The following is a 70119-nucleotide window of genomic DNA, read 5'->3' as shown; positions in this document are numbered from 1 at the left end:
GGAGCTGGAGTTACAGGTGGTTATGAGCCACCTGACATGGGTGCTGGGAACTGAGCTCAGGTCTTTTGCAAAGCTCTCTTTTTTTTTTTTTTGGTTTTTCGAGACAGGGTTTCTCTGTATAGCGTTGCACCTTTCCTGGATCTCGCGCTGTAGACCAGGCTGGCCTCGAACTCACAGAGATCCGCCTGCCTCTGCCTCCCGAGTGCTGGGATTAAAGGCGTGCGCCACCACCGCCCAGCTTGCAAAGCTCTCTTAACCATGGAGCCATCTGTCTCTCTAGCACACAGTTTTATCTCGTTTATAATAGCATCAAACTTAACTTCAAATGGGTCTGGTAAGATGGCTTGTTGGATAAAGGTGCTTGCTGCCAAGCCTGATGGCCTGTGTTTGATTCCCAAGTCCTACACAGTGGACCGAAAGCACTGACTCAAATTGTCTTTTAACTTCCACACATGCATGCACCGACACACACACACACACACACACACACACACACACACACACACACACACACACACGCAAATAAATAAGTGTAACTAAATTATTCCCATTTGGAAATAAATGTAACCAAGGAACTGCAGGACTTACACACTGAATCATGAAGTGCCCCTGAAGTTCAGAAGACCTCAATGAAAAGATTTCGTTGGAAGACAATCATATTATCAAGATGGCAAAGTGTGTGTCAATGAAATTCCTACCCAAAGCTCAACAGTCATTTTTCTGCTGAAATAGAAAGGCCGACTGAAATTCACATAAAATTTTAAGGGACATAAAATAATTAAACCATTTTGAAAAGAAGAACTAGGTTGGAGGAGTCACACGTCTCAATTTCAAGACTTATTACAAACCTGTTGGAATCGAAGCAGTATGGCACTAGCCTGAGAGTAGACTCAGATCAATAGAACAAAGCCAGGCACTGGGACACAGGAGTGGTGAGACCATTCAGTTGGAGAAAAGAGTATTTCTTTCAACAAATCTACAAAGCAACCTGGGTGTCAGTGTCCAAAGAACAAATGTGGACCCTCCTTCACACCATAGGTAAAAATTAACCAAAGATGAAGAAAATCAAAGGCAAAAGATTAAAACTCTTAGAATAAAGTTCAGGGGGGCTGGAGAGATGGCTCAGGGGTTAAGAGGACTGGCCACTCTTCCAGAGGTCCTGAGTTCAATCCCCAGCAACCACATGGCGGCTCACAACCATCTGTAAGAGAATCTGATACCCTCTTCTGGCATACAGGGATACATGCAGAGCGCTCATACATAAAATACAAATAAATAAAATAAATGAATAAAGTTCAGGGGTGACATTTATCACCCAACTAAGAAATGTGGTTTTTTAGCAGTGTCACTCAAAACACAGGCAATCTAGAAAAAATTGGATAAACTGGACTTTGTCAAAACTGAACATTTTGGGGCAGCAGAGGATAATGTCAAGAGAATGAAAAGGTGATGTGGGGAATGGAAGAAAACACTTGCCAGTCACATGCTGAACAAGGCTGTGCACAGAATGGACACACACACACACACACACACACACACACACACACACACGTATATGAATGAAAGCTGTAATCTACAACTCATTAACAAAAGGACAAACAATTTAGATTTAAAACGCACACAAAAAATTAAGTAGACATTTCTCTAGAGAATATATACAAATGGCCAACACTTCTCATGGAAAGATACTCAGTCATATAAGTCACTAAGGAAGTGTAGACCAAAACCACAATGAGATGATGTGTCACATTTACTACATTGGTCATCGTTTAAAAAAAAAGTTCAGAAAGCAGCAGTGTGCGGTGGCGCACGCCTTTAATCCAGCACTGGGGAGGCAGAGGCAGACAGGTCTCTATGAGATCCAGGCCAGCCAGGGCTACATGGTAAGACCTTGTTTCAAAAACCAAAACAACCCCCCCCCCCTCCCGCCCTGAGAAATGAACAAGTATTGATGCAGATACAGACAAACCAGAACTCCCACACACTGCTCGTGGAAACGCAATATGGTGTGGCTTCTATGGAAATTAATTTGCTAGTTCCTCAAAAAGTTAGCATCAGAAGCTGGGCATGGTGGTGCACGCCTTTAATCCCAGCAGTCGGGAGGCAGGAGCAGGTGGATCTCAGTGAGTTTGAGGCCAGCCTGGGCTACAGAGTGAGTTCTAGGACAGCCAGGCTACACAGAAAAACCCTGTCTCAAGCCCTACCCCTCAAAAAAGGTAGTAACAGATTCTCATATGATGGAGTATTACGGTTGGTTTTAATGTCAATTTGCCACAAATAAGAATCACCCAAGTAGAGAAGCTCACCAGAAGAGCTGCCCTAATTGCCTTAATTGATGTGTCCTGACTATGGGTGGCACCTGCTGGTAGCAGTTCAGACAAAAGAGCATGACAGAAGGAAGGCCACTCGCTTGTTGCTCCCTCGTCCTTCTCCCTCGCTGCCAAGCTGATTGTTCTGCGGTTGCTGCTGCCGAGTTCTTTGGCGTTGTCTGAACCCGCGTGTCCAGGCTTTCATTATGGACTAAGGGCCAGCAGCTCTCCAGGAACCTTCTAGGCACCAGACTGAGACTGCTAAGGAACCAGCCTTGTGGACTGAGCGACTGCCAGGTTGTCCACCTCCATAGTGAGAGACAGTTACTGTGGGACCATGTTACTGCTCAGGCTCCCAGCCTCAGGGACTGAGTGACTAGGACTCTCAGCTCTCAGGTGTGATTCAATTGTTGTTACTATTTCAGCATAAGCTTATTTAATAAACCATATTAGTAAATCACACACACACACACACACACACACACACACACACACACACACACAAATGTGTACACAGACACAAAGATAGCCACATGGTGGTCATGCCTTTCATCCCAACACTCAGGAAGCAGAGGCAGGCAGATCTCTGAGTTCAAGGCCAGCCTGGTCTACAGAGCAAGATCCAGGACAGCCAGGGCTACACAAAGAAACTCTGTCTTGAAAAAAAAACAAAACAAAAACAAAAGGAAGAAAGGGAGGGAGGGAGGGAGGGAGGGAGGGAAGGAGGGAGAAAGAAAGAAGAGAAAGAAAAGAAAAAAGAAAAACTAAGACACAAGAATGGAAAAGCCAGGAAGAAACCAACAAAGTTGGAAGACTCATACTGTCAGTAGCAGGGGAAATCAACTTGATGTGCCATGGTGCAGACTGAGAACTTCCCATCAGCTCCCAGGGGTCACCACACAGATGCAGACAGGATTCTTCATTTACATTGAAGCAGAAAAGAATTTTGGGACAAGGCAAAATGAACCCAAACCATGGGGTTTATTGATTAGGAAAAAGACAGAGACGCTTGAAGCGTGAAGTGTGAGCATCAGAGCACAGCTAAGTGCTTCAACTGCAGCTGTATGACTTATTTGGGTCAAGAGAGAAGAGAAAATGTGTCTGTCTACTCTGGTCACCTTGACAACCTTGTTTGTGGTGGTTTTAGGAAGTGCATGCTTCTGGGTTCTGTCTAGGGCAGTTTGCAGTCAGTCAGTATGTAGAAACTCCTGACTTGGGCAGTGAGAAGTAAACCAGGTCTTTATGGGGGATAGGAGGGCCTCTTTTTGTTCCCCATGCCCTCCTCACCTTTCTCTGTCTGTCTGTCCTGCCTCCCAGAAAGCTGCCCTGTCGAAGGAACAGACAGACACCTGTGGGGACTCAGCATAATGAAATCCAGAATCTGACACACAAACACAAAACAACAATCAACAACACATCTTAGCAATCTTTCCATGTCATTATGTGGAAAGCGTGGAGGAAATGTACTGTCTTTTCTATCAAAGGGTTAAACCAAGACAAAGCCTCGTTCAAAAACCATTGTAAAAAAAGATGTGAGGCAAAAATTCAAATTCCCCCAAGGTCAATGTCTTAGGCTTCTATGGCTGTGACAAAACACCATGACCAGAGGCAACTTGAGGAGAAAAGGGTTCTTATTTTGCTTACACTGCCAGTCAGTGAAGGAACTCGAGGCAGGAACCTGGAGATGCAAAGGCCATGGAGGGGTGCTGCTTACTGGCTTGCTCCTCATGACTTGCTCAGCCTACTTTCTTATAGCACCCAAGACCACCACCCCACAGTGAGCTGGACCCTCCCGCACGGATTATTAACCAAGAAAACGCGCCAAAGGCCAGTCTGGCAGGGATATTTTCTCCATTGAGAGTCCCTCTCTGAAAAGGACTCTAGCTTGTGTCAAGTCTAGCGAGGGTCAACTAGCCAGCGGTCAGCAGTTCTTGGAACCAAAGTATGTGTTCAAGGTTACACTCAGTGCTCAGAATCGTATTCTGCTTATCAACAGCCACATTTTAAACCAGTGAATCAAGTAATAATTCGAGGCCGAGCTCTGATGGTTCACCGTGCACAGGGTGCCTTTGTGTTAGGAACAAAAAATAAAACTTTTTGCATTGCCAAAATACTCTGGATGTTGTGGTCATTTTCTTGAGACACATTTCTTAAAGGTACAAAGATTTACCTTGTTGTTCTTACTGCTTTGGTTTGGGTTTTATTCCTTGAGACAGGATCTTGCTACATAGCCAGGCTGGTTAAACCCATGATCATCCCGCCTCAGCCTCTGGCATGCTGGAATTATGGGAACACACCACCACACAGCCAGGATACTCTAGTTACTTTACGTTGCTGCATGTGAGGTCTCTCCAGTTTTCTAACCAACGGGCACCTCCATTTCTTCTGGTTTTTTTTTTTTTTTTTTTTTTTTTTTCTGTTGTAAACAATACCGCAGTGAACATGTGAACCTTTGGGCACAAATGCAATCATTTGAGCTGGATCCATTTCTAGAAAAGTGATGTCTGGTCAGTGTAGATACTGGAAATGTGGAAATACTGTTCTCTGAAAGAGGCAGTATGCTTGTCCACTTCCACAGCCGTGTGGGAAAACCAGCATCACTGTGTTCCTGCTGACATTGAATATTACTGGTCTTTACATTTTTTCCCAGGGCTGGGGGTGCTGATCAGTGTTAGAGAATTTGCCTAGTATGTGTGAGATCCTAGGTTCCACCCCCAGCACTAACACACACACACACACACACACACACACACACACACACACGCACGCACGCACGCACGCACGTGTGCGCACACACAAGCACATCTCCTAGAAACAAGCTTTGATTTGCTAGTGTTCTAATATTCTCTTCCTGAATTTTCGATAAAATGAACACTTGTTTTCATGTTTTTATCATTCCTCCTTCTATAGATGTCTTTTGTCCACTTTCCTATTTTTTTCTTTTTGTCTTTTATTGACTTGTTGGGACAGTTTGCAAGCTACTGCCACAAATGTTGAAAACCGCGTCTTTTTTCGTGTTCTTTTGACGGTATTACGTGCACAGAACTTTCTAGTCTGTCTGTGGTCAGGCCTCCCCTCTTTTCATCTGTGCTGAGGCTGCATCGCTTGCAAGACACTTTCATTTCCATTTTGTTATTCAGGCTGGGGTCACAGGGAATCGATGTCCTGTTATTATCTCCACTGTATAGATAAGGGAAGGAGAGACCGGAGGGCAAGTGGCGTATCTGGGGTCCCACAGCTGCTTTGGGAAGACTTGGGGCCAGAATTGAGTCTCAGGCCCAAGTAAGAGGTTGTCTTGGCTATCTACGTGAGCTAGTTGGTACATCTCTCCTACATGACTTCTGCTACTGGAAAGCTGTTGGCAGTTATGACAATAAGCTGGTACCACTAAGCATTTAGAAACAGACAAGCGAGACTATGAGTCCCTGCCATGGAGTCTGGAAGTTCCAAGAACCAAATGGGGAGAAGAAGGCTGAGCTCTCTACATGTGTAGACACATGGAGGGACGGAGGCATCTTAACTACATGAAGATCTTGGAGACCGAAAGGGTGGCACCAACATTGCACTGATACAGGGAGAGGGAGGCTTCTGAGACCACACCACGGGCACTCCTGGTGCCAGTCTCTAGACTGAGCTCATTTGGTCTCTGCCTTCTGGAACTCACAGCCTATTGTGGAGCCGGAATGGAGGCATGGATGTGTTGCTGGAGGTCCCGAGAGCACCAGAAAGTGAGTGGAGGAAGGGCTAATCAAAACGGAGCAGAAGTTGGGAGTGGGGAGGGGCATGAATGTTCTAGCAAAGAGAAAAAGTGTGACCCAGGCTTGGTAGTAAGTGTGCAGAGGACATCAGAGGTCAAAGGCCTCTAAAAACAAAACAAAACAACAAGAACCAAACCAAACCACCACCAACAATGACAAAACCAGCCCTCAAGAGGTCCACAGGGAGCACAAAAATTTTCCTGTCATGGCCACGAGACGGGAAAGTTTGTGGCGGTGGTGGCTTGTACTGCCTTAGGACTGAAGCAAGATGACCCTTTTCCCCAGAGGGCTAGGAATGCCTGGTGGTGGGTGATGTGCGGAGGTCAGCAAGTGTGTGTCTCAGCTGGGGAGGGCAGACTTTGAAGGGCGGAGGTGGGACACACAACACCAGGGGTGGGGTTCATGGCCAGGGTGGGCCTTGGAATACCACCTGCCAACTGTGTTGGGCCGTGAGGAGCCACCGAGGGTGTCTGAGGCAGGACAGCAGGTACTATCACTATGTCACAGGTAGATAAGGCGGAAGCAGAGCAACGCAGCCCCAGGGACTCCCTCTGGCCTCTGTGGAGGGGACGGGACTCTGACAAGCCGAGGATTTTCCACAAGCTTTGTTACTCCCCTCTGTGTGTGACTTTTCTGATGTCTGGCAGTGACTGCCCATGAAAACCCAACCCCCAGAGTCTGTGGAGCTGAAAGGACAGGGCCAGAGAAGCTAACAAGGGCCAGCCAGGAAGATGACAGGCCCTCAAGGGGACACAGAGCTGGGGATGCAGACCTGCATGTTATCAGACACAAGACAGGGAATTGATACGGGAAGACTGCATGGCATCCAACTGCCATGCCACTACATCCCTGCTCAGATCAGGGACTCCTTACCAGGCTCTGAAGCACCCAGAAAACTATACCCTCAGTTGTTAACACACACCCCCATAGTCCGGAGTGGGCTGAGAACCTCATCTCACAGAGGAGCCCCACCCCCCAGCTTCCTCCCAGCAGACAGCCAGCACCCTAACCCTAGGCTCCACCCACTGTCTTTGAGGAGTCCAGGATTTGGCCTGAGCCAGGAAGGCATTGACAAGGACACTGGACAACCCACTCAGGCTCTAAAGGTTCACCTGAACCAATCTTTCCTTGACTTCCCTCCTCAGCTCGTCGTGGTGAGGACTGAGTAGTCCCCGGAACTTTAAAGTGTGACGTGGGGTGCCCCTGGAACCTGGCAGGGAGGCCCAACCCGAGGAGCATCAGATGTAGCATGGGGCCATCTGCCTGGTCAGCAGCCCTGGGGCTTGTGAGATCTTGATCTCTTTTCCCTGCTTGTTTATGGCGCTTACAGGAAACCTGACAGCTCCCAGGCTTTCCCAGTAAGGCTAGGGAAGTTTGCCAGATCCAGTGGTGTTCTCCTCATTTTCACGTTGGAGTTTTGTTTTTGTTTTTTTGAGACAGGGTTTCTCTGGGTAACGGCCCTGGCTGTCCCGGAACTCTCTTTCTAGACCAGACTGCCTCAAACTCACAGAGATCCGCCTGCCTCTGCCTCCCAAGTGCTGGGATTAAAGGCGTGCACCACCATGCCCAGTGGCTTTTCTTCTCTTAAGCTTCCTAGAGGCATTATAACTTTGTGTATTCTAATTCTTTTTTTTTCAAGGTTTATTTATTTATTTATTTGTTTGTTTGTTTTGGTTTTTTGAGACCTGGAACTCACTTGGTAGCCCAGGCTGGCCTCGAACTCACAGAGATCCTCCTGGCTCTGCCTCCCGAGTGCTGGGATTAAAGGCGTGAGACACCACCGCTCGGCAGGTTTATTTATTTTTCATTTTACATGTACGGGTGTTTGCCTGCATGTATGTCTGCGCGTCGTGGGCGTTGCAGGGCTCTGTGGAGGCCGAAAGAGGGCATTGGATCCTCCGGCACTGGAGTTGTGCGTGGTTGTGAGCCACCACGTGAGTGCTGGGAACCAAACCTGGGTTCCCTGTAAGAGCAACAAGGACTCTTAACTATAGAGCCCTTCTTCCTTTAGCTCTAACCTTGTGTATTTTAAAGGGAACTTCCAGTGGAGTGTGGAGCTTCCTGTGGCAGAAGGATCAGAGGTTCAAGGCCATTCTCAGCTACATTGAAAGTTGTAGGCCAGCCTGAGCTACAGGAGACCCTTTCTCAAAAGCCTAGGTGCTGGGAGAGTGGATTTTGGGTTCCAGTAACTTTTCGATGTTGTCTACTAGAAGACATGGTCTCTCTAGGAAGCTCAGATTAGTCTAGAACTTGCTATCCTCCTGCTTCTACTTCCTGAGTGCTGGGATTACAGGTATATGCTACCATACCCAATGCCAGTAACCAGAGAGACAGAGAGACAGAGAGAGACAGGCACACACACACACACACACACACACACACACACAGAGAGAGAGAGAGAGAAAGAGAGAGGGAGAGAGAGAGAGAGAGAGAGAGAGAGAGAGAGAGAGAGAGAGAGAGAGAGAGAGAGAGAGACATGGTCTTGCTATGATGGTCCTCCTGCCTCCACTTCCTGAGTTCTGGGATTATTGGTGTGTGCCTCCTCTCCCATATTTTTCAATAGTTATCCTCTTTATTCAATAATTCTTGGCTGGAGATATATCCTATGGAAACACACAAATGTGTGAACACAAGCATGTTTCAAGTCATGGTTGTCACAGCATAACTTATAACTGGGAAACTGGAAACAACTTCAGTGTTTATCAGTACCTACTTGAGGGCCCAGAGATACTTTAAATCACGTGCAGCTCTCAGGATGGATGGATTTATGTCTGTATGTTCCCCTGTATTAAAATACTGTAAAGAAAAACCAAAAAGGTGCAAAATGCAGGTGCAGCTTTAAAAAATGCTCATAGCTTAATTATACACAAAGCAAAAATGTTAACGTAGATACAAAGAAGGAAAAATCCTAGATCAATGTAACTGAACTCTGCAGTGAGAAAAAAGAATTGCCATAAGATAACTTCCTGTCCACGGAGAAGCCAAGCAGAGAGAATGTTTAAAATGTTGGCAGAATTTAAACCATGAAAACACATACGAGGGTTCAAGTGTGGTGGTATAAATTCTATAATAATTATAAACTTAAGATGCTGTCACAAAATGAGTTAATTGATGCCGACCTACACAATGCACTCAGATAAACAAGGCCTTATGCAGACAGGGCCCTAATCCAGAGAGGGCTGTTGATAGTGGTTGGGGACACTCCACGGGGCACTCAGGGCCCCCCAGCAACAGCGTTCTTCAGGATTGCCCTCTTTTTCCAGGAAAAGGGACCCCTGGCTGAGAGTGCCGTGGTGGAAGAATTGAATAGTCCAAGTGGCTCATTTGTCTGGGAGGAAAATTCTAGCTCACTTATTTTCCCTGTGTGGAGAGGCTGAGAAGCAGGAGCCCAAACAGGCCTCGGAGAGTCAAGTCGGTCTCCAAATATTTTTCATTATTTTTACCCAACCCCAATGAGACTGGATAGAAACGTGGAAAAAGGCAAAGCGTACACAAGGAAGAGTCGCCCCCGCCTCCCCCCCTCCACTTGACCTCTTGCGACCTGAGTCAGGAGTTTCTACACACAGACTAGAAACTTCCCTACACAGAAACCATATGCAGAACTATACTCCCTTCCGAAGAATACCACAAACAAGGTTATAAACACAGTTGACAAAACACAAAAGACAAAAACACATGTCTTCCTCTCTTGGTGGGAACCTGTGTCAAGCAAAACTACTTTAGTTTTTAAAGTTTGATCTACAAGGAGGCTGGAGCCAGTGGTTAAGAGCACTAGCTGCTCTTGCAGAAGACCTGAGTTCAATTCCCAGCACCCACAGGGCAACTCACAACCATGGGACCTAACGCCCTCTCCTGGCCTCTGCAGGTACTGCATGCCCATGCAAGTGCAACACCCATACACATAACCTGAAAAAGTAAATTGTGGGGAGCAGAGGAAGCCCTGGGTATATGAAGGCCGGAGTGAATGTGTGTGGCTGACATGGACATAGCCACGTCAGAGACCCAATAGCTTCAGACCTGGTAAAGCCTTCCTCTAGTTCCTGTGTGGATGTTGACCATGTGTGCAGAGAATGTCCGCCATTCTTCCACACATGTTTACCGCCTGAAGATAGCTTCCTACAGAGGCTGCTCCTACCGAAATTAGCTTAGACCACCTGATCCCAGCTCTTTCTATGTGTCTGTCTGTCTTCACTCCCTTGCTGCCCCAGTCAGGTCAATCCTGGGAGCCTTGCAAGGACAGGGCAGTAAGCATATCTGAGAGAGAGAAAGAGAAGAGGGAGATGGGAGAGAGAGAGAGAGAGAGAGAGAGAGAGAGTATCTGCTTTTTCCCAGCACCCACAGAAAAGCTCAAGATGGTCCATTACTCCAGTTATGGGGAGGGGGAAATCTGACACCCACTTCTGGCCTCTGTGGGTATTGCACGCAAATGATAGACATGCATACACTGTACACATAAAATTTTTTTTTTAAGCCAGGCGTTGTGGTGCATGCCTTTCATCCCAGCAGAGGCAGAAGCAGGCGGATCTCTATGAATTCAAGGTCAGCTTGGTCTACAACTCGAGTTCCAGCACAGCCAGGGCTGTTACACAGAGAAACCCTGTCTGGGAGGGGGATACATTATTTAAGTTTTTGTCTTAGCTGAAGATCTTCCTTGAGTGTATGCCCAAGGAAGTAACCTCATGAATCACCCTGTGATTCCATTCATTAATATAAAAATGTTTACAGTAAAAATGTGAATAGTCCAACACGTCCAACACGTTCAACACGTTTTTCTTTTCCCTCAGCCTCAGTTATGGATTACCTACCTTAAAAAAGCGTAGCTCCAAGAGCCCAGATCACGTACATAGCTGCTGCCAAAGCCTTTAGGTGTGCTCTTCTGGTGCTCACGTGACTCTCTTCAAGCGTGTCTGTCCTTTGACCTAGTCACTGAACTCTCTGATTTTGTTGCACTTCGACGTGTCCTAAAACTCTGTTGTATGGAAGTCAAGAATCCCTTCTGTGTAGAGGCCCCTGGGACTCTGATGGGCACTCCTCAGGCTGTGTTCAGCTGTATACCACCCACCCCGGACGCTGGTGACACTATGGGTTACTTAGCTCCTTCCTTCTACCCAGCACTTTTAACTCTGTGGGTCTTTTAGGGGACCCACAGACCCAGAAAGGCCTGGAATCAGGAGATAAGAATTGGGTCCCCAGCTCTCAGATATCTGTTTCTTTACCACCCCAAGCTGATGTTCCACAGTTCCTTGTCAGTCTGGCACAGTGACCACACTGGGAAAGTCGCTCGGAATTCTCGTGTCACCTGGACTAAGTCTAGCGTCCACGGGACTGAGATGGGGATGAGAAGATAACGTGCATGCTACGGTCAGTCAGCCTTGGCAGACTCACGGTTGGGTAAAAGGCAGCCAAGGCTCTAGCATGCTGTACTCTCGGTGGCCTTGACAGCTCCATTCACCATGGAGGAACTGAGGTCTGAGGGGTGTCATACACCCGTAGTCCTTATGAAGCAGGCTGAGATGGGAAGTTAAGGCTCCTGACCTCCAAGACCAGGGTAAGGGCAATCTCAGACACAGAATGTGAGCTTTGCTCTTTGCAGGGCAGATTGGGATATTGCCTCATTCCATGCCTGCCACAGCCGGGACAGAAGGGTGTCACCGGCTTGGGGTGTCCTCTAAAGCCAGGACTCCAGAGAGGTACAGTGTATAGCTAGGTGTAGCTAGTCAGGTGGTTTTCTCTGCTCTGTCTCAGCTGCCTCTGAGTCAGCAGCTCGCCTGTGAGTCAGGGCCATCCCATAACTCCACTCTTACTCCCACTGGGAGCCACAGCCTGAAGCTCCAAAATGAGATGTCCTTCCCACACCTCCAGAGATGCCCTCCCCTCAGCTCACACAGGGCAAGGAAAGGCCCAAAGACACACAGCAAGGGGTGACAGACCTCAGGCTGAAACCTGCTTCCACCTCAAGTGACCCTGACAAACAGCTGAGGTGGGAAGGTCTGGAACCCCCCAGCCTGAGATGGAACCCTTTCCCCATGACCTGTCCCAGAAGCTCTAATGCTCCTAGTTCTGAGTTGCTCTCAGTATCCCACAGGCCAGTGTGCTATAGGCTGGAATCAGCAAAGGAGCCTACAGCCAGGACCCAGCAGGAACCAGGATGCTATCTCATGCAGGCCCCACAGTCTCTGGGATGCTGAAGCTACCTGGGTCTACACCCCTCTGTCCTCAGCCACAGCATGGTTCCTCCCTCCTGGTTCTCCATCCATCACACTGTCCCCTGTCCCTCCTCTCCCCTCTGCCCTTTCTCCTTCCTAAATTTCTCTTGTTCTCTGTCCTTCTTGGGTATTTGGTCTGCCCTGCTCCTACCTGGGTCCCAGTGACGACTCTCAAGGACCTAGGATTCGGACTCTGGTAGGCACCTCTGCACAAGCTACCCCAGCGCAAGTCTGGTTGTGGGCAAGAAGTGGGTCAGGGAGGGTGACTCAGCTTAGCTGCCAAAGCCCGAGCACATGGTGAGGTTGGGTGGGGGTGGGTGGGGGGAGGCTGGACCATCTCTGTAAGCCCATGCTCTCCTTCCAGATACCATAGCCAGAAAAGCCTCACCTCACATCTGGAAACCCAAGCACAAGGCCTAGGTGGTCACCCAACCACTTCCCAGGATGGGAGGAAATGAAACTCGCTTAAAAAAAAAAAAAAAAAAAAAAAAAAGATGAGAGTCGGAGCTGAAGGGACCTGTCTGAGACAAACTGTCTCCTCATTCCTGGACACATAGACTCAAACCTAAGAGATCAGTCTTTCAGTGAGAAGCACCAAGTTTAATATTACATTTTTCCCTTAAAAAAAAAAAAGTAGAGATAGGAAAACTTAACAGCATACAAAATAGCACTTCCGGTGTCTAATGCGGGTTATCGTGAGTCCTACAAGTACTTGTAAACCTAGGTGATTACATCTTTGGTACCGTTGTGAGCAGTGCTCCCCAGCCTCCAGCAACCTCTGCTGCTCCAGGCAGGGAGCTGCCAGCCAGCAAGCCGGCAGGGAGGGCCCCCAGAAGGGCTGACTTCTCCTCCCCTGACCCAGCCCACTCCTCATTCCCCGGGCTCCTCCAATGTCCCCTGGTTCAGGGTTAGTGAGGAGCCACTGCCGGACTCAGGCAGTGACAAAAACACTCCCGTGTGGTACTGCCCGCAGACTGGGAGAGCTGCCAGTTAAAATGGCACCCCCCACAGCATCTACTTCTCATGCCCATCTCAAGCCTCGAGTCCTGCACGGGACACATCTGTCCTCACTCTCCATCATGTCTGTCCACACTCCTGGCGACAGTGGCCTGAGGTGACCTGGCTTGTCTTCTCTGCCACTCTTGCTGGCTCCAGAGTTTATCATGGGATGAAAAGGGTCTCGTGGTCCTTCTGTGTCCTCAGGACAGCTGTAGGGGGGTTTCCTAGGACACTGGTTGTTACTCCAAGTCAAGGTCTGGGCAGTTGCACTTGGGGACCTGAAAAAGAGGCTCAGTTCCTGAATCCCCAGATGTGGTGTGTGTCTGGAATCTTCTCAGAGTTCAACTGATTCCCAGAAAGGTGGCTTAGGGGCTTGACCCCACTTTGCCTGGCTGAGTGCAAACTCCTGGAACACTCTAGAATTGTCGTTTTGACAGGGTACGCAGAGTCAATGAGTTCAACTTGCTCATTTTTCAGAGGGCAAAGAAAACTGGTACCCAGAGAGAACAAGGGTCTCACAGCAGTCCAGCGCAGTTGGGGCTCGTAGTGGCTCACGCTTCAGGGGGGCACTTAGCCTATCACAGGCGTGGACTCTGGGCCCGCAGACTCTGGTGGGCAGGTCAACGGAGAGTGATGAGGAAAACGCTCTAGGGCCAATGAGGATGAAAGGCATGGGTACTTCTTGTGGCCAGGTGTGCCCTGAGTGCCCTGGGCAGGCAGGGTTGCAGGCCAGAGCATCCAGTACTCAGTTCAGCCTTTACCCCTAACAGTGCTCATTAAGCATGGCTGGCCCTAGACCAGCTCGGGCCCGGGAAAGCTAAGACTGGCACCAGGGGAGGTGAGTTCTGAACGAAACGACCTTGTCCACGGCTGGCCTTTGTTTGGCCAGGAACCAGACACCAGGTTCTTGCCCAGTTCTTGGGAAGATCCAAGTGGAGGGAGCCAGCTGAGGGGCAGCTGGCTCCCCAGGAGGAAGCGAACACACTACCGTACACCCGTGACTCTCTCCAGGAATCCAGGCTCCCTCCATACCTGTCCGGTAGCCAAGCCCAACTCTTCCTCTCACATCTGGGGAAACCGAGTCCCCTGGAGGAGCCCTGGCTCAGAGTCTCATGGCCTTCCAGAGGCAGAGGCTCCGTCCCCGCAGTTCTCTTGCCTCCTAAGCTAAATTGGTCCTTGGGTGCCGCACACCAGGGGCCTTCTTCAAGGGGGCAGCTGGTGGCGGTGCAACAGTTGGGAGGCCAGGCCAGGCCAGGCCAGGCCAGGAGGGTTGGGTGCTGGGAGGCAAATGGGAGTTTTGGGCAGGGTGGGGTGGGCCTGGTCCCTACAGGAAGCTGTCCTCTGCTTCAGCCTGAGGTCCCTGGCAGCTTGAGCCCTGCGGCTGCTCCAACTCTGCCTCAGGCTCTGCCTGTGGCTCTTCTTGGAGATCCAGGGGGCTGTCGCAGGAGATGGTCGAGGAAGTGGTGACTTCGTTCAAGGTGGAGCTGGAGGAAGGAAACAGGTCAGGAAGGAGCTGGGGAGACCCAGGAAGATACTGACAGCCTTGTCTAAGGGCTTTCTGTGTACTGACTTTCCATACTGCGAGGCCGGCACCCCAGAGAAGCACAGCCTGGGGAGTTTGTCTCATTGCTCCACAACACCCAGCAAGTGAATCTGGAAGCTAGAACTCAGAGCAGGACCATCAAGCCCTCCAGTTTCTTTCTCCTCCCCACTTGCCTTCAGGACCTGTGAAGGCCTGCATGTACTGCTAGTTCCCATGGAGAAACTGAGGCTCACAGAGGCAGGGGCCTGTCCGAGTTTCATAATGACAGGCTAGAAATGGAAACCAGCGTGTCCCCTACCACTCTCCATGGGTTGAATCATGATTTGGGGAGTCCCCACCCCAGTTTGTCATCAGTCTAGGAAGCAATAAGGCTCCCCTAGAGCTCACCCCACAATGGACTCGCCACAACCCAAGGCAGACTGTGTGTCTCTTCCCCTGGCGGAGTTCTAAACTGAATTTGCAATACCTCCAATCTCCTACAACCAGGTTCCTTGGAGCCCTCTGTGAACGGTGTCAAGGGCAGCCATGACCCACAGTACCAGCTGGGAAATGTTAAATGTTTCCTCTTTGTCCTCGGGATGAACACAGTACCCGAAAAGGGTCCTGTGGGTACATCCTTAAAAGGAAGAGCTACCTTGCAGATGGGTTCCTGAACATCTGGTTTCATTCCAATCTGCCCTTCCTGCCGGCAGCTTCAAGGGCTGAATAAGCGTCAGCCTCTGCTGGCCACTGGTGAGAGTTAGTCCTTACTCGAGCTAGCTGTCAGTCCTTCTGTGTCAAGTCTGGTGTACACACACACACACACACACACACACACACACACACACACACACACGCACTGTACTCGTGAGTGCCTGGGACCAAAGGGTTAGGGTGTCTACCTGGCAAGGCTGGGGGAACCCTCTACGACGCCCTCGTCAGCAGCGTCAGGCTTGGGGTCAGGCAAAGGGATGATGTAGTCGTTGTCACCCTCGTTGGGCTGCACAGCCGTGTAGAGGACAGAGCTGGTGTCCAGAGGAGATCGGAGGCTGTGGAATCCTGGCAAGCGGGCTTGAGACCTCAGGATGGCTGGGTGGTCACTTCTGAGAAACTCCTCATCTACCTGCTGGTACTTCTGCTCCATAGGACAGGGAGGGAAGGGGGAAAAATGGGTGTGAGATGGACGTCTTAGAGACCCTACCCCAGCAAGTACACAGAGGAAGGGGTTCTGATCAAAGCTACATCAATGAGATGATGCCCTCTTTTCTGGTATCCCAAGGCAAGGTACATGCTCAGAGTCCCCTAGGAAAGGGCAGGTAGCCAGGCAGCACCATGGCCCTCTCCTACCCCACTTTGGAGTAAATAGACAAGGGCTCTTATTCTGTTGTAGTCCCCCATGGTCTCCTGTTGGGGCTGGGGGGGGGTCAGTGTCCCTTGCTATGAAACACTTGTGACTCCATTCTGCCTTGATCTCCCCAGGACCACCCTAGATGGGAAGAAGCAAGAAGCCGAGCTCAGGACAGACTCGCTCCACTGGCCTCGTGTAAATCTGGGACAGGGTTTACGTAGTTGCTGGCAGGGTTCAGGAGAGCCTGGGGTCGCTCACACTTCTGAAGGAGCCCCAGTGTTGTTGTGGTGCACAAGTTTGACAGATAGGGTTATTGACCGCACCTCCCTGGGTCAAATTCATCAGCTTCCACATCTTGGTTCTACCAAAATAAATTCATAGCTCTGGCCCAACTCTCTCTAGCACCATCAAGGAAATGGAGGCCCAGCGCGTGTGAAGAGTATTTCCTCCCGAATACCAGCGCACCATACCAAGCCAATGCACAGGGTTCGGATCAGAACTCTGTCTCCCACCCCCGCCTTGTCTCCACATACCTTCTTGTATCCCTCACCCAGCAGCCTCTCCAGGAGCAGCACCAGCTGGGAGAAGGGGGGTCGAGTCTCAAACTTCTCTTCCCAGCACTTCTGCATGATCTCATAGCTGAGGGAGGCAGAGGGAAGGTCAGAGTCCGTGCCTTAGAGGCAGGGCCGAGCAGTAAGGCTCAGAGCAAGATGAAGAGAAAAGATGCCGGGGAGGAGCAGCCTGGGGCCTTGTTAACACCATCACTGCTTCTCATCGATCCCTTGGGAAGTCTTCACCACCACCACCCCCTGCAGCTTCCCTCACCCACGTGATTCTGCATAGTCCAAGACACCATGGTGAGCACGTAATCTGAATTTGGCCAATAGGGCCGGGCGGTGGTGGTGCACTCCTTTAATCCCAGCACTCGGGAGGCAGAGGCAGGCAGATATTTGTGAGTTCGAGGCCAGCCTGGTCTACAGAAAGAGATCCAGAAAAGGCGCAAAGCTACACAGAGAAACTCTGTCTCGAAAAACAAAAAAAAAATAAAAAATAAAAAAAAAAAATAATTTGGCCAATAGAGATTTTCAACCTCCCCGCTCAGGCCTGGTTCTGATGGCATGTGACCCAACTGAGCCCTTCAAGTTCAGCTCTGGGTGGGCCTGGAGAGAGGAGGCTCCAAGGTTAAGAGCACTTGTTGCTCTTGCAGAGTAGTGGGGTTTGATTCCTAGCACCCACAGGCTGGCTCACAGCAGCCTGTCATCCCAGTCCCAGAGGGTCTGACACCCTCTTCTGATCTCTGAGAGCATCGGGCATGGATGGGATGCACATACAGGGTATGCAGGCAAAACACCCATACACTTAAAATTAAAAAAAAAAAAAGAGCGGTGGTGGTGCATGCCTTTAATCCCAGCACTCAGGAGGCAGAGGCAGGAGGATCTCTGGGAGTTCAAGGCCAGCCTGGTCTACAGAGTGAGATCCAGGAAAGGCGCAAAGCTACACAGAGAAACCCTGTCTCGAAAAACAAAACAAAACAAAACAAAAAGTCCGCTGGGGATCTTCTGCTGGAGCAATGCAAGCCATGAGATGTTAGGGTGGTGCTAACGCCAGGCACATGAGCAGGGCAGGCTTGAATTTGAAGTCAGCATTGTGAAAGTGGAGGCCTGGGCTGGGACAGAACTTCCTGATGCCACCGTTTTGAACACCTTGATCCAGTTCTAGCGGGACTTGTCTAGCCTCTGAGCTAGAGTTGCCTGCCCTCCGGACCCTCAGATTCCTCCAAGCTCGCAAGGTTCCACTCACATCTCGTCGGAGGCATGAGGAGGCTGGGCCATGCGGTAGCCCCTCTTGATGGCATTGTAGAACTGGTCATTCATGGGCAGCTCTGGATAAGGGGTGCCACCTGTCATGGAACAGAGATGGGGACATTATTGTCTCAGGGTGTGGGAAGCGGCAGGGTGCCCTCTCAGGCACACTGTCCTGGCGTATGTGAGAATGCAATGCCCTTGGCATTGGAAACAGAGATGGGAAGAGAGAAGCAATAGATACCCAAGCAGGGTTTGTGTCTGGGTTTGTTTTGTTTGTCAGAGATGGAGTCTCTGTGTAGCCCAGGCTGGCCTCAAATTTTCCATCTTCCTGACTTCCAGGTACTGGGATTACAGATGTGTACTGTTATAGCTGGCCTTAAGCATGCTTTTAGATATATCTAACCCCTTTGACACTTGGATGGGAAGGTAGAGACCCAGAGTTGGTAAAGGACTTGCCAAAGCCATACAGAGGAAAGAGTGATAGAGCCTGGACTTGCTCCTGAGTCCCTGCTCATGTTCCAGCGTCTGTCCCACGGTCCCCTGCTTCCAGCCCAAGGAGCAATCAGGAGGTAGGAGCAGGAGGGTAGATGTTCTGGTATATAGCTTGGGACTGGGGGAAGAGGTGGCTCACCCAGTGTGAAGATCTCCCAGAGGAGGATCCCGAAAGACCACACGTCACTCAAGGTGGTGTAGAGGCTGTTGAAGATGCTCTCTGGGGCCATCCACTTCAGGGGCAGGAAGGTCTGCAGAGGCAAGACAGGTACTGAGTCCCTGGAGGGTCCTAGTGGCCAGTCTCTCAGCCCCACCACACCTGGGAAGGAGGAGGCTCAGCAGCTCCCACACCAATTCCATCTCATTCCACTCCAAGGTTCTGAGCACATTCCTGGCCAGAGTGCTGGGAAGCTGTTTCCTAACTCACTAGCTAGAAACATGGCAGCCTGTGTCCATGGGGGAAGCCCTTAGGGTGTGCTGTACATAGAAATCAGCAGCCATGGACATGCCTAGGAGCTCTCTTTGGGTTCTGGGGTCTGCAGTCCTTCTATCCCTGGGCTTCAAGACTTACCTATCTTACAACATCTTCTGGGCTCCTTCCTCTGTCCACCTTACATCTCCTAAAACAGGGCTGTCGATACCCCTTTCCATTTACCCCAAACCCACTGGAGCTGGTTCCTCAGCCCCTGCTGTGGCAGTGGTCCTGACCCTCTCCCTGCCTCTCACCACTGTGCACAAAGCTAGGCTCCTTGTCCTGTCCCTGCTCACAGCTGGGCAGCATTGACTTCTCTGCTGGAAGGATAAGCCATCAGTGGCCCCATACTGAGCTGTGGCCACATGAATCAGGGGAAACCTGTACCCGGCGTCAGAGGCACCCGGCACAACCCCATGGATGGTGAAGGCACTCACGCTGCCCTTGGAGATGTAGTTGGAGTCCCGCATGATGTCTCGAGCCAGGCCAAAGTCACAGATCTTGACCAGCTTGCCCTCACAGATGAGCACATTCCTTGCCGCTAGGTCTCGGTGAACACACTGGTCCAGGGAAGAGAGAAGCTGAGGCTAAGAGGCAACTATGGGAGAAGACCCTCTGGGCCAGGGCTTTAGGAAAAAATGTGTGCCGGCCCGGGTGGGGGGTTTCTCAATGTCCTGCCCACCAGAGGGTTGGGAGCTGTCTCACGGGGCCATACATGTAATGTGGGAGAGTCTGGTTGGCTAAGAAGACCCCTCTCCCCACAATTCGGCCTTTCCCCATCAGGACCACACTTACGTTCTTAGAGGCCAAGAACTCCATGCCATTGGCCACCTGGTAGCTGAAGCCCACGAGGTCTGTGTAGCTAAGCACCGGTGAATCATTGATCAAGGTAGCCCGGTAGGTCCTTTCAGGGGCTAGAGAGCACAGAGGGTTCTGGTTACTTTGTGTATACCATAGGCCTAGAAGACCCGTCTTTAGCCTTATAGGTGGCTGAATATTCAATACAAGTGGCTACTGATTTTCTAAGCATTCCCTTATGAGAATGAGCTCTTAAATGTCTAACCTAAACCTCTTCTGGCTTCACTGCACTCACTGGCAAGAAAAGCCTTAGCCCCGAAACCACTAGCAAAGGCTTGCCTGCCTGTCTCTCGGGACATTCGATGATCGTGGGGCCAACTCAGAGCACATCTATCTTCCTCCAGGCCTTCAGAGGCCACCTTTGCCCGGCTCTCCCCTTCTTGCCGGCACTGTGCATCCTTCTGGACCCATCGACAGGATTCGGGTCAGGGCTCCACTGCACAGCAGCATTGGGCAGGCAGCTAGCCTCAGCGTCCACGTGGATGAAATGGGCTATCTCCCCCCCCCCCCCCGGCCCCAGGGTTGCAGCAAGACTGAGTCTGTTAAGGACTCTGAAAGGAAGGCGTCACTGTGCATACGGGACGAGCCTGCACATGTGTGAGAACACCGTCTTTACGCACCAGATGGGACATAGTTGTCGTAAGGGGCCATGTAGTTGGAGGACTCAATGTCTGCATACTTGATGTCTCCTTTCATGTCCAGCATAGGCACGTAGTCCACAGACTCGTCCTTGCTCATGTCCATGTAGCCACCGTCGCTCTCCCCAGTCAGGGACAAGGGGCTGTAGGTGAGAAGATGGAGTGAGGGAAAGTCATAGATTGCTCTTCCCCTCTGCTCCTCAGCCTCAGCCCACGGGGCCTTGTCATCTTTGGATTTTTCCTCAGCCACTGTGCCCACTGTGCTAGGGTCTGCCACAGTACAAATGACTGAACCAAACCCTGTCCACTAACCTGTGTGGCCCTGAGCTGGGCCCTGGGGCTGCCAGGAGGATACAAGACCCAGCATGTGTTCTCAGAGTTCACACCCGGGAGTGATTACAGCAGCGAGGACAAGGGTCATACGTGGGTCTGCAGAGCGGCTCCTTTCCGGGCCTTTCCAGCACCTACCCATGCCTACAGGTCTGGGAGATGCATAGTCTAGAGTGGCAAGGTCTCACCTGGACCTCTCGGGTACAGCCTCAGCTGCCCAGGGAGTAGTGGAACCAAATACATGTGTGTAAGGAAACGGGTCACAGTGTTAGAGGGGACAAGGGTGTATTTTCAGATCCTTATGTATCCTTTTCCAAAAAAAAAAAGTTACTCTTCTCTTTGCTTTTTTAATCAACAAGCAATAACAACAAAACAAAATAAGAGGGCCTAGAGAGAGGGCTCAGCGGTTAAGAGCACTGACTGCTCTTCCAGAGGACCCAGGTTCAATTCCCAGCACCCACATAGCAGCTCACAGCTGTCTGTAACTCCAGAATCCAACGCCCTCACACAGACATACATACAGGCAAAACACCAATAAAATAAAAATAAATGAAAACAGACTAACTAAGAGATGTTCTTTTTGCAATAATCAGAAACAGGAGTTGAGTTGCCTAGAGGGGCCTGAGGAGGCTGGCTTGTGGAGGGAGCAGAGGCCGGGAGCCTAGTCTGAAGCATCTTAGAGCCCGGCTCTCGGCTCATCACTGCCTCTGCCCCTTATGTCCCTAAAGCAAGAGAACAAGACACTCATGACACAAGGATGGTATGTGAGTTCAAGGAGTCACATCTGCAGAAGGCTTAGGATGGCGCCTGCCTCACTGAGATGACGTGGAAGTGACAGCTGACCCCCCTCTCTCCCTATCATCATCATCCTCCTCCTCGTCGTCGTCGTCTGTCTGGTTCTGGCCTTGGCTCCGGGAAGTGACTCTGCCCCAATGCCCACACCCTCATCTTGGGGCTTCTGGACAAGGAGCGCCCATATGCCTGGCGGGTACTCACGGGGTGCTGCCTCCCTCATACCTGGGTAGGGGGAGCCCCATGGGCAGGGCGTTGCTGTAGAGCTCAGCACTGGGTGGGCGGGGCTTGTTGGAGTGGCGCTGCAAGAAGGTATGCTTGTTGCGGTGCAGGTAGTCCACCAGGTCTCCGTAGCGGCAGTATTCGGTGATGAGGTAGATGGGCCCTGTAGAAGGACAGGCTCAGGGACAGACTCTGGGGGAGGCCTCATTCTTCCCAGCACGGCCACAAAGCCAATAAAGCGTCTTGGGTGTGGACACCCAGATAGCAAGATGGCAAAGAGAGCCGGCACCTTCTCTGCAAACCCCGGTCCTCTCCCTGCCCTCTGTGACTGCAAGCTGTTAGTCTCCCAGGGCCTTCCTCTGCCCATCTAGCCAGGGGCTAGCAACACCCACCCTTGGGGTTGACATGAAGACCCCTGAGGTGATGCCTTTGAAGGCTCAGCACTCGGCAAGCCTGTGACAAGCAGTTGCAGCTGCTGTTTCCAGACTCCTGGACTCTGGTCCGCGTAAAGCAGGTAAACGTGACTGTCAGCACAATCTTCCAGCTACACTTCAGTTCAACGCACTTAAAGCCACCCAACCGATGAAAACAACACTTTTGAAATATGTTCATTGCAGGCACGGGCAGCAGCCTGTGTGCAATGTACTTCTGTATTTAGACTGATTACACAATACCGAGGAAAATCCCAGATCTCACAACGGGCAGCTGCAAATGGTAATAACTTCACTATTATTACTATGTCGGAGGTTCGGTGGGTAACCAAACCCTCCAATAAACACAGTTGAGCAGAGTGACTTTCAACACCGATGTGAACAACAACAACAACAAAAAACCCCAGCCCCTGGTTAGCTCACTGATGGGCTCTGCTGTCTCCAAGTTGTAGAAGCTCTTCCTTTCTCACGGTTCTCAAAATGTATTGTGAAAATACAAAAATGGAAGTTGGAGAGACAGTCAGCAGTTAAGAGCACTTGTTGCTTTCCCAGAGGACCCTGGTTCAATACCCAGCACCCACATGATGGCTCACAACCATCTGTAACTCCAGTTCCAGAGATCCAATGCCTTCTTCTGGCTCCTCAGGCACCAGGCACACACACGGTGCACAGACATCCAGGCAAATACTCACTGTAAATTTAAGAAACTGAAGAAAACAATGTCTAAAGAGACTTGGGTTTGGAAGTTGCTGGAACTAGTGGCCCAAAGAATCTCTCTGCCAAGAAGGTATTGTGAGTCTAAGTTTCTAAAACTGAGCCCAGGGGCTGGAGAGATGGCTCAGCGGTTAAGAGCACTGGCTGCTCTTCCAGAGGTCCTGAGTTCAATTCCCAGCAACCACATGGTGGCTCACAACCATCTATAATGAGATCTGGTGCCCTCTTCTGGCAAATAGGCAGACATGCCAGCAGACTACTGTATGCATTATAAATAAATAAATTAAAACACCCAACATCACTGAGCCCATCTGGGATGGTGAAGATAAACTGCTGGGCAGCGTGGACACTCTAGCAAGGGTGTCCTGTTGTTGGCAGACTGAGTGAGAACAGGAAAGAGGAGCCCCAGAGTCTTCTGGGGATATGGGTTGAGTACCTCCTTTGGTACAGGCTCCCAGCAGGTTGACCACGTTCAGGTGGGGTCCAAGGTGACTCATGATCTTCAGCTCTGACATGAGGGCTTGTTTCTCACTGCTTCGGGCTGTAGCTGAGGAGGGAGAGGGGCTCAGCCTGGGTGGGCCACTGAGGCAGTCTGGAGGCCCTACCAGGGCCCACTCTGGCTCTTCTGTCCCACCCTGTTGTAGGTAGGACTAGTGTCCTAGGAGCGGGAAGAAGGTGGGAGGAGAGGAGAGAAGAAGGAGGAATCCAAAGAGGTCACAGTGAGGAGCTTTTCTGTCCCACCAACTCAGGACCAGGGCCCTTCAGAAGAAACCAAATGTACAGGGAAAGGTAAGGCAGAGTGAGCCCCCAGGTGTGAGGAGGGGGTGGGCCAGCTCACATTTCAAGACTCACATTTCAACATCTTGACTGCCACTTTCATGGTGGCCTGTGAATGGCTCAGACCATGGGCCGTGGCCTCCACCACTTGTCCAAAGGCTCCAGAGCCTAGAGTGCGTCCTAGGATGGATAGAAACCTTCAGCTTCTGGAAACTAGAACCCTCACCTCATCTTCCTGCTCAGAATGAGGGACTGTTCTCTTAGGTCATCCATCCCTCCAAACACCTCTCGCTGCACTCCCTCTCAGGAAGCTTCCCATCCTTTGGGCCTCATCTAGATTCTGCCTGCTGTCTGCCTCCCGCGGAGTCCCTGGAAGACCTCCTGACTCCTCAGGGAATCACAGCTCCTCTGCACCCGCCTCAGAGTTCCTAGGGCTTCCGTGTCTGCCCCATATAGAAAGGATACTGAGAGCCAGAGAAGGCAAGATATCAGCTCTGGGCCCCAGCTAGTAGCAGCCATGCTGGGAGCAGATATCAGGGTCCCCATGACCACCAAAGACTTCTTAGGACTGACCGAGCACAAGCTGGTCCCGCGGCAGCTCCCAGGTGGAGTCATAAGGCAGCTGCACAGGGTCCACGTAGATGTACTCATGGCCATCGGAGCTCACAGACTCAATCACCTTCCACCGGATCTCATAGCGTGGTTTCTGCAGGACAAGACCAACAGATGAGCTGATTGGCCAGAGAGCATCTTGGCCCTGAGCCTATCAGGTCTAGCCCTTAGATGGCAGATGGGACAGGAGACTCTGAGATCAAGAGAGGGCAGGAACATATTTGAAGTAATACAACAAGTGACCAGCAAAACCAAGGTCTCTATGAGCTCAGAGGCAACTGGCACTAAGGGGCCCCAGTAGGTGGAAGGTGTGACTGAGAAATCCTGAGGATGCAGCCTCTGGAGAGCAGCTGACAGGGTGGTCCTCACTCACTAGAACTGCTTCATCAGCTTCTCTCTGAGCCCCAGTTACTCCTCGGATGGAAAGGGCAGGTTACCCAGGAAGTGACACAAGGTAGGACAGATGTCAATTGTGGGTGGCCCCTTCCCCAAGTCATGTCTGTCTCCCTAGGATCTCAAAAGGACACAGCCTTTGGATGTGGAAATCTTAGGGTGCCAGAGTCACAAGATCGGAATCTTATAATGACAGGATGAAGGGGTACTAAGGTCCCAATTCAGGAATCTTAAGCGTTTGGAGCTACAGAATGGGAAAATGTCAGAATAAAGCATTGAAACTTCAGATTTGTGGGGTCAGATTGCAGTCTAGTGACTCATGGTAGGCTCTGTGGATAAGAGCTGGAAGAATCATGGGGCCAGGAAAATCCACCCACAAAGTGCCATTTGTCCCAGAACTGGGTTGAACAGGAAGGACCTAGGCAGAGGAAAGAGCAGGGGCCAGCAGTCCTGGACCACTTGCACCAGGCCCAGGTCAGCCCAGCCTGCTGGGGACAGAGGGAGATGGAGACCCTGTGTTGTTCAGCCTGCTGGGGACAGAAGGAGATGGAGACCCTGTGTTGTTCCGAGACAGCTCCCAGCTGAGCTCTATGTTGGGCCCTTCATATGTGCCAGATTGTGTGACAGTCAGTGGAGACCATGAGGAAATATGGGTACTACTTTGCACTTACAGGCTAGAGGTACTTACCTTCTGCCACAGCATGATGAGGATGATGAGAGAGATGACGGTAAGGACCACCAAGGCCAGGATGGCTGAGATCACTACCACTTTGAAGGGCAGGGCTGAAGACAGAGACCAGAGCAGCCATAAGCAAACAGTGGCTGGCAGCTGCTCTCTCCATCTTGCTGTGGGCATCACAGATTCACTGGACTTGCTCTGCCTAGTACATGAGCCCTTACTGCCTAGATAGCCGGCCTCAGGGCCCACACTCCGGCCTTACCTGCAAACTCCAGTGCCCCTCAATGATTCCCTGCTCTGATCACAGCCAGGCTCAGGCTGGCCTTCAGCACTTGCCAGGCTCAGGCTGGCCTCTCCTAGCCTATGAAAACCCTCTTCTGGTTGCTGAGCATTACCTGTGCTTCTGACAGCATTAGGCACCCCGAGGATCAGGCCATGCCCTCCTCTTTTCTGAGCCCATGCCTTGTTAGGCTGCCATGCCTGGGTCATAGATTTAAGCGCCATTTCTAGCCAAATGGCCGAGGCACTCACAGACTGCCCTGATGGAGCCGACTCTGAACTTCAGCAGCCTCGAGAATCCATACCCAGAAAGGAGTCTGTTCCTCCCAGACCTACTCTGGGGGACCAGCTGGTGTGGGTGGTGGGGCAGTCATAGAGAGCACTGACCAGGGCACTAAGGTAAACAGGCAGGTCTACCTGGGTCCCCTGAGCCCTGGATCTTCTCTAGCCCAAGGCTTCCACATCGCTGCTACCCAGTCAGGCTGGCTGAACCGCCAGCCCCGTCCTTCCCCGCTTGGCAATATCTGTTGTCTTCTGGGAACTCGTTTCTTCCTCCTATGTCCCCTTCCTGCCCCCCTCGGGTCCCCAGGGAGCCTTCCTCCAGCTTACTCCACATCCTTTCCTTCTTAGGGTCACTGACGGACATCTTTGTTCTCTCTTCCCAACAGCCCCACATCCTGGTCTCGCAAAGGGAGCCTGAACCCTCCAGGGATTCATCAGAGTCATCGCAGGTCTCTGTGTAACAACAGTACGTGGCGTCCTGTCCAGGCGTCACACAAGGACTCTCCTTCTACTTTTACTCAGGCCCAGAGTGGGTCTGTATGGCAGGCTGTGCCCTCGGCTGCGCCCCCTCGCTCAGGGATATATGTATATATATGAGAGTGTGGGGGGAAATAAGGGCATTTCATTTTTTACGTCTGTGTATATGTGTGCATTTGTATGACTGAATGCCATGTGTGTGGATACTGATGGAAGCCAGAAGAAAGCATTAAACCCATGGGCGCTGGAGCGACAAGTGGTCATGAACACCCTGGCCTGGGTGCTGGGACTGGAACTCAGCTCCTTTGGAAGAGCAGCAAGTGCACTTAAGCTCTGAGACATCTCTCCAGCCCCAATAAGGATATTTAAAAGCTCACTTGTAGTCTAAGAGCAGGTGACAGGTATGTATATAGACAAAAATGTATAAGCCTGTGGACTAGCCTGTGTGTGTGTGTGTGTGTGTGTGTGTGTGTGTGTGTGTGTGTGCGCGCGCACACACAAAATGCCTTTTGAAGCTCTGATTTCTCTGACTTCTGTATCCTGTAACCCCACTCCTTTTCACTTCCTTTCCCATTTCCTCCCCTGCCTCAAATCCACATACAGTTTGCCTTCCAGACAGTCTGGTTTCCTTGAACTTCTCAGAACCAACTTTTCCACAGGCCTCCATGGCTGCAACTCCACCCCTCCCAGGCCTCCATGGCTGCAACACCACCCCTCCCAGGCTAACACCTACTCATCTTTCAGCATTTGATGTTAAGCTTTTTTTTCCTGGGATACTTCCTCAACCCCACAGTTGCCACAGGGCTTCTTCCTTCTCAGGGCTGCTCCTTGGAAGTAGTGATCCAGCGTGGGCTAGTTTACTACCTCGTCTGCCTCCTCCCTCAGGACTGGCCCATTGGCCTCTGTACCCCAGTGAATTTGGGTCCCCATAACTTACTGAATAGGAAAATAGGCGAATGATGAATCATGCACATACAGATGCAGGTAGGGATGAGTGGGAGACATGTACACACATCTGGACTCTGGCAAGCACTGTTCACAGTGCGATAATCGTACATACATGTGTACCTGCTAAGGTTCACACATTGTCTGGAGGTGTACATGTACAGAGTAGTGCTCAGTGCTTTTTGGTGTTTTATATGTTGCAATTATGTAAATACAGATATGTACCGTGCCAATTTTCACACATGCACAGGAATTGTACATGCATGGTTTATACACATGTATGGGGATTGTGCTCCCACGTGTACATGCATATAGACATTCATTTTGTGGATTTACATACAAGTCTTGGATTCGGGCAGGCTTATACACACAGCTTATGCAAATATATTCTGCAGTTTTATATTCATGGACAGCATGGTGCATGCTTGAGTCCATGCTAACACATGCATACTCTGGGGATTAGGCATCCTCAGCACAGACTGCACATGTGCACGTGAAGAGTGTACACAGGAACTCGAATCCCAAGGTCAGCCTACTCGTGTTCAGAGTTTACTGCATGCATCATGCACACCAGTTCGTTTTCTACACATGAATCCATGCTTTCCACGTTTGTGCTGTATCGACTTGTGTTTATGCACCTGTGTCCACGTCATCCATTGTGTGTGTGCATAGGAACACGCTCTGGTGGGTTTTGCAATGTTCCTATGGGCTTGTGAGCATGCTGACTTGATCCGATCTGGGCATGCAGGCTCAGCACAGCTGGATCAGGGAAGGGGTGAGAGGTCATCAGAACCACCCAAGGCTGGGGCACTCACCGTGTGGTACCACGGTGACCTCCTGCGCGTCTCTGCCCATCGAGTTCTGCAGCATACAGCGTACTGACAGCGGCTGATCCACATGACGCAGGCGCAACGTGCTCACCACCTCATATTCCTGTTCTTCCTCCCAGAAAGTCACATTAGTCTCTAGCTGGTTCTCCTCCTTGGAACTGTTGTTACCCAAGGGTATGGGTGACAGCTTTCGTGGACACCTGCTAGGAGACACAAGGGGATGGGCTTGCAGCCTCTCTTAGATCCCCCGTCTGCAGATGGGAAACTAAGACTCAAAGCAGGCTGCATCATTGAGTGGTGGTATAAAGAAGTGAAGTGTGCTTCATTTCTATGACTGCTTAATCCTTAAGCAGGTTCCTGCTGTGCTGTCAGGATGGACCAGCAGGGAGCGCTCCTACTCCAGAAACGATGCAATTCACTCAAATGACCCTCAAGGTTATCCAGTGTGTCAGGGATAGAGGCAAACCCTGAGCTCAACCTGTCTCTGTCTACTAGACTCAGCTCTGGTCAGGGGGTTAAAACATCTTCTGGATGAATTAAACACCTCCAGGGACCAGACCCTGCACCAGACCCTGCACCCTCCTGGGTTGAGGATGGCTCAGGGTCAGGGGAAGAAAAGAGGCCATTTAGGTTATGCACAGTATCACCAGGAAGACTGAGGACGCATCTAAGATGTGACCTGGACCTCTCAGGGGAAGAGGCTGGTCTAGGTCACCCTCCACTGGGTTCACTCTAGGCAGCTGTGCTCACCTTTTGAGGTCTCTGCAGGTAGACCAGGTGACATTCGGCTGAGGCATGCCCCGGCCACGACAGCGGATTGTCTGCTCCCCATTGGCAGGGTGGCTCTCACTCAGCTCCAGCACACGGACAGGGACTGAACGGTCAGAGTACAGGGTCAGGAAGTGGGGTGATCAGAACAGACCTCAGGGGGACATGCTCCAGAGTTTCCCCAGGACTGCAGGGGAGCATTAGACCAGGAGTCACAGTGTGAAAAGTGACAGGTTCCTCTCGGTACTTCAAAGGACTTTCAAGGGTCAGAGTCTGTCTTTAACATCACTCTGAGACTTGCTGTTCCCTTAACAGAGAGAGAACAGGCATCCCAGGGCCCTGGGCAGCCAGGCTCATGAAGCTGGACTTTGACAGTACTGTTTTGTTTTCCCCGGATTTATTTTAGTGGTTGTTTTATATTTATGGCATATGACCCTGAGTTTCCATCACAGCTAAAATGCTAAATTTTGTCTCTCAAAATAGATTTATTTATTTTTAGAAAGCTAATTGATAAAGCATTAAGTTCTTATTGTGTCGTTTCTACGCTCAAGTCCCTATCACCTGGCTCTTCGTTTCAGTCACAGTAGAAGCCAAAGCTGTACCAAGCCCACAAGCACTTATCCAACTGCCCCCTCCATCTCCCCTCCATTTCCGCCCTGACCTCAGGCTTCTCCAGATACACCAGCCCAGCGCTCTGGTTCTGGCCACACCCACCTTCCCGCTATTTCTCTGGCAGTGTGACAAGGGGTGACGCATGATCTGGAGTGCCCGTCTCCAAATATCCACTTGTCTAATGCCCTCCCCTTCTTCAAATCTTCACACATGTCACCTCCAGAACGAGGCCGGCCCTGATCACCGTGCTGAAGACTACAACCCTTCACCACCTGCTATACCAGGGCCTCTCCTCTGTGTGTGTGTGTGTGTGTGTGTGTGTGTGTGTGTGTGTGTGTGTGTGTGTACGTACGCGCATGCCTATGTCTGGGTCTGGGTCTCTGTGCGTGTTCTGTCTCTCTCCCTCCTTCCCCGTCCCCTACAGTTACTTGTTCTCTTCTAACCTTTTTTTTTTTTTGTTTTGGCAGGGAATTCCTCCTCTCCTATTTGTCTTCCCCCACTAGGATGCAAATTATATAAGGCAGAACTCTGAACGGACTGCCATATTGAAATTACTCAGGGAAGTGTGAATTGTATAAGAGAGACAAAATTGTGGTGCTAGTACATAATTGGCTCAGATGTGGGGGAACACCAATATAATGGTGTCTGATGGTCATCTTCTGCAGCTGGGGAAACTGAGGCCCAGAGAATGGACACACCAGATCAGCTGTCTAGAATGTCACCTCCTTGGTTCCAGGCCCTTTGTCCAGCCTCTCCCATGGGCGGATGGGCAAAGAAGGAAGGGAGAGGGATTGGATGAGGAGGGAGGGAAAGGGAGGAGGGGAGAGAGGGAAAGGGAGGTGATGCTTACCGTTGACCTGCAGCTTGAAGGAGAGCTGGGCCTCTGCGTCCTCGTGGAAGGCCCGCATAGTGTAGCAGCCAGCCTCTGCCACTTTCACGCGTACCAGGGTCAGTTCTGACACGTACCTAGGGGGGGCAGGTCAGGCCAGGGGACTTCGATCAGAACTACAGGGACCCCTAAAGCGTCTTCACCTTCCTACAGTATGCAAAGGGAAGCGATAGGCTTGGCAAGGTCACGGAGGTGAGGGCAGCAGCCGAGTCAGGATTCCCACCTACTCTCCTGAATCCTCACCCACAGGCAGCACCACTGAGCTAAGAGGAAGGCTTAGGAAGGACCCGTGTATCCCTCTCTCCACAGCTCATCCCCTTCAGAGCGGCAAAGCCTTGTCAGTCTGCTGATCTCTAGCCTCAGGGACATCGTTTCCATCCAGTTTTGTTGTTGTTGTTCTTTTCTTTTCTTTCTGTCTTTCTGTCTTTCTTTCTTTCCTTCCTTCCTTCCTTCCTTCTTCCTTCCTTCCTTCCTTCCTTTCTTTCTTTCTTTCTTTCCTCTCTCTCTTTCTTTCTTTCTTTCTTTCTTTCTTTCTTTCTTTCTTTCTTTCTTTCTTTCTTTCTTTTTTGCTTTTGGCTGTCTCCTGCAGGCTCTGTTTCTCACAAAGGCAACTACACCTCGAAGTGGCCAAACCACCAGTATCTGTTTCCCCCTTCAGGAGACACAGAGTGGCTTGCCCTGGTCCTGCAGCGTCCCTGGCAGCTGGCAGCTGGCAGTGCCTCACATACAGCAGACTCTCGGACAAAAGGGACCTAGGTTTGTTGTTATCTGAAGGCCCCGAGCTGCCTGGCAGCTTTGGAGCTTCCAACACAAGTGGACTAGCTGGTGCTCACCGGGTCTCCGATATGTTGCGGGTGGACAGAACCATCTCGCCAGCGCTGGAGTCACCCAAGGTGCGGTTGTCCTTGAGCCACAGGACAGTGGGTGGCGGATAAGCCTCGAACACCACCTGCAATGTTCGGCTCCGGTGCAGCTCAGCAATTTGTACATCACCCAGTGTTCCCAGCAGCCTCACGTAGCCACTCTCTGTGAAAGTACACAAGAGTCAAGGGTGGACCCTGTGGGCAGGGCCATACCAAGACACGAATGAGGGTGGATATCCTGCTGGTGGAGAGTTCCTGGAGGCCTGTACCTACTAAATGCTAGAGAAGCACCTTCTAGGGACAGGACTTCTTCGGGCAGCAGAGCAGGAGTTCAAGCTTGGGCTGGACTTGGAGCAGGGATGGAATTTGGTGCTGATGGTATTGGGGTCAGTGCTGCGGTTGGAACTAGAGTTAAAGTTTTCTGTTCTGGTTCTATATTATATAAAGGACACACCGGAACTACTGGTACAGCAGCTGACTTTGGCAATGGGGCTGCCAACGTCTGCACTGAGTGGTTAAGGGTTAAATCTGGGACTGATGTTTCACTTTATTTGAGTCTAATACTGAAACAGACCCCAGAGTCTGGTCCAGTTCAGGGTGGGGTAGAGGGTTGAGTCCAAGGCACCCACCAATCACAGTGATGTTGACGGCCTTTTCATCTCCATGGTCATTCACACTCACGGACACATTGCAAGTATAGGTCCCCGAGTCACTCAGCTCAGCAGTGGGGATGTGCAGGATGGAGCCAATGCGGGAGGGCACCCCAAAGAGGTAGTCTGTCACCGGCTCCACCAGCCGCCCACTCTGCAAGGGCAAGTCCCCAAATCAGAAGCCAGTGGGAGCTGAGACGTCTGACCTGCCTTCCAACCCTTGCCCAGCATTACCTTCATGCGGGGGTATGTCCACTGGAAGTTGACCACATCGTTTCCCATCACAATACACTTGATGGTAATGCTCTCACCCTGGCGGACCACGGTCTGTACTGCGTTCACAGAGACATTGATGGATGACACTGGAGTGGGGGGGGGGGGAGAGACTGAGTTAGGGCCAAGGAGGTCATAACCAGCCTCCAGCACTAGGCTTAGGGAATGGGAGTGGCTAACTGTTGTGACAGATTCATTCATTGGTTCTATCAATAATAATTAAACACTACCATATACAAGCGCTATTCTAGACACTGGGGCTAGAGGAGTGAACACCATAGACAGAATCTCTTTCTTCATGACAATGGGAGAGTCATCTGGAAGCCACAGTCCTCTGGGAATCTAAGTGCAGAGACATTTACCAAGCACTTATTACATGCTAGCCACCTTAACCTCTTTTATTATACCTTTCCCAAAATCTGCGTGGAAGGCGGTCATCGCCACCCTCGTCTTATGAGCGGAGAGGGAATCAGGCTCACGGGGACCATGTGTCTTGTGCAAAGCGGTCCAAACGGGAAGTGGCCCAGCTGGGATCCAAACCCAGCTGGCTCCAAGCCTGTGCCTTTGACCCCAGTGTATGAAACCCCGACCGGCCCTTCGTGAACTATGACTGTGGACCAACTCCCTCCTTTCTCCGAGCCTCAGTTTCCTTGGGTATAAAAGGGATAGAACGCTAACTAGCTCCCTCCCCAAACTACAGGAGAATCCAATGAGCTACGGAGCTGTGCACTCAGTAAACGGAGAGGCTGCTCTTCCAGAAAGGGCCAGAAAGGGGAGCTCACCCTGGAGGCTGTAGACGTAGAAGGTATCCGAGTCCACTTCCCTGTCCTCAATGGTGGTTTTGCAGATGTAAGTCTTGTCCTCGAAGGTACCGATGAAACCACGCTGGTGGTCATAGGGTATGTGTAGGGGGATATCCACTTTCTTCTCATGCAATGTCACCTCCAGTTGGGGGTCTGTCACTCGGCATGGAATTGTCGTCTCTGTTACGTCCGTAACGAAAATGAATAGGTCCTCAGAGTCCATCGGGAGGAAGCCCATGGTGGGATCTGTCAGGAGGAAAGCCGAGGAATGAATGTCCTGGTTAGTGGTTTTTTTTGCCAACTTGACATAAGCTAGAGTCATCTGGGAAGAAGGAACCTCAACTGAGAGAATTCCTCCATCCGATTGTCTGTGGGGCATTTTCTTGATTAATGATTGATGTGGGAGGGCCCAGCCCACTGGGGGTGGTGCCCCTCCTGGGCAGGTGTCTTTGTGTATAAGAAAACCGGCTGAGCGAGCCATGAGGAGTAAGCTAGTAAGCAGCATTCCTCTCTGCTTCAGTCCCTGCCGCCAGGTTCCTGGCTTGACTCCTCTTCCTGACGGACTACAAGCTCTAAGTTGAAATAAACCTTTCCCTTCGCAAATTGCCTTTGGTCATGATGTTTAATCACAGCCAGGACCATGAGTTTCTAGCTGTCTGGCGAAATCCTGTCTGATGTTAAGTTGAGGAGTCTCTTCCCCTCTCTGGCCCTCAGTCCCCTCAATACAGAATAAGGATACTGCTGGAGTTCTGGTGCTCCCTCCAAACTGCATTGAGATATGATTGCCATTGCAACAGTATTTCAAGGTAGGATTTTTAAATGATCATTGTCAGCTAGGCCGGGTGGTGAAGGCCTATAATCCCAGCCTCTTGTGAAGCTGATGCGAGATGTTAGAGAACTAAGATTTGAGACCCGTTGAAGCAACAGAGTGAATTCAAGGCCAGCCATGGTAACCTAGTGAGAATCTGTCTCAAAACAAATAAGTTAAAAAATAATAATAGTAGGAACTGGAGAAATGGCTCAGGGGTTAAGATCACTTGCTGCTCCTCCAGAGAATTCAATCTTATTTCCTAGTACCTACATCAGGTAGTTCGCAACTGCCTGTAACTCCAGCTCCAGGGGATCCAAAACCCTCTTCTGGCCTTCATGTGGCTGGCACACACACACACACACACACACACACACACACACACACACACACACACAGAGAGAGAGAGAGAGAGAGAGAGAGAGAGAGAGAGAGAGAGCATTCACATTCACATAAATAAAAAATAAGTAATTAATTAAAAAAAATCATGACAGAGAGGTCTGGGGATGTAGTTAGGTAGTAAAATCCTTGCCTAGTATGCACAAGACCCTGGGTTCAATCCCCAGAGCCAAAAAGAAAAAGGGGAGGTAATGGATGGATGCCGTTACAAAAGTGTCAGTTCAGCCCCCTCTCTCTCTTCCTGTGCTCTCTTGCCCGTCTGCCTTTTCCGTGGTATAAAGTCGCAAGAAGGCTTTTTCTGGGGCTGGAGATGTAGCTCAACTGGCAGATTGCTTGCCTAGCATGCATGAAATAAGTGTAGTAATGCACGCATGCAATTCCAGCACTCAGGTGGTAGAGGAAGGAGAATCAGAGGTTCAAGGTCATCGTTGACCATACAACAAGTAGACATTGCCTCAAAAATAAAGGAAAAGATGCCGAGTGTGGTGGTGCACACCTTCAATCCCAGCACTCAGGAGGCAGAGGCAGATGGATTTCTACGAGTTTGAGGCCAGCCTGGATTACACAGGGAGTTCCATGTCAGCCAGGGCTACGTGGGAGACCCTCCTCCAGGGTGGGGGGGGGGCGCGCAGGGGAGGAAAAGAGAAGAGGGGTAAAAAAAAGTTCTTGCCAGATGCTGGCCCTAGAGCCTGAGGGGCCCATGCTAGATGCTGGCCCCTGCCTCCAGAACTGAGTACCGATCAATTCTGTTCGTTATCAGTCGTCTCGGGTCTTCTGTTATGGTAGCACAAGAGGATTAAAGAAGATACTCGCAGAGGCCATTTCCGGCTCTTCATTTGATATTGACAGTACTGGAGTTGGAGTGAGGGGGTGAAAAGTCATAAATTAAACAGTAGCTGCACCTGAAGCTCGGAGAACAGGGTGGGATATGGGGGCCGAAAGGAACAGGTTGGGACCAGCTGAGAATGCAGAATTCTTGGGAGGCAAGAGTGGGAGACGGCCAGGAAAGAACAGACAATGGGTGGAACGATGGTGCTCCTGGACTGAGCCAGGCTGGATGCTGCTCTTTGCCTGTGTCACATGGCTGCATCTCCGTGTGTCCATGAGGTACCCTTCAAGCTTCCTTTTGTACCACGTGCTGTGGAGATGAGGGTGAGGGAGTGGGCACCACAGGCTAGTGCCCTTACCTGGCACGAAGATGTAGACGCGCTTCCGCTCACCGAGCTCTGGCCCTAGGGAGTTGTTGTAGGCACAGAAGTATTCTCCAGTATCTCCCCCAGTGACATTAGTCAATGTCAGCACACTGGAGAAGGTGCCGTCCCGATTCATGGCCACTTCTTGCCAGGACGCCTGGGACATCTGCTCCCATACCACTGGAGCTGAACCCGAGCAGGTCAGAACAAAGGTGCTGGACATGTTGAGGATGAACTCTGGTCCAGGGGGCGTGACGACCAGGCCTTGGCAGATCTGTGGTCCCAGTAGCAACAGCAGAGACAGAAACAACTGGCCTTTGGGGCAGGAAGGGTCACATGTCAGGGCTCAGAGAAAGTAGCCCTTCCCCAGAGCTGTCCTGGAGGCCTGTCTGCATAGCTCCCAAGTCCTTAAAGAGCACATTTTCCTGTTCAACACAGGGTAATTGACCACCGTCAGGCCCTCAAGGGCTCCTGTCCTAGGTCTCTGCCTCTTTTGACTCTGGCATCTAAGCCCTTCGGCTATGCTATGTGTAGGCAGCAAGCAGGAGAAGGGGGCAGGAAATCCTGTGGAAGCAATCCCTGGGCCTCCAGTTCCTGCATTGCCGTTCAGGTCACTCCCTAGGCCTCTTCTCTGTAGCTGCTCAGTGAGATGCTGAGGCCCCTGGGCCTTGAAGGACTCAAGGATGGAGTGGGGGGTGAGGGGTTAAGATATGTATGTCAGATGATTGGTGACTTCCCCCACGACATCCCCTGGGGGAGGTTGGGAGAAGCAGCTATGGTCAACGCTACACATCAGTGTTTACAGAGAGGGTTTTAAAAGCCACATCCTCGTGTTCCCTAGTGATGAAAATCAGGACAGGTGCAGCCAGTCAGCAGGGTCATCAAACCACGGTCAGTAGGGCAGGCCACTGGCTCCTCACCGGTTGCCTGGACTTTGCCCAGACCTTGGAGAGCTTAAGGCAGGTATCCAACTGGACTGAAGAGGGAAGGGAGACAGGGGTGTCTCAGAGGATGCTGTGGGTGCAGGGGGATAAGTAAGGAACTTGAGCTGGTAGTTCTGGACAAGGAGGGATCTACTGAGTGGATCTAACAAAAAGCTAATAAGTGGGCAGTTGAAGGAGTCCCCCACAGACCACCTCCAAATGCAGGGAAACTGAGGCTCAAGAGTACTATGGAGCTTCTGGATTCTCAAGCCTTAGTTCTACCAAGCATCAGTACTGCCAGCTCCCTAGGGCATCCCGAGGATCCTCATCTTTGTCCCCAGCCTACTTACCTTTGAGGACTGAAGCTGGCATCGCACCCGGGAGCCCCATGGTGTCCTGTAAAACCAAACAGAGATCAGGGCCCAGTGTGGGCAAAGGCAGTGCCAGGCCCACCTCAGACCTGGTTCCTGCAGAGTCAGCTCTGCTTGGGTATCCAACATCATGTCTCAAGGCTGGGAAGATGATCCGGGTCCCCAAGCCCTCGCCCTTCTGTTTCCAACTCTCATGTGGCCTTGGCTGAGTCCTTTGACTATGGGCCTTAGTTTCCCTCTGTGTTAACCCTTGGAGGTGGGGAAACTGGGCTCAATAGAGGACTGCCAGCTCCGATAGCCTGTCCTCTGGGTGACAGTTCCAATACCAGGCACTTATCTGCCAGGACAAATATTTGGGAAAAGTGTGATGAAAGGGCCGGAGGAGCAGGGCGGGGGTGAGCCAGAGCCTGAAGAGCTCCCACAGCTCCCTCCACAAGCACAACAGGAAATGGGACGTCTGTGGGAAGGGAAGTGGGGAGGGGGAGGGGGCCAGGACTAAGGAATGTGGGAGTGGGCTGGCCCCCCTACTCAGCACAGAGCCGCCCAGGGGGCCCAGGAGAGAGGAACCAGGTTCTCAGCCCCATCTAATGGGTCAGGCTTGGAAGGTCCTTGGAGACCACTGAAGCCAAACTTCCGACGTCCGTATGGGGAAACTGAGGCTCTGGGGAGCAGAGACATTTACCCAAGGTTCCTAACAGAGCCTCTTTGAGAGGGAAACAGAGAGCTCAAAGGTGGGAGCGGAGGAAGGCAGAGAGGAGATCTGAGAAACAGGCTCCTGGGGCAGGGACACAGACAGACACGTTGTAACGGATGAATCTTCGATTTGCCCTTCCCTTCGCCAGCCATTCCTCGGGTTCCAGACAGTGACCAATAGCCAGGTATGGTCAGAGTCACGGACTGAGAAACCTAGGAGGCTATCATGTGACAGGCAGCAAGGCGCATCCTGAGATTGTGGGGGCTGCCCATCCTGGTCCAGTTTGTCTCCACTCCGCCACGTTGACCTTTCTAGTTTCTACCCAGGCCTGAGGAGTCAGGTCTCGTGAACTCCATTGCCATCTCTTGTGCCGGGCCCACGTCTGTGAACAGAGCCTCTAGCCAGCAAGGAGCTGATGAATGTACCACCAGTGAGGGCTATCGCCACACATGAGACACAGGCAAGGCCCACCCCAGCTCTGTTCAACACCTTAAGAAGCAATCTACACAAAGCACTCTGCAGACTGCTTTTCTTCCTTTACCCTGTATAGGAAGGGTATGCCTGAGGGCCCCCTGGCCCCGAGTCTCCCCTCTCAGAATTACTACTGGTTCAAAACCTTCCTGATGCCCCTTTCTCGGTCCTTCCCCTCAGAGTCCTCCAGTGCCGGCCCCTCCAGCTGGACACCAGGCCTCCTTGGGCGGCACAGACAGCATTGGGTACCCAGGCGGAGCCAACGGGCTGTACAGAAACCCATCTGCTCCTTGGTGGGTGCCCCTCTGGCTCCCCACTTCCTGCCAGAGATGTGGGCCAAAGAAAATCATTAGCAGCCCAGGCTGGGGGAGGGTTCACCCTAGCCCTCCCCTCCTCTCCCAGCCTCCCTGGCTGGCCACACTGTTTATTATTCTAAAGGAGGAATTTGGCCTGCTGGCCAGGAGATGGGAGGTCACTGCAAGGAGGCTGGCCTGGCTCTGGTAGGCTGTGCTGACCATGTCCGCTGGAAACTCATGGCATGCCGTCCCCGACCCTGAGACTTTCTATCTCTCCATCTTCTCTTCTCCGGCCCTCTCCTGCAGGGAATAAGGCTGGAGGAGCTAAAAGGAGGACTCTAAGCTGGGAAGGAGCCGTCTCAAATGGGAAGTAGAGACCCAGAGAAGTCCAGAATGAGGACCGGGTCACATAGACACAGAGTGTGTTCCAGCTGTGGGGAGGACAGACTAGGCGAATGAGCTTCCAGGGGGCGAATGGAAGTCAATGGCAGCTTGAGTCTTGAAGAAAGTACCCCTCACCAGATCCTCGAACCCACTGTGACAATGACTGGATCTCCTGCCTGCTCCGGGACTCATTTGCATATGCATTCACAGAGAGGTTGTGATGGTCATCTTTTTTTTTTTTTTTTTTTTTTTTTTTTAGTGGTTTTTTGAGGTTTCACTGTGTAGCCCTGGTTGACCTGGAACTCACTCTGTAGACCAGGCTGGCCTTGAACTCAGAGATCCACCTGCCTCTGCTTCTCAAGTGCTGGGATTAAAGGTGTGCACCACCACTGCCTGGCTCTGTGATGGTCATCTTAAAGATCTGTCACTATTCAAAAGTTCTACCTTTTTGACTACTCAAAGAGAAGGTTCTGGCCACCGTTACTCTCCATGGAGTGACCTGAGGAGGTAATGACTGGTCAGGAATGCAGATGACCTGCTTGAGGCCATAGTACCTGGGAATCTACGACCCGTCTCATCCCACTGACCTAGCGAGTAGTTTCAGACACATTGTCTAAATGGCCTTAGCTTCCTCCTCTGCACAGCTGGGAGTTAGATGGTTTTTCAGGTGACTTCCAGCCAAATGAACCCGGGGTATTTCTGGGGTGACGAGACAGCAAGCTGCAGGTCGAGGACTCATTGGATTGGGGCTCAGGTACCCATCATTAGCACCTGGCCATCAGCATGACGTCCAACGGCTCTGGACACTCCCAGTTTCCCATTCGGTGCCTTATGGGACATTCCATGCTTCTGGAAACTGCTGTGTTCTGAGCAACCTCAGGAAGGACCAGGCAGCTAACTGACTTGCCCTGATGGCATGCCTCTGACAACTTCCTTTCTTTAAGAGAGGGAGCTGTGATCCAGAAAAGAGTCCCCTAGGTCACCATGAGCACCACATCAAGAGGCAGGCACCCCCTACCTGCCATGCTATCCTGCCCAATGAGTCCCCTCTAGTGAAGAAAATCCCCAAATTCCACTCCTTGCCCTCAGCACTGCTCCTGTTCAGACCAGGTCCAGAGAGGGGGTCAGCTCAGCTTCTCACAACAGATCTGAGGCACCCCTTAGGGAATCAGAGTGAGGCCCCAAGCCCAAGGGAGCAGACATGCTTGGGAGTCATCCTCAGAACCCTAGCCTTCCCGCTCCTAAGCACATACAATTCCCCACTCCTTTCCCACCAAGTTAATCTAAATAAATCCAGCCCATCTTGGCCACATCCGCCAGCATCAGCTTTCCTCCCTCGGGGTCCTGAGGCTCCCACGACACAAGCAGTCTGGGAGGAGGGGGGGTTGCTGCATGGCTGCCAGAGGGAGGCCTGCACACGGTGAACACATGCACACAGTCCAGATGCTGCCTACGCTCTCTCTCACATGCTCTTCTACAGCATACACATGTGTAGCTATTCGGGTGTGTGCCCAGCCCTCAGGCAGGCATGAACCATGTGCATGCCCACACAAGACACATGTGCACACAGCTCCCTCGGTGCCCAGTACACGTGCACACAGCACAGACTGATGCCTGGGGGCTTTACCATGTGTCCATCAGAGATGCCCCACCCCAAGACATATACAGAACATGTATACACAGGACTACAGTCACCCTCTGCACATGTATCTGTGCACAAGCATAACACAAGGAGCTAAAAGTCTCATTTGTGGGGCTGTACTTGGCATGCTTCATCCTCTCACAGCTCTGGGGCAGAGAATGACTCTCCCCATTTTACAGCTAAGAAAACTGAGGTGGAGAGACTGCTTTGGTAAATCACCAAGGCATGCAGATCAGACAAGAGGAAAGTAGAGACCTACATGAAGCAGCATGCCTCTCCACTGCCTGCCACCCCCGCCCCCGCCCCCCCCCCCCAGCAGGCTGGGCAGAGGGCAGTGGGTGGGGACTGAGGAAACAGATGGCTTTGAGATTAATGTAGCTGGGAGTCAAGGGGACCTGGTGACTGTGTGCTGGAGGGGTCCCAGGGGCAAGTTTCGGAGATGAACTACGAAGGGCAGGAGGACAGACGGCGGGAAGATAGAGCCGCGTTCTAAGAATGAGACCACGCACAGGCTGAAGGGCTGCCACTGAGCTGCTTTCAGAGGTGGGAGGTTTGGTCGGCACGGTGTGGAAATGCGACGATACCAGAGGGGAGAAAGCCAGCTGCGGTTCAAAGGGGGCACTTGGTGTCCTCACCCGCTTCAGTGCCACCGAGTTCTGAATAAACAAGATACCCAAGCAGGAGGCCCAGTCCTGGGGTCACAGGGTCGGAATCTTGGAATGTCAATGCCCTGCAGCCAGGAAGCATCCATCTGATTCCTTCCTGAGCCTCACTGTACGGGTGGCCAAACTCAGGCGTGGGGCAGGGAACTGAGAAGTCCCACCGGGTCTTTCAGCAGGATGGACTCCAGTGGGCTATGTGCTCACCTGCCTGGGGTACCACGCCCAGCACCTGCTCACCGCCTAGAGTCATAGCTCCGCCTCGCCACACAATAGTCACTTTCCTCAACCTGTCCCAGACATGAGGAGACCCGTGACAGATTCAGAGGTGTGACCCGCTCAGTTGCCGGCGAAAGTGAGACACATGCTTGTTTCCTGGCCTTGTCCTGTCTTACAAATCAGGGGTCCTTCACACCCCCCCCCGCTCCCCCCCCTCGCCGATAAACGGCAGGATGGGAGGAAACGAACCTGGTTATTATTTTCTTTCCGAGCCTCAGTATAAGAGAGTGGAAGAACTTCCCAGGCTGGAGCTGTGGCTCGCAGGACCCTTGCCCTGTGGACTTGGAATGCTGGGTTCAGGGTGGGGGTGGAGGGAGCCTCCCCAACCCCGACTGGGATGCCATGACTCAGCTCAGAAGAGGCAGCCAGCTCTAGGCTGGGGGTGTGCGGGGGCAAGAGGAATCCGCAGCCAGGGACAGAATCCTCGGCCAGCAGCTGGACAGTGAGCAAATGACAACAGCCTGGTCTGGACCTGACAGAGTTTGGCACTTCTGGCCTGGCCAGAGCCCGCTGATGTGGGTGTGGTCTTATCGTACCAGTCAGGAAGCCCCATCCGGGGAGCTAGAGAACGGTCTGGAGGGTGAGGAGACCATGACAAGCGGGAAGAGAAACCTGGGAAGGAATAGAGCCCATCCCCTCCATCCTGTGGCACATTTTACTGGAGAAGTCTTAGCATGCTGTCACTCTACAGTGACTCTCCCCAGGAGCCTCAGAGAACCACTAAGGACTAAGGATGGCGGGCGAGTCCTTCGGACAGTCTGTAGCTGGCTCTGTGTCCTTGTCCCCTCATGACTCCTCAGGTTCCTTTTCTCTCTCACCTGTTCTCACTCCCTCTCTCTGCAGCACCCATCATTCCCCTGACCTGCCCTATGGCTCTCGGCTCTCCCTCTCCGTGGCCCTCAGGTAAAGGCGGCCTCCGAGCCATGACTGTAGGAACCATCCCTCACACTTAGGCCCCACCAAACTGCTCCTCATCGCTGAGGGAGGAAGGTCACTGACCACTCAGCTCCCCAGGGTCCCACACTCACTCTGTGTTCCTCTCCCCAGGAGGCCTCCCCAGGGACACAACGAGAAAGAAATGGCCTCTTTTCTGGAAGTCCAAAATAAAACGAAACATCTGTCTGGAAGGGAGCCAGGCAGATAAAGAACGAACTGATCCCCCCCACCCCCGCACAGCACCCCCCCACCCCCAGAGTGTGTGTGCTGGGGGTTGGGGGGGGGGGTGGAACAGGCTGTGGGAAAGTGCTCAGCATGTGCCTGACGGCTCTTAGGGGCCCCGGGGAGGGAACCAGCCTGGGAAGGAGGTCAAAGAGGAGGATGGGAGGCCCAGTCGTGCCTCTGCCCACAGCCCAGCCGCCTGCAGAGCAAGCACTTCCTGCCCCCTGCCTCAGGCGCCTTGCTGGCCTCAGGCGCCTTGCTGGCCTCAGGCTCAGCCCCCACTGAGCTTCATTCCAGGCCATATAGCCTGGCTCTCTGCTGATGCTCTGGGACCCCTGGCTTCCAGTCTCCATGATCTCACTCCAGCCCTCCCTTATCAGTTCTTTCAGAAGAAATGGGGACTTAGATGGCCTTGGAGAGTTCCAGTTCAGCAGCAGCAGCTCTACCTTAGGCCATCCCCTCTGCACCCCCGACCTGCCCCCTGCCCCCTGCCCCCTTTCCACAGTCTCAGGGGGCCTGTTTCAGGCCTCACCAGTCACCAGGGCCAGGCTGCTCCTGAGAATGATCTTGCCAGGTTCTCAGCCGGGTCCACCACGTCCTACTGCGCTCCTGTCTCACAGATGAGCAAACTGAGGTAGAGAAAGGACACACATTATTCGTCCAGCTGTGGCTACAGTGCAAAATCCTTAGCAGACTGTCCCTATGCCCCTGTCAGCACATAGGCCCAACTCCCACCCACTCACCCACTCACCCACTCTCCTTTCTTGCAGGACTAACAGCTAGAGGCCTGCAGAAAGGACAGTGGGAACCTGGGCAGTCCCAGCCACACACGAGTCTGCTGCCTGTTCATTCCTATTTCCGGACCTCTCCACACGGTCTTTTGAACTAGGCCAAACCGAAGTTGACAGTCATAGGTGCTACATTCACGGGGCCAGCCAGAACCACACACGCCCTCGTCCTCACCTTCTCTGCAATTGCACACAGCCTGTGATAGGAATCTCACTTCCCCTGGAGCCCTTTATACCCAGAAGCTCAGGATCCCCAGAGGCCAGACTACCACAGTGGTCTTATTACGTTGAGCACAACCTATCTCCCTGTGTCCCCTACCTCTTGGTTGGTCCTGCTTCTGTCCACCAGCTTTCTCATATCCACGGAATGATACCTTTCTTCTCACTCACTGTTCCAATCCAAAAACCCCGACTCATTTGGAGCCAGGCCTCCTGCTCAATGAAGTGATCCAGGAATTTTGTTTCATCCCACACAACAGTTGCGGGGGGGGGGGGGGGGGGGGGGGGGGTGTGCTCATTATACCCATTTCACAGAGGAGAACCCTGAGTCTCATGGAGGTTTGGTGACTTGTCCCCAAGGTCACATGGCCAATAATCAGAGGAGCTAGGACAGTATGTAAACTCAGGCTGGTTTGGGTCCAAAACCTGTTTTCTTAACCACTGAGCAAGACAGCTGATCTCCCAACTAAGGGCAACTCCGTCCACAGGAAACTGGTCCTGCCTGAAGTTCTCAGCGACAGGAGGATCCTCCAAGGTCAGGGCCCTGCCCCTGTCCTCACTGAGGGCAATGGGCAGGGGACCTCCACCCTCAAGTTCACCCAGCAATTTGAAAGACCAAGTAGAGACAGAAGTCAGAGCCCTTTCGGGAGACTTCACAGCAGAATCCAGGACAGGGATCCCTAGCCCCAGCATGGTGGCTGGCACATGCCTTTAATCCCAGCACTCAGGAGGCAAAGGCAGGCGGATCTCTATGACATTGCAAGTTCTAGGCTGGCCAAGACTATACAGCAAGACTCCGTCAAAAAATCAGAGAGAGAGATTCTTACAGAGAAAAAACCCCACTTTGGTCTTGCCTCGGAGACAGAACGTCTAGGTAGTCTGGTTCAGTGTGTTACCAGCTCTGCCTAGGGCCTGCGGGCCTGCCTCTACGGGCCCAGCACCCCCAGCATCGTCCCAGAGCACCAGAGCCTGGGAAGCTACAGAGTTCCAGCCTTCACCTCCCCAGACTGCCCACCCTGCCCCCCCCCCCACTCTCTAGAGCCTCATCTCGGGCTGGTGCCATGACAACCGAGAACACCAGGCCCTGGCAGCTAAAGGAGCCCCTGAGAGGGGTCCCAGGCTGGGGTTGGGAGGGGGGCAGCAGGCGCAAACAAGCAAACCTTCTGTTTCCCTGGCCGTGACCATCGGGACCGGCCGTGGGCTGGGGGGCCTCAGGGAGAATGTGTTCTCAGAGCCAAGCGGGCAGGGGGCAGGCAGGCCTCGAATCCCATTCCTACTGACTCACCCACACGAGGCCTTCCCCCACCAGCCCGGAGTCCACGGATCAGAAGAGAGCCACTGGTTAGGGCGAAAAAACCCCCGCCACTGATCCGTGCCAATTACAGAACATTGAGATTCCCCTCAGAGCCCTCCTGGGCGGTGAATTGAGAGGAGAAGTGTCCACGTTTTCTTCACCCCCCCCCCATACTTTCTCAGCATCTCTTCCCTATCCCTCCCTGCAGGCTTCACCCTCCGGCTCTCCCTCTGACTGTCTCGTGTCTCGTTCTCCAGGGTATAAATCGGGCCTGTGCGCTGAGTCATTGGGGCTGTGGATGAAGTTCACACAAGGAGATGCTTGGAGGAGGGCCCGGTACCCCCATAGGAAGTCAGAGACTACCTTCCTCATCCCTCCCCACCCACGGGAGAAGGCACTCTCACGCAACCAGCCTAGAGTGTGGTAGCTGACACCTGGTACACTGGCTCGGTCAGGGAGAGGATGCGGACGATACACAAGATGGCACAGGAAGCTCCCGAGGAGGGCTACCTGGGAAGTAAGTGGGAGCTCACAATAGTATGAAATTGGCAGCAGCTCCTCTCCCCTGTGATACACGGAGGCCCAGTGAGGCGTTCCTTCATCTACCGAGTGGCCAGCCTAGGAATACGCTAAACCCGATGGATGTGTCCCAGTCCACGGCTATCGGCTAAGTCTTCTCTGTCCCTCAAATTTGGCTTCCTACAATTCAGGGAACGTGCCTCATGACTCCGTGGTATCTCTCCAAGTTCCCGATGTAGGACTGAGTCTACAGTAGGTGCCCCATTGATGCTTACACGGCACGGGATAGAACGGCTGTGTGGAGTGAGCTCTCCCACCCCTCAGGCCTTGTCCTCAGCCGTCCCCTAGTGACACTGCTCTCTAGGCTGAGGACTGGGTGGGGCAGACAAGGGTGACTCTTCCCCTCTTGGCGGAGGTGATAGGACAGACGGCCTGTGGGAGCAGCACAGACAGACTTAGGGTGTCCTAAAGCCAGCGAGCCGTCCCTGATGCCACCCAGGACAGGGCAAGGGCCCGGGAGCTCAGGTAGGCTGGGAGAGCTTTTCCATCTCCGAGCCATTTAATCCACACCCGAATCCCAGTCCTCCCATCTGGCAGCTGTGTGGCCACTCGGGGTTGAGCTTGTCTGAGTGTGTTTCCTGAAGAGCGGCGCGAGAGCCTTCTGCGGCTGCCACGATAGTTCAAGATGACGAAGAGCCTGTGGCATCCTCCCCTGATCGGTAAACAGTAGCTACTAAGATTCTGCGAGGCTCTCTGAAGAGGCTGGCAGGGCAGGGCAGGCCACTCTGCAGCGCTCTCGTATTAGCTACGTTTGGGACGTGGAAAGGCCTCTGGGGGGGGGGGGAAGGGCCGCGATGGCTCTGTTAGACGACAGCTGAGGTTTGCCAGCAAAGTGATGGGTGACAAGCAGGGAAAGAGAGCAAGCCTTTGGGAAAGGCTGGGGACACCGGGTGAGGGTTTTGGCTTTGCCCTGGACACATCAATGCATCGACTTCCAGGGGTTTAACAGTGATGGTGAATGGGGAGCTACTGATAATGGTAAGCACGGGCGGAGGTGGGGCATGTAGGAAAGTGAGGTGAGCAGGTCCTTCGTGGGAGATTGTCAGTTGGCATAAGGACAGCGGAGTCAGAGATTCCAGTTTCCAGATTGAGGCCATGCCAAACCCAGCCGGAAGTCCCCAGCACGAGCAGGTGTATATAATTTGTGGGCCAGGTGTAAAGTGAGAAGGAGGGGTCATTTTAAAAAGTTATTTAGAGTTTCAAAATGCTGCTTTGAGGGGGCCTCACACTAAGTGTGGGCCCTTCTCAGCACGGGGTCCTCATGAGGGCGAGTGCTCATGAAGTCACCTCTATGTCCTAGAATAAAGGGGAGGCCATCTGTCCATCATCCATCCATCCATCATCTTGACATTCATTAACTTACCTATTCACCACGGCACTAATAATTCAGTAGACAGTCCCAGGCTCGGCATTGACAAAGACACTAATACAGGTAAGAGTAGAATGGCCGATACAGGTCACTGGGTCAAGCCCAGATGTTTTACCTTCACGCCCGATGTTATGGGCTGAGAGGAGTCAGGGTGTCTGCGACAAGTTTATAAGGCCGGTTCTTGTCCCTCTGGAGTGGTCTGGACTTCCCTGCTATCTCTGTGCCATTTACGTGCAGGAGAAGAAGAGCCGATGGTATTACAGCTCTTGGGGACCCACTTTGCAGGAAAGGAAAGGAACAAGGTCACCAACAAAATGTGACCAACAGCTGTAATAAGCCTGGCTCCTAGGAAGGCCGGGGATGTAGGTCAGTTGGCAGAGTGTCTGCCTAGCATGTAAGAAACTCTGGGTTCGATGCCCAGCACCACACAAATTGGGCCTGGGGGTGCACGTCTGAACCCCACCATACAGGAGGTGGGGGCAGGAAGGTCAGACGTCCACAGTTAACTTCAGCTACATATCAAGCTCAAGGCAAGCCTGGGCTACATAAGACATGGTCTAGAAGAGGAGGAGGAGGAGACTGCAGCCATGACACATGGAAAGGGGCGTTCAGAGCTAAAAGCAGAGCTGGGTGGGCCTCTGGAGCCACTGATCTTGCCCTTCCTCTTCCCCTCTTCATAGAAGAGAAAACTACGATCAGAATGGAGAAGTGATAGGACCGGAAGCTTTATGACCCAGAAAACCACACCAGGGGGTTCCCATCCTTCGTCAAGCAGGCTCTTTGGGCTGCGTCTGAGTTAGCAGAGCACTTGCTCTGCAAGAAATCTTGGTCCCCAGCACTGCATAAAACTAGGCATGGTGGGACATGTTTATAATCCTAGCACTCAGGGGGTGGAGGCAGAAGGATCAGAAGTTCAAAGTCACCCTTGGCTACAAAGCCAATTCAAAGCCAACCGAGGATACTTGAGACTCTGGAGAGAAGGGAGGTTTGGGGTTGAGGTGGGTTTTGTTCATCTTTTGCAAAGATCTGCCTGGTAGCCTTACCCCAGAGAGACAAGGAGGCTGGTCCATAGACAGCAGGTGGAGCTGGGACCCCTCTGTCTTTTGGGTGGTGATATGAACACGTGCATGCCCCATCACCTGTGATCTGCGTAGCCTGAGATACATCCTTTCCTTTTTTTCTGACCTTAGGTCCACCCCCACACCATAAGGAAATCAAACCAAATGAGCCCCGAAATTCTTTTCATCTCTGACATTCAGGCAATTCTCGAGCCGCTGACCCTCTCCAGGGACAGTGCTGTCCATCACAGGATGGAGAAGCTGGAACTTCCCGCAGATGAAAGCGTCAAGCATTGAGACATCAAACAGGCGTACTCTGAGGTGGGAGGGAGGGTATTAATGTGATTAAAGCTGTACACAGACATACTTTGATTTTCGCCCACCTGCATCAGGCTGAGCATTATCTGAGCCCCCAAGAAAGTACTTACGAGTAGAAGAGCTCGGGGGGGGGCAAGTCTGGGGGTTCAGGAAGCTATTTTCTGAGTCTCTGGACCCTAAGACTTGGTGTAGGGGAGGGTACCAGGTGTGCTTCTGTGCACAGAGTAGCAAGTGAGTGAATTCTACCTCCGCTCCCATGGAGGTGGGTCCATTCCCACCACTTCTGCTAACGTCCCTCTGTGTTTGGGACCCAAGTCTACTTTCTCTACAAACCAAAACTCAGCCCCGGAAAGGGACATACAGGGTCTCTCTTGTACAACTCTCACACCCTACTTCGAAGCCCTCCTGGCTCTCAGGAAAACAGGCATGTAGACTCTGTAGGAACACGCCCTGGAACGGGAAACTGAACACATTAAAGGACCCTCTCCTGGCTGGAAAGTTCTTCTCCTTATTACAGGTTGAGGCTTTCCATTAGCAGCCATTGATCCAGACCTCTTTCTGCAATGTGGAGAGAAAGGGTAAGAAAAAACCCTTTCATTGTAAAGTTAAATATGCATGATCCCTGAGCACACAGCAGGGCCTGTGTGCCTGCCAATCTGCTCTGGCAGGGCTTGGAATCCTGGGATTGTTCTGTGGTGGCAGGGAGCTTAGTGATCATCAGGGTCAACCTCTTTGTTCAGCTGAGGGAGGACTGAGGCCCGTGGTCACATGGCGTTCTGGGACTTGAGGCCCCCCTCTGGAATGTTGAGGACAGATGAGGCAAGTCCTTGGAGTTTATACTGGATCCCAGGCCCCACCCAGCCTCACCTCACAAGGCTCAGAAATCAGAAAAACCCCAATGCTAATCCCAGATCCTCTACTTCCTCTCTGTGGGACTCTGGGCCCCTGATTTAGCCTCTTCTGGCACTTCCTCATCTGTAAAATGGGAAGAAGTTGTATCTACTCCTCAGGATTGCAGGATTTAGTTAACCTAGCAAATATGTATGAGCTTTCTGAATGCCACGCACTGAGGACCAAAGAGAGAACTTCGGGGTTCCTTCAAGGCAGAAATGTAGTTAAAACACATACACAACTGTTCAGGAGTTGCTTCCACCCACACTAGCTCAGGTGCCATAGAGGGACCTGGGGAGGGACCACTCCATTCTCTTATCTCCTTGCTTCCAGAGTGAGATGACTATGGAAAAAGTCTCATTCCAAGGATCTACTGCTCAGGATCTAGAACCATCTGGAAGAAATAGAAGGGCCTTTCTGGAATGTTTGGTCTCTCCTCCCCTCCCCTCCCCTCCCCTCCCCTCCCCTCCCCTCCTCTCCTCCACACCATGAAGCCTGTCCAGAACAAAAGTCAGGTTCTCTCTTAGACCCTGAGGGCATCTAGTCCCAGAGCCAGCCTATATACTGGGCCTGGAAAAAGAGGTACAAAATGTCTAGGTTCCTTCCATGGCCAAAGGTCTTTAGGGCTGCAGATCATTTTCCTATCTGGATGCTCATGCCCCGGAAGTGGAGGGAGCATGGGCTGCTCTCAGCTGTGCTCACACAGGTCCACCCCACAGGTTATTAGTAATCAGGCTCACACCTTGTATCTTGGTAAGCCCACAAACTGTCACACTGTTCACAGAGAAGACTAGGCCCAGAGAGATAAAGTGCTCGCTGGGGCCACACATTCAGCCAATAGCAGAATCAAAAGTCAACACCTGACTGGGCATGGTAACACACACCTTTGATCCCAGCACCTGGGGAGGCAGAGGCAGACAGATCTCTGAGTTCAAGGCCAGCCTGGTCTATGGAGCGAGTTCTAGGACAGTCAGGGTCAGGACTACACAGAGAGACCCTGCCTCAAAACAAAGTTAATATGGCCGGGCAGTGGTGGCGCACGCCTTTAATCCCAGTACTCGGGAGGCAGAGCCAGGTGGATCTCTGTGAGTTCGAGGCCAGCCTGGTCTACAGAGCGAGATCTAGGACAGGCACCAAAGCTACACAGAGAAACCCTGTCTCGAAAAACCAAAACAACAACAAAGTTAACACCCGGTGTTGATCAGAGGGCTCATAACCTCTAGGTATGGAGCATCCCAGAGATGCCAGGCTAACCACAGGGTGCTTATGCAAGACTAGGCTTCTGACTTTGGATCCCCTGGGCTCTTCACTGCCTCCCTCCATCTGCTAGCAATTACAAGTCCAGCTCCCCCCCCCCCCCCCCCCCCCCGCCCAAGGAAAGAGGGCTGCTGATAACACTGCCCTGCCATGCTGTTGTCTGAAGTGTTTGCCAGACAGCCTCCCTCCTCACGCAGGACCAGAGATGGGGGATCTTGAAGCATCGAGGCCTGATGCTACACATTCTGTTGGGGATGATGGAAGCCGAGAGGAAGCACTGTGCGAGGAGTGGGTGAGGAGACCCTGACGATGCACGGCCTGGACGTATGGGGTGCAGTCTCTGGGTTTGCTTCCGTTTCAGCCTAAACGCTAGCTCTCTGGTGGGTGAGCCTGGAGTCACTTAGCCTTGGTCTGCAAGCAGGGATCACATAACTGACTCTGAAGCCTTGCTGTAAGGAACACAAAGTGGGCGTGCACCAGGCTCACGTGTGACAGTACCACCTTGACTCTATGCCCCCTGTGCTGGGGCTCCAGGGCCTCCTACCTGGAGACAGGGGAGGACCGATCACTTCAGAAAGACCTGTTGGAGGCTTTGGTGAATCCGAGCCACCACATTCTCACTGCCAACCCAGGGCCTGTCACTGAGGCCACAAAGCAGCCAGAGCTGGTTCCGAACAGGCTGTGGTGTGCAAATGGTAACAGCAGAGAACCCATGTGTCAGGGCGCTAGTGGAAAAGGTATGGCAAGCACCTGGAGACTGGAGGAACCGGGGAGGGCTGCCTGGAAGAGGTGTGGTTGGAGGGACCAGGAGAGAGAAATGATGAGGAAGAGCATTCCAAGCAAGTGGGATGAAGGGTGGGGGCGGGGAGGGGGGGGCAAATGCCCACAGGCAGGGTGGTGTGAATTCCTCACAAATCCTGGAATCTAACCATCTGGAATCAAGAAACCAGGCTGGAACCAAGGGCCCAAGTCTGTCTGGGGCAGTGGGGTGGAGGGGGTTCGGAGTCTCGCTTCAGCCTTGCTGCTGGGCTGTGGCTACAGTGAGGTGGTCGGGCCCATCAAGGTAGAGGAGGAAACCATCCCTGCCTCCCAGGGGTCATTCAGAGTGCAGGGACATTCCTTCTGCTGTGAGGAGGTTGGGGCTTTCTACGGAGACTAGGAAGCTACCGAGAGATCTGGGCAGGAGGGAAGTGTGATGAACATCAGTTCAGATTTTAGGATAGAGTGGAGCAGAGTCCTGAGGGCGAGAACAAACAGGAAAACAGGCTGTGACAGAAGGGAACGGCCCAGCCACGACCGCCCTTCACAGAGGAGCCCCCAACCTGGGAGCCCGGAACTAGACCCCACCCCAGCCACATGACCACTAGTCCGGTTTGTAAACTTGCCTCCATCCGAAACTTTGAGACCCAGAATTTCCCCAGTGGCTAGGGGTTTGGAAGGACATCTTAGGAATCTGGAAAATTTGCAAATCTATTTAAAATCTCCAAAGTCTGCCTGGCAGTTGACTGGCCTGGAGCCAGACTTCGTCTTAGGCACAAGACTTGGTCCAAGGGACAGGGGCTAGGATCCCCGAGGTCCCCACTTCTGCGAAAGCTATTAGCCACCTCTGGATTCCCCTCCCCTGCCCTGGCTACCTCTCCCCATCCCCCACAGTCTTTGCTGTGCCTTGGAGGTCCTGCTCCATTGGCATCCAGAAAGCTCTGGGGGTGTCTGAAGAGGTCAGATAGGCAGCAGGATTGAGGGGGGCAGCAGCTAACCATGGCGGGGGGGTGGAGAGACAGCCCTGATATCAAGGGGAGTCCTTGCCCTCCTCCTAGCTGATTTTGCTACATTTTTTTTCTTTTATTTTTTTCTGCACAAAGAAGCACAGGCTAGCGGGGTTGGAGGGGGAGGTTGCGGGGGGGACAACAAGACATGGGATGGGTTTTCTCCTCCCTGAACTTACCAGGCTACAGATGGCTTCTGGTGTGGGCTATCACCCCCTCCAGGAAGTCCTCCTCACTGTCCTCGGTTATTGTGCTGGACCCAAAATGGACAGCAGTAGCCGGGCTAGCCTGATTGCGGCAAGCCTTGGGAGAGACAGGGGAATGGAGAAAGTGCTCAGGGGCCAGGAGCAGGCCAGCCCCTCCTCACTCCAAAAGCATCCTTTGGGAGGAGCGGAGCAGCCTGGAGGGGCCGCCCTGGGTCTCGCTGGCAGGCAGGACGCTGACGACTGGTCTGGGCCCGTTCTGGCTCTGGCCTCGTCTCTGTTCTCCTCTCCCTCAAAGTTACTCCCAGAGCAAGCCTAAGTCCCAGATAGGGCAGCGGGGACTGTGACCACAGTCAGCCCCAGCGCTCACACCACTGTGGGCTTTCCGTGCCCCCACTACCACCACCACACACTTTGGGGGAAAGGCTGCAGGGCCGATTCTGATTGGCCAAGCTAGGGGAAGGAGGGGGGGGGAGGTGGAGCAGGGAGGGTGGACGCGTGTGTCTGTTTTCAATTTCAGGGTTGTTTTTTTTTTTTTCCCTCTCTCTTTCTTTTCCCCCAAGTTTCTTGTTTTTCTTCCTCCTTTCCCTCTGCACCCTCCCTTCACCGGCTCGCTCAGGATGTGAGGGGATGTTTAGAAATTCCGCTGCCCACGCCAGCCACTGAGTCACTTTATTAGAGTGGCCTGCTCCGCTTGCTGATGCCTCCCTTCACCATGGCACCTGGAGAGTGTGTGTGTGTGTGTGTGTGTGTGTGTGTGTGTGTGTTCTCTGTGCCTCAGTTTCTCCATCTGTAAAGGAAGTGCCGATGATCCGTGTAGTGAGCTCAGCGTTCACTCAGTCAACAAGCCCACTGAGCATCTGCCCTGTGTGAGGAACTGTACTGGGTGCCGGGACTCTGTAGCAAGAGACCATCTGAGTTGGAGAAACATTCCCAGACAAGCGGGTACCCACTAGAGGAGTGGCTGACGACACACTAGAGGAAGACCCAAAGGAGGCTCAGGGGAGATCAGGGTCTTAAAGACTGCCACGGCCGAGTCCTGACTCTTCTCCTGGACCTGGAGCTGTGTCCTTTGCTACCTTAAACTTTGGGTCTGATTCCCGTTCATCTCTGCATACAGATGGGTCAGTCATCAAAGGAGTGTCTGACTCAACACTCACTGCAAGATAAGAGCCACTAGGCAGTTGAGAGTGGTGGAGCACGCCTGTGATCCCAGACAGGCACACCAGAGGACCGGGCTTAGCCACATGGGGAGACGCCGTTTAAAAAAAAAAAGTATATTCTTAGATTCCAGAAGCAGAAACTCTTACAGGCAGGCCCCCCCCAGGAATCCAAGCACGATGGGAGCTGAGTTCCCCTCGCAGGCTGCAACAACAGCAACTTCCCAGGAGCCCCTGGGACCTCACCAGACCAGCCCTGCGACATGATGAGCTAGACCACAGGATGATGGGAGACAGCCTGGCTTATACACCCCCTCCCCTTGGTCCCTGTCCTAGACTATTCCCCTCCAGCTCTTGTTAGTACCACAGACAGGGCTTAGGAGGACCGTGGCCATCTCTTCCCAGTCTGACCACCCTGGAGATATAAACATGTCTCTTGCTTCACCGGCACATTTCTGACTGGAGTCCCCAGGCAGCAGCGGCAGAGCCTGGTGGGTTAGGCTCTGGTGTCTGGCCTGGGGCTCCTGAAACTCTCCCAAGAAGGATAACATCAGTCTTGTTTTCTCCAGAAGGAACAAAGGCCCAGAGGTAAACTGGCACCGAGAGGGAACATGACTTGTCCAAGGTCACCCAGCACATTGCCTCACATGTTCATGCTACCCCCCTTTTTAGCATCTTAAAGCCCCTGGGGAAACAGGAAAGGGATTTGCCCTGTTTTATAACAGGGAAACTGAGGTACAGGTTCAATGAGCTGCTGGAGCTCATATGGCAACAGCGAGGATGGATGTAGGTGGTCTGGAACCACACTCAGAGCCAGGTGCCCTGCCCTGCCTCCCTCCTAGCTTAGCAGCTGAGCAAGGTACCACCTGTGGTGTTCCGGTCCATCTCACTGTCCCTCTTCCCCAGACCCCCTGGTGGCTTCTCTTCCACATTCGCATCTCTAAATCCCTGGCCTTAGACTCCTAGCCCTCCAAGATCCACTGGGTATTGTTTCAAAAGGACTTGGGGACTTGAGTAGAGTCACCTGCCCCCTACTCCTGGGGATGCTGGTCTCCAGGGTTTGCAGAAGGGGTGTCTGAGATCATGCACAGCTAAGTTCTGCCCTCTTTTGACCTTATCTTCTATGTCTCTGTACCCCACCTCCCCGCCCTCTCCTCCAGTCCTACCAAGGTCTCAGATCAGGGAAATTCCATTATTTATCTTGCTATCACTTCTTGGTCTCGTCTCAATAGCAATTGCTCGGGCAGAGTGCTGGGCGGGACTGTGTGGAAGAGGGCACTCTGACTGGCCCAGACCATGTAGGGTAATGAGTCTCCAGGAGGAGTGCCTGACCCAGGGCTCGGTGTCTACACAGGGTCATGGGGGAGCATGGATGATGCCAAAGGTCACAGGGTCAAGCCTACACAGGATTTCCTGTGCCAAAGACTCCACCAGAAACTGTCAACTCTCTGGGTTTGAGCCCCAAATCACAAAACAGAGGGAAAGAGAGAGGTGAGAGGGGAGAGGGGGAACTCTACCCCCAGAATTTCTCTTGGTTGTGGTCCTCTGGACCCTCAGAACAATTGCAGTGATCAGAATAGTTTAAAGGAAGCAAGGAGGAGTGTCCACACTATAGTCTCAACGGAAGTCGGGACACCTGGCCCTGGACTTTCACAGTCGTTGGAGGGGCCCCTCTCCTATCCGAGCCTCAGTTTCTCAGCTGGGGTCACTGTTGCACATGGACTTTGGGATGGTCGGCTGCAGGCCCCCCTCATGACTGAACACTGACTAAGGAAAGGAGGCTGGCAGGCCCTGGGGTAAGGGACAGCTGGGGGCCAAAGACTCAGCACACAGGGGAGGGGTGTTGGTGGCGGCTCCCCAGGGGAAGCTGGGGGCTGTCGTTTCCGGCCAGCCTGGCCGTCCGCTGGCCCATCTGGAATCATTTAGCTCTACCACCATTAACCCTTGGTGGGCACAGGAGCTGTTTCTCTTCCCGCTGATGGTGGGTGGGGGGAGCGGCGGCACGGGAGGGGGGGGGGTGGTGCGGGAGTCCGTGCACAGGAGATACAGGACTACACAGAGTGTCACGGTGCACTTACGAAGGCCTCGATCGTGAGGCTAAACTGTCACAACCGAAGGTAGATTTGGCACCCAGAGACTAAAGTCGGGTTCAGATTCCAGCCTCTCTGTTCCAGGCTGGAGAACCTTGAAGGAGTCGCTGAGTTGCCCAAGCCTCAGTTTCCAGCTCTAGAACACAGGTCAGGTCAGGGCGGACACCTTGGACTGTCGAGACTGTCGCCGTCCTCCAGGGCGGCACGGTGCCTGTAAGAGCCACAGAGGGAAGGGTGGCTTCTCCCTCTGAGGGCACCCCCATCACTGTGTGCCTCTGCACTCGCTGCTGCTGCTTCGGCATTCTGCAGGGATCAGGTAGCACCATCATGCTGGGGTGGCAAAGCGAGGCCCTCGCCCCACTGTGGACAGAACAAAGCATGTACATTCACTCCCTGCCCGTAGCCTAGGAGCTCCTTTGGCTGTGGTCAGACAGTGAGGGGAAAGCTGTTAACAGTAGATGATGCATAGAGCTCAGAGGGGGGCCCCAGGCCTTGAGGCACCTCACTTCTCACTCCTACAGTCCGGTGGTATACTAAGGGGTAAGGGCCCGAGCTCTACGCCCGAAGTTCCAAACCAACCCAGGCGCTTCTTAGCTATAGGACTCGCAGAATGCCCCAGTCTCGGAACTTTAACATAGAGATACAAGTGTCTACCTCACAGGCTGTGAGAGGCATGAGTACAAGTCCCCACGTTTGGTGTGAGCCTGAGGCAGAACAGTTAGAATGCTACAAAGGGTAATGGACCCTCCGGTATTCCTAGGGACTGCTGTCACGGAGGGGTCCATAATCAGAGCTGGAGGGAGGCCTCTCCGCCCACTCATTTTACAGTCAAGGTAGAAGGTCATGACAGAAGCGTCTCATGGCAGGGCCATATGATCCTGTAGTGTGGGTACAGATGCAACAGCAACAAAGGCCTGATCTCAACTTCTACACTCACATTCTGCCTTGGAGAGAGGGTCCAGACTGTGTGTAAACCCCAACATCTCTCTCACCATCAGAGCAGGAAGCAGCGCTCTGTGGTGTGAGCTGAGGGCCCGGAAGGGGAGCCCCCATGGGAGAAGTCCCCGTGGGCCAGCTCAGCCCTCCCAAAACAGGGCCAGCAGCCACCACAGCTGGCTCTCCCACGCTCCTGGAGCTGCCCTGAAGGCTCCCGGGGCAGGCATCGGGTGTGAGGAAGCAGCACACGTCCCAGACCTTAGCGCGATCATCTCCAGGGCATCCTCAGCACAAGGCCACTGGACAGGCCCAGAGGATGGAGGGCTTCCTGGGGGAGGTGCCCGAGCGGCAGGACCCGACCTGCCTCACCCTAGCATCCTTCCCGGCTACATACACACCGCGGTGCAGATAGGTAGATCCTCTACCTGCAGCTGGAGAGCCAGAGGCTTAGAGTAGAACTCACAGCATGGCGACACTTTGAGCAGACGAGGGGAGCAGGGGGACAGGAGTCACCTTCCAGAGATTCTTGGGACTTCTCTTACTGGGCCAGGCTGTAGCTAGTGAAGCAAGGCAGGATGGCAGGAGATTTGCAGTTCAAGACATGTCCATTCACACTTACCCCAGCCCCCCCCCCCCTCGCCACACACCCCCAACCCCGCCATTGCAGTGCCCCAGGACCACAGCGCACTGTGACGCATCCTCCTCCTACCACACACAGAACAGCGGCAGGACCCTTGAGGACCCTGTTGTTTCTCCCTCATGGGAGCACTGGCTCTTAAGGTCCAGAGCGGGGACAGCACCTGCTTGAAGGCACACAACAGGTCTTCCGGGGGGCCAGGGGGGGGGTGGCTCTCACTCTTACTCTCAGGCTGTCCCGTTTATCCCATCATGCATCTGCATGAAGGAAGTTCACTGAGCACCTACTATGTGATCCGCGGTGGAGGGGGGGGGCGCTCCATCCCTCAGAAATCACTAACAAACATCAAAGAAGCAACATTAATAATACTAATTTGTGGTTGGTACAATAAAAGAGATACAGAGAATCCTGGGTTGGGCAGATGAGCGTTCTTGTTCAGGTCTCAGAAGCTCCTTCGGGAAGACGGATTTCAATTCTGACCTGAGGTTGAAAGGTCACACATGAAGCAAAAAACAAGAACAGTGTTTGAAGCAAAAGGAACAGTCTTTGCAGAATCTCTGAGGCCAGAAAGATCTTGAAGTGGTCGATCAGAGGAGAGAAATGGTAATGTTGAGATATGTAAGGATAGGGAGGGCCAGCATGAAGGACTTGAAGGCTTCTGGGAGCCTGGCTTTTATCCTGAGGCCAGAAAGCCACCACAGCTTTAGCATGGATGAGACCAGGTAGCTGAGGTACAGCGTGGAGTTTGAGGCTAGGCTGGGCTGCTGGGCAGCTTTCGGGCAACTGTGAATCAGAGTTGAAACCTCTGGGTTCTGTCTGAGCTCTGACCACTGAACATCCTTGCCTACTTTCATTCCTGGTACATTGCTGGGCACAGGACCCCTTCTGATGAGGACATTCTGTGCTTGCTCTGGGCCCTGGTTCTGGTGTCTCCTTTGGTCCCTGGTGTCTGGGGAAGGAGGCTGGCTGCCTCTGTTTCCCAGAATAGTGGTGGCCTCTGTTGCCAGAGCCTAGGCAATAAGGGACAATTCCTCTTGCAATGCTCTAGAGGGACAGCAGGTGGCGACCTCACCTCTAGAGGGGCAGAAGGAGCGGGGGCAGACAGGACCCTCTGAAAGGCAAAAATGATCCAGGGAACCCTAACAGCCCATGTCAAGGTTCACCTCTGCCCCCAAGACATGGACAGCCACCCCCACTTCTGAGGTGAAGGAGGGATCACTGACCTGCCCAATGACGCAGAGCAAGCCTGAAGCTTGGCTGGCCTTCGGTCTGCTGTCTAGAGAAGGGCTCAACCTGACAGTGGCCCTGGTGCCCACCGGTTTCTCTTAAGCAAACCATTTCCAGCAGAAACTAAGCCCCAAACCTTTCTGTTCCAGGGCCATAAACCAAGTTATCAGTGAGATCTTTATGAGGCTTTCATCCTGGGCACCCCACCCCATGAGGCCCTGGTGTGAGAGCAGCCTGGAGTGAGAGCTTCCACAGGGAAGAGGGAGGAAGGAGGGGCCCAATAAACAGCCACACCCAGAGATATGGGGGCTGTCCAAAGGAAGAGGCTGGTTTAGGATAGGCAGGGGCCACGCACAGTGGTATTGCCATCTGCTGCTACCAGTTCTGGTGGGAGACTGGGGCCTAGGGGCTCAAGGTCAGATGGCAGATCAGAGGTGGGGGTATGGGGGCTACCGTTTCAGATTGGAACTCTTAAGTAGGGTTACAATAGCTTTAGCTGTGGAACTGAGGGAGTCACATCCATGACGCTATATCTTCTGACGAAGGGGTCCACCTAGGGGTGAGGGTGAGGGGAGCCTAGAGGATCTTTTGCATGAAGAAGCCTGAGGAGGAAGAGGAAGCAGCAATTTGTTTAAGCAAAATCCAGTGTCAGGGCCCAGTGTTGGGGTTCAGCCCCGGCCTATCGAGGGGTCCCTTGAAGGAGGGAGTGAGGAATTGAGAGATGCTAGATAGGATATAGACAGAGATGGAGAGAGAAGATAGAGTTACATGATAACTTCAGGAGGGTCCTGGGTCAATACCCAGCAGCTTCGAATTTATTTCTAATGGGCTTTTTAATACACTAGCAAAGGGAGAGGCAAAAGGCCTCCCCCTTTCAAGATCAAAGGACACCGCACAACCAAGTGTAGACCCTTCAAAACACCTGGTAACCCTGCCCTATGGCAAAGCATCTTGTGATGAGGGCCTTGACGTATAAGACACCTGGTAACCATGCCTTTGCACCCTATTATGCAGCCTTGGAGAGCAACATAAACTCTGACCTTTCTGACCTTGAGTCAAAGCACAAGTTGGAATCTTTGTGGGCTCCCATAACCCAGCTAACAAGCTGTGGGATGGGGAGGCAGACACTCATTGGGGGTCACTCTCTGTGCTTACCAGTCAACCATCTCTAGAGGGAAGAAAAAAACTGCCAGATAGGTCATTGACCCCCTGGGTGACCTCGGGAAGGGGACTTTACCTCGCTGAAAAAGAAAGCGGGGATAACTGTGGCCTCTCTTTCTCTGGGCAGTGGTGAGGATGGGTGGAAGTGACGTATGCTTGGCGTGAGGCCTCACCCTGGGCACCTGCTCCGTGAGTAGAGTAGGAGGGCCACTGTCGCAAACCAGGCTGCCATCTCAGGGAGAGACAGGAAGGGCGGTGCATCTCAGGAGTGCCCGAGGGATGTCCACCTGGGGTCCCCTGACTCTTCTCTTCCCTGCTGCAGTCCCCTGCTACTCTGACCTACCTCAAAGCTACTACCAGACGCTGACTATGCCTCAGCCACTCGGGACCGCTGTCCGACTTCTCTCTCCAGGTGTGAGGGGTAGGGGGAGGCTCTCAGATGGCTCCTGCGCCTCACTCAAGACTGGGTTATCAGTTCTAGGGGATATATGCTTTCCCTGAATCCACCGGGCCTCTGTTCATACTGACCCTTGGACTACAGTACCCCACTCACCAGGCCCCCCCCCGACCGTGTGCCACCTCCTTCTGCAGGAATCCTCCAGCCTCCTGTACCTGACCAGAACCGAGAAGTAACATCCCCTTCATTGCGAACATGATTTCACTTCCGGCCCCCAGCCCTGGAGGCACCCTCAGGCAGGGGGCCTCGTTCCATGCTGAGCATGATACCAGCACGGGTGTGTAGGTCAGTCTGTACCTGGCAAATGGGTGAACGCAGGAACAAATGAATCTCTAATCTCAAATGAAAAGCCTCTTGACTGGGTGTGAACTAGAATACTCTTGGTGAGAGGCCACCAATCCTCTGCCCTCCCCGGAATGAGATCCCTCGCTGGAGATGTCCAGCGATCCCTTGCACACCTCCCTTGGTGGGACACTCACTCCCTGTAACCCCCTACTTCACGCTCACCTACAATGAGCCAGGTTGCTCATTCTGGTCAGGTGGGTCAGACTCCATTCCTGCAGCTCCCCCACCCTTCAGGTCCCCACCCTCCCTTCCAGGCCTTCCTTCACTTCCCACAATAGGAGCAGCCCTAGTCAGCCCAGCTGAGAGAAAATTCCACCCTCCTGGGCTTCATCTTTCGCCCCTGTGTCTCTATCTCCTGGTTGGGCTCTCAGTGGAGAGCCCAGACGCCAGGTGTCTTCTAACCTGGAGCTATGGTGGCCTCCCCTTCGGAGACAGCTGTGAGCGCCACTGTGTCTACACTCAGCCTCGTTATGAAGCATGAACTGGAGCTTTGCCCATTTCCTCTCTGGGCCTCCCTGCTTCCATCCATTCAATGGGCAGGTTCCCTTGAGCAGGAAGGGGACCGTTTAGGCTTACTGCTGATTCTGATCAGGGACACCTTCTTGGGCAGGTCATCTGTGCAGTCACACAGGGTTCAGCTTCAAAGGAACCTTGTGCTTGGCTGAATCCCACCACCATGAAATTCCAGGTAATTTCTGAACAACAGACCCGGCATTTTCATTTTGCACTGTGTCCCCCAGCAAGTTACAGTGTGACCGTGGCTCACCCGCCTGCCTTGAGGTGATGCCGACTGGCCCTGTAAAGAGAAAGAAAGCTGAACAGTTATGACGTGGTTCTGCCTTGCTTTGAGGGTCCACACACATCCTGCCCATCTCCTGGTGCTGGAACGGGAGAGAAGGTCAAATCTCAGAGGATTCTTTTGCACTGTCCCCTCCCTGGCCCTGAGCACCATGTGGAGGGGTCCTCATCTACTCTAACCTTCCTGACCCAGAGACATCTCCTTACCCAACTCTTCAGCCATGACCCCTACCCCCCACCCCTCTAGTCTCAACTACCCCCTCTCCTGTTCAAGCAGCTGCGGAGTGTCTGCCTGTTTTCGATGGAGTAGGGAAGAACACACAGACGTTTAAAATGCCAGCATCGGTAACCAATGAGGATTCATCAGCCAACTGCAAAAACACATTCCGCCCCCAGTCAGTTGGAGTACGTTGAATGTAAACTGCATCAGATAACAAATACTCAGGAATTTGTCCATGTATTTTAGAAATGCAGTCTGACATGTGTAGGGGTAAAAATGACATGAAGCCGGAAATTTGTTTTAAAATGCTTTAGAAAAAGGTAGTAGATGGGGGAGGGGGGAGGTGATAGAAACCTGCTAATTACAGAGGCTGCATGGTGGTGGGTTCGTGATGCGACTCTGTTTTCGTGTTTATTTGAAACATCTCGGCAACAAGAACAATAAGGGAAGGGAAGGAGCCGTGGAGAGTTTGTGAAGTTTCCCAAGGTGTCCTCAGAAGACCCCCCTGGCCCACACCTTTGAGAAATTTCTCTGTGGAGCCAAAAAGGGGGAAACACTCAGGAGCATGCAGACTGGCTATCTGCATATGCACATTTCCCACAGCTTTCATCTGGGACCCGAGGGGTCGTGACCCTTGTCCCCCCCCCCAAGACGCCCTCTACCTTACAGACGGAACCCCGTTTGATGTCAGCCTTGCTCTCCCCCTCACCTCAAGCTGGTGGTCACTGCTAACAGCCCCACAGGCTCACACAGCACCACCGTGTGCTCGGTGAGGCTGGCCTAAGGTCCCCCCCACCCCTCCAAGCCAGTTGCTCCACCTGTAACCCCGGGGGTCGGTGGTGGGGAGGTCCCCGCGACCACCGAAGGAGGAGTCGGAACATGAAGCCGCGCCTGGACCCTTCGATCCAGGCCGCGCCCTCTGGGTCCCCAGCCCCCAGGCCCATCCACCTCCTGCTTAGGGCGGCAATTTGTCTCCTTTTGAACCCCCTCGCCCGACGGGCTTCCCCCTTTGATTCGCGGCCCCGAGGCTTCCCCCCGCTTTGAAATGCAAAGCCGCCCGGCTGGGGCCGCGGACGGCCCGCGGCTATAAAAGGCCGGGGTGGGGCGGGCGCGGCGGCGGCCGCGGGTCCAGGTGAGCAGTCGCCGGTCGTCGGGGCGGCCGGCCGGCGCGGCGGCTCCAGGGCCCAGCATGCGCCGGGGACCCCGCGGTCACCATGTACGTGGGCTATGTGCTGGACAAGGACTCCCCCGTGTACCCAGGCCCCGCCAGGCCCTCCAGCCTCGGCCTGGGCCCTCCGACCTACGCGCCCCCCGGCCCGGCGCCCGCACCCCCGCAGTACCCCGACTTCGCGGGTTACACGCACGTGGAGCCCGCCCCGGCGCCCGCGCCCCCTCCGACCTGGCCCGCGCCCTTCCCTGCGCCCAAGGACGACTGGGCAGCTGCCTATGGCCCGGGCCCCGCGGCCCCCGCCGCCAGCCCGGCCCCGCTGGCCTTCGGGCCCCCTCCGGACTTTAGCCCGGTGCCCGCGCCTCCCGGGCCCGGGCCCGGCCTCCTGGCGCAGTCCCTCGGCCCGCCGGGCGCACCGTCCTCGCCAGGAGCACAGAGGCGGACACCCTACGAATGGATGCGGCGCAGCGTGGCGACCGCAGGCGGCGGTGGCAGCGGTAAGGACCCTTCTCCCGCCTGGGCCTCCAGACGGGTTCCTGGCCCTGGCAGGTGCCCGGCGAGGCCCAGGCCGCCCTCTCTTTGACCTCTTGCCCTGGCCTTGACTGACTGACTTCCCAAGAGTGTGGCCCACTACCACTCCTGCCCTGGGGAGTCATTTGTGTCGCCCTTCTTTAATCTGGGGGCTTGGAGAGCTTTGAGTAGGCCAACTGAATCCTTCTGTATAGCTAGGGAAAACTGCAACCCCGTGAAGAGAGGACATGGGACTGTGTGTCCGTGTAAGTGGCAAGGCCGGAATTGGAAGGCCAGACGCCGAGTCTCCGCAGCAGCACGGGCACTGGTGATCTTCCGTAGCTTCTGCCACCCCTAAACCCGCCACACATACACACACACACACACACACACACACACACACACACACACACCCCTAAACCTGCCACACACACACACACACATACACCCCTAAACCCGCCACACACACACACACACACACACACACACACACACACACACACACACACACACACACACCCCTAAACCCGCCGCACACACACACCCACCCAAGCACCTCTCCGCTGTGGGAACGCGCCCAGGTCACTTCCTCTCCAGGACCAACTGGCTCCCTATCCCACAGGGAAGAGACAGGATCCTATCCTTTGGTTGACCAAGCTCCCTTTGGTCGCCTGGGTCCAGGGGTCTCTACCTAGCCTCCCCAGGACTCTCCCTGAACTCTTGACCCCGGGGGAGGGGCAGTAGGAGCAGTTGGGAAGGTGGCTGCTGTTTGGCTCCTTAGCCTGTGAAGCTCCTGCCCCTAGGCAGGCCTCTCTGATCCACCCTCTTCAAAGGCAGGGGAGGGGGCTGGACAAAGGCTCAGCTTAATGAGGGACAGCCTGACCTTTATGGGTCCCCCCTCTTTGTCATGTAACCGGCTTTGCTTTAGCTCAGTAGTGACTCCTGTTGGCAGGAAAGTGAGCAGGATCCCTCATTGTCCAGATTGTGTTTGGCCTGTCCTGACAAAGGCCACCTGGCCTTGAGGGCGGGAAGCTGGCCTGCCTACTCTTTGATGTTCAGCCCCTCCTTCCCTTCCCCCAGCTGAGAGCAGGCCTGGAACTTCCTCTACCAGCTCTTCCTTCCCTCTGCTTATCCCACACACCCATCTCTGCCCCTGGGCAGCTGCTGGGAGGGTTTGATCAGTGGCTGCAGGCCCAGGTTGTAGCCACACTCCTTAGACGTCCCAGGGACACACATGCTCCGGTCTGACTCCAGGGATGTTTGGAGGGCAAAGCTGGGCCGCTCACTTCTGTGCCTTGAGTAATAGCAGCTAATACTGTGGAACTCTCATAAGACATTGCTGTGGGTGCTGTCTTCCACATGTTTGGAAGATGAGGAAACGGTGGTACAAAGATGGAAAAATACAGGCCCAAGGCCACAGCCAGGAACTGACGGGGCATACTGAACACCATACCTGTGTCCTAATCCTGTACAACCGATTCCCTGGATGACTCACCTTTTCTGGGTGTCATTTTATGGTCAATGAAACAAGGAACAAGGGAAGGTAACGTGGTGATATATATATATATATATATCCTGCTTCAAGCTACAAAAAAAGAGTTGAAAAGGCTGATGGGGAAGAACATGTTCCATCCTTTGGTAGACAGATGTGGGTGTGTTTGTGTGTGGTGGCCCTCTGAAGCCTTCCTTGGTCATGAGTGTAGGGAAGAGCTTCACACTGAGTGATAGGAGAGTGCCCTCTCAGCATCCTGGGGTCTGCTATGGACGTCTAAGAAGGAAGGCACATTTCTAATCTTCCACTAGCCACTTCCTGTTGGTCAGGTGGCTCTGGAGAGGGAGGAGGAGGTTCCCCTCAGGTAGAGCCTTGGAGCAAGGCCATCCATTGTGAAGCAATATGAGCAGGAAGGATCGGGCAAAATGAGGTAGTGAATGAATGGAGTCTACTATTGAGGTCACACAAACCTCGATACCTTTGGGCATGAACTTCCAAGCCCATCTCTACTCTCAGACAGCTGTCGCTTATGGATCATTTCCTGCATGCAGATAGAGCCATGGATATCCAAAGGCAGCAAGGGTTTTCTCTTAGCTCTGAGAGTAGAGTCTAGACTCTCCTCGTGGGAAGAGTCCTTCCCCTCCCCCTCTTTGGCTCAGTTTCTTCCTCTGGGCACACTGAAGAAGGCACAGGTTTCCAGAGGGGGCTCTTGTGCGATGATGTTGTTGTCTGGGACAGCTGAGGGAAGTTCACTGTGTGCCCCACCCTCCAGTGCCCAGCGACACTGGCCACACGGTCTTCGGCCTGCCACCTTTCTTCCTTCTTTCTGAGCTGCTGACATTCTAGAATGTCTGCATTGGACAGTTAAAGAGCAGAAAGAGGAAAGTGAGGTCCAGAGGCTATAAGGAATGTTCCAGATACAGATGAGTCAGTTGAAATTTTTTTATGTGGTTTCCCATCCTATTTAGGATGAACAGCACACTCCTTCCTCAGGTCTGTGAGACTCTATTGTAGCACCATGCTTGCTTCCCTCCCCCCTCTGGACCTCACCCCAGGCCACTCCCCTTGGCCACTGTGCTCCAGCACCCAACCCTCTTTCAATTCCTCAGGCCCGCCAAGTCTTGCTTCAGGTCTTGTGTACACATTCTTTTCCCTTCCCGCCGACTCTTTGCGTGCCCCGCTCCTGCTCACCTTCAGTCCCTAGCTGAATGAGAGGCCCTTTGTGATTCCCAAATCAGACTTACCACCTTAACTCCTTTTGATGACTTCTATTGGTGTCCTTTAAAACCTGACAAATTCCATTGTTCTCCTACTTCCATGTAGGTTTGCATGTTCTGTCCCCAAAAGGTCCGGAGCCGTGTCTGTCTGACCCAAAATTGCTTGGGGGGCACCAGCTCCGTGCCTGGCATCAATATGTGCTCAATGCATCCAGTTGGACGGATGAACTGGAAAGGTGAAGGGGCAGGAGGCATATCAGGAGGCCAGGGGAGGGGAAAGAGTCAGCTTCCACAAGTTTCTAGGGTCCCTCCCTGTGGGTTGGACCCGTGACTGTCCAGGCAGCATTTCAGGCTAGTGGTTGAAACTTGGCTGCCCTCCCCACAGTTGGTCAGTGCTCCTGACTATGCAATGGGAGTAGCCAAGGCCAGATTGTGATTTGATTTGGTTTTATTCTAAGAAAGGGTGCTGGACATGGGAGTGTGGGTGGGGCGGGCTTCAGTTAGGCTGCAATACATAGAGTGTTAGCTGGTTCTGAGGGAGCCGTACCGCTCCTGAAGCCGAGGTTGCAAATGATTGCAGGGGGCTCCCCGTTGTCTGCCTTGACGTTTGTTTAAATGTGAGTCTTTCTGTCAGGAGGTTATAGTTGTCCTTCACCAGAGGCCCAGTCTGACTCCTGCGACTGAACACTGATTTACAGGGCTGGAATATGTCTGCCCAGATGATGGGGTTGTTGGGGTGGGCTTTAGATCCTGTCTAACCCCCTCAGCTTCAGATGGGGAAAATGAGACACACAAAAGGATGAACACTCCCCCCCCACTGTCCCTTACTCCATAGCCACAGCCACTAACCTGAACTCTCACCTCTGACCTTTCGTGCATGCTCCACCCATCTGCCAAACCTCCCTTATTAGGGCCCATCACTGCTCAAGAGCAACCCCATTTCTGGATGCCCCGATTCTGAGGCATCTAGAGCCCTGTTGAGAACGGATCCTAACTCACTGTTGAAGACACTCTCCTGGCAGTTTGCTTAGAAGCCCAGGAACTTATTGGAGACTGTTAGAAGTCGAAGCTTGGGAGACTTACCTCTGGGACTGCATTTCTCTTAGATGCCACCTAGCCAGAGGCACATTAACTTGGATCATTTCTTTTCTCTCTTTCTTTCTTTCTTTCTCTCAAGAATTTTATTTATTAGCATGGGGAGGCGGTGTATGCCACAACACTGTGCGGAGTCCGGAGGACAACCGTGTACAGTCACTTCTCTCCTTCCACCTTTCCGTAGGCTCTAGGACTCGAACTTGGGTCATCAGGCTTGAGTAGTGCGTGCTTTTACCCTCTGAGCCTTTTCCCCAGCCCCTCACGTGGAGGATTTCTTGAAGCTGTGGTGTTTGTAAAGCACAGCCCAGCACTGGGTGGAGGGCCGATGCCACTCAGTGCCACTTCTTCTTGGCAGGTGCAAGCAGGCCTAAGCCTCCCACTTTCTGCATCTACATCCTGGGCCCTTTACCTGCCCTGCCCTCTCTTGCCTCTCCTGCATCCTTACCAGTTCAAATGCTGTGCCTTCTCCAGGGCCACCTCCCCCAGGAAACCCTTCTTGATTCTCCCCACTCCGAGTGCAGCCCTCGGAGTGAAGGGCAGTGATAGCCTACGGACAGCCTCCTGTTTTGGCAATCTCTATCATGTCTACTTCTGTCAAATTGCGTGTTTCTGCAATTTCCTATCTGTCATCCCATCAAGGACCAATCCTAATCAACCCCCTCGTGGCCTGGCTTGCACGTACTAGGGGTTCATCATGTAGTCGCTATGCAAAGCGCTCATACTTTACTTAGGTCTCATAACTATCCCAAGAGATGAAAGGGTCCATTATTGGACACATTTTACAGATCAAACTGAAGAGGCTTAGAGAGGCCCGGTGGCCTGGCCAAGCTCACACAACTAGGGTATGGCAACATACGGTGCTAGCCAGGATGCCCAGCCTGCCAAGCGCCGTCAAACAAAGCAACATTCTCTGGCCCACGATCTCTCCTCTGCTGCATGCTTTCCAGCCAGTGCCCATCCAGGTGAGGAGAAAGAGGCCAGCAGGGAGGAGCTGGGTGGGGTGGGAGGGAAGGAGAGGGGGAGAGGAAGAGGGAGCAGGAAGACTGTGTCTTTAAAGCTGGCTTTCCCTGCAGCAGGAGCCACATCTGACACCTCAGCTCTCAGATGTAGCTGGGAATGACCTAGTTAGAAAGTGGCTGGAGATCTTTGTGTTGTGGAACGTGTCCCCTTCCCCCAGCAGATCTGGTGCTTAGAGCCTGGGAGTCGTTGTGACATCCAGACAGCTTTGTTAGCATCAGGGACCAGCTTTTGTGAAGGATGTCCTCTCCCTGGACAGACTTCTCAGGACAGGCCACCATAACATCTGGAGTCAGGGTCATCGCCATGTTTTGCTACCCTTCCTCTGTGTCTCCCTCAGCGTTCATCTTTGCTTGAGTGGAGAGGAGAAGCCAGTGCTTGCCACTTGGTGCTTGACATCCTCAGACCTGCCTGGGCTCTGAAAATCAAACCCAGACCCCTCAGCCAGAGGGTCTGTTAGTCCCCCAGTCACAGCTAATGCCTTCCCTCCCTTCATCCATCCTGCCCCTTCACCCATCCTTCCAGGAAGGCAGGCAACAGTATTCTCTTCTGTGCTGAAGACTCTGTTGGTTGATGGGGGACTATGGCTGAACAAAGGTGGGATCATCGGGTACTCAGCTTCCCACTCTGATCTTCGTCTGAGGTCTTTGCATAGGCAGTTTTCTCTCTGTGTCATACTGTTCCCCATTTGTGACATGGAAGCTTCTTTCCCAACTTTCGGGTCTTGGCCTATGTGCCATCCCTCTAAGAGATCTCCCCAAGGCTAAGTAAAGAAGGTCCACGCTCCAACCAACTTAGCCCAGCCCTGAGTTCCTCATTCACGGCCCTCGGCATTCCTGTTCGTGGTTGGTCGTCATTCAATTGACATGCTTGCTTTTTACATGCCTGCCACGAGAAACAGGGACCAGAATAGTGCTAAGCACCCAGCTCGGTCAGAATGAACCGAGCTGGTGTCTCCCAGGCATTCAGCGCGCGTGCTCAACCCTCTTCAAATGCAGTAATACTGACCCTAGTCTCCCAGGCATTCAGCGTGCGTGCTCAACCCTCTTCAAATGCAGTAATACTGACCCTAGAGTGGTAGACTTCTTGATTGGCCTTGAGGCTGAGCAAAGAGCAGGACACAGTAGCCACCGGCAGGGAGGGCTGCTTTGGAGGCTGAGCCGTCAGCTGAAGGGATGGAGTTACGCTCTGGACTGAGGGTCCTTGTACAATAACTCTGGGAGAGTGAGAATGGGTGGCAGGAGCTGCAGCTAGTGTGAACAGTGTAGTTAGGTGAGCTAGGCAGCTTGGCTCCTGGTCCCCGGTGGGCAGAGAACTATAGAATCTCCTGTCCCTGTGGAAATGCCCCAGATCTGGACTCCCCAGGGGCCAGCCAACAGTACATACAGCCGTTGAGCACTTGAAATCTGGTTAATGTGACAAAGAACACGAAAAACAAAAGGGCTCTAGTGGTTTACCTGGGGACATATCACTAGCCCATGGCCAACAGGTGAAGACTTTCAGGGCCACCTAACTCTAAACGTTTTACAAATTATTCTCTTATTTTATGTGTATGAATGTTTTGCCTGTGTTTGTGTCTATATACCCCACGCGTGTGCCTGTGGAGACCAGAAGAGGGCCTCAGATTCCCTGGAACTAGAATTACACATGGTTGTGAGCCACCATGTGGGTGCTGGGAATCGAACCCAGCCCTCTGGAAGAGTAGCCGATGCTTTCAACTTCTGAGCCATCTCTTTAGCCCAAGGCCTTTCCTGGAACTCACTCTGTAGCCCAGGCTGGCCTCGAACTTGCAGAGATCCGCCTGCCTCTGCCTCCCGGGTGCTGGGATTAAAGGCGTGCGCCACCACCGCCCGGCTACAGTTCCTTTTTGCCACCTCACAGAACCCAGGGCTGGTTGTGGGCCTTGAGGAAGATGATGATGCACAGGTGGCTTCAGAGCCACAGGGTGTAGCTGTGATAGATGACTCTGACTAGGAAGAAGGGCTGGTTCAGGAGAGCCTTCCCCTAGGCTACTGACTTCCTCATGGAGCTTCCTCAGAGTTGACTGTGCTTAACCCAATCTCATCCTTCCTCCAGGGCCTGAGTGAGGAGCCATAACGTAATAGTCTGTAGTTACCCCTCAGCCTCAAGGATGAATTGTGGGCTCAGCAGGAAGCCCCATGACTCCAGTATCCTGAGGATGGCCAAGGCTTCTGCTCCTGCAGCAGAGCCCCTGCCACAGGTGAGACAGTTAGGGAAACAGGCCCAAATTGAGACTTCATGGCAACTGATGACCTAATCATCAGATCTCCGCACTCCAGGGTGTTCTTTGACATGTGACTTCCCATCAGGCAACATTCCTCCTGTCCCCAAGGGAGCACGCCAGCATCCACTTCTGCAAATAGTTCAGTTCTGCTTTTTTGGATCCATAGCCCTTTGCCCTTTACAAACTGTTTTCACGTTTATTTTGTGTGCTGGGCAGGGAGGGGACCCAGGAAATCTGTGGTCCTTCCAACTAAGGATATAGACTGAGCCACCTCCCAGCTCTCTGCCCTGGGGCTAG

General features: G+C 52.9%; 2 protein-coding genes across 4 annotated transcripts in view; one reads left to right on the top strand and one right to left on the bottom strand.

Moving 5' to 3' along the window:
- Nucleotides 1-12858: 12858 nt before the first annotated feature.
- Nucleotides 12859-52429, bottom strand: Pdgfrb (platelet derived growth factor receptor beta). Of its 3 annotated transcripts, XM_052742260.1 has the most exons (24): nucleotides 52024-52429; nucleotides 42838-42934; nucleotides 36702-36747; nucleotides 35423-35743; nucleotides 33008-33274; nucleotides 32187-32314; nucleotides 31932-32106; nucleotides 31273-31465; nucleotides 30401-30516; nucleotides 28921-29044; nucleotides 28156-28373; nucleotides 25367-25461; nucleotides 24247-24379; nucleotides 23749-23853; nucleotides 23333-23443; nucleotides 21755-21914; nucleotides 20390-20550; nucleotides 19707-19825; nucleotides 19349-19471; nucleotides 18579-18690; nucleotides 17943-18042; nucleotides 16676-16781; nucleotides 15697-15929; nucleotides 12859-14756 (listed from the first exon to the last, which is right to left on the bottom strand). In XM_052742260.1, exons 3-24 carry the CDS (start codon nucleotides 36739-36741, stop codon nucleotides 14597-14599), a joined length of 3300 nt encoding a protein of 1099 aa, XP_052598220.1. In that variant the 5' UTR covers nucleotides 36742-36747; nucleotides 42838-42934; nucleotides 52024-52429; the 3' UTR covers nucleotides 12859-14596. The 3 variants fall into 3 exon arrangements, with proteins under 3 accessions (XP_052598220.1, XP_052598219.1, XP_052598221.1); XM_052742259.1 differs by lacking the exon at nucleotides 42838-42934; XM_052742261.1 differs by lacking the exon at nucleotides 42838-42934 and having other exon boundaries at nucleotides 28156-28370.
- A 9863-nt stretch (nucleotides 52430-62292) lies between these two features.
- Nucleotides 62293-70119, top strand: part of Cdx1 (caudal type homeobox 1) — a 16682-nt gene continuing 8855 nt past the window's right edge. Inside the window, exon 1 of the mRNA XM_052741474.1 lies at nucleotides 62293-62743. Coding sequence (XP_052597434.1) covers nucleotides 62293-62743 — 451 coding nt within the window. The remainder of the gene's footprint in view (nucleotides 62744-70119) is intronic.

This window comes from Peromyscus californicus, unplaced genomic scaffold, assembly GCF_007827085.1.
Source record: "Peromyscus californicus insignis strain IS unplaced genomic scaffold, ASM782708v3 Scaffold_17__1_contigs__length_78620276, whole genome shotgun sequence".
NCBI classification, from domain to species: domain Eukaryota; kingdom Metazoa; phylum Chordata; class Mammalia; order Rodentia; family Cricetidae; genus Peromyscus; species Peromyscus californicus.
This window is presented reverse-complemented; position numbering and strand designations above follow the sequence as displayed.

Bases quoted from the DNA above. Each gene is read 5' to 3' on its own strand.
- Pdgfrb (XM_052742260.1), bottom strand. From the start codon at position 36,741: ATGGGGCTCCCGGGTGCGATGCCAGCTTCAGTCCTCAAAG. The intron at 32,315-33,007 runs GTGAGCTCCCCT...CCCCCACTCCAG, and splicing joins CTACGTCTACAGCCTCCAGG to TGTCATCCATCAATGTCTCT. The intron at 18,691-19,348 runs GTGAGTGCCTTC...TTGCCTCTGCAG, and splicing joins ACTACATCTCCAAGGGCAGC to ACCTTCCTGCCCCTGAAGTG.